The sequence below is a fragment of the Engraulis encrasicolus genome, chromosome 20 (genome assembly GCF_034702125.1).
Source record: "Engraulis encrasicolus isolate BLACKSEA-1 chromosome 20, IST_EnEncr_1.0, whole genome shotgun sequence".
NCBI lineage: Eukaryota > Metazoa > Chordata > Actinopteri > Clupeiformes > Engraulidae > Engraulis > Engraulis encrasicolus.
Window position 1 is genome coordinate 23,447,607 of NC_085876.1, and position 70,690 is coordinate 23,518,296.

Here is a 70,690-nt window from a genome sequence, read left to right on the forward strand (position 1 = left end):
TTCAGGCTTTAAATGAAGCGTCAGGTTGGTAGATAGTGGCATTGACTGTGTGTGTATGTGTGAATGTCTACATGTGTACTAGCTAGGCTGGGAAAACGGCAACTTAGGTGCTGGTTACACATATACAGATGTTTTTTAAATGCTGTTTTGACATGCATTCTGAAGCTGTTTACGTGAAAACAAGAGGCCAAACCCAATGCATTTTCGGTGGTTAATAACCATCTGTTTTTATATTTCAACACTTTGGGGACAATCTCAAAATTGTATTAGAGTTTCTCACAAGCTGTAATTGTTGTCAGTAGTAGGCAACCTGGAGTCATTAGTTGACAATCCACTGCTACATATTCCAAACAAATGACCTTTACCTGTTCAATTCAAACAGGCAATTATTCAACCAGACAATAAAACTGGTTGACAGAAGAAATGAAGAAATCAGATTAGTTGGCATACGTATCTGGCACTGGATTGCGACAGTTTGCTAGTCATGAAAGTGTATATGGACTGAAATGACTTTAGAAGCAGAAGCTGTTGTCATGAGGTTGTGTATCTTGATGTAGCTGTGCCAGAAGCATCCCCTGAGGATAGTTACTCATGAGCGGTTTGCAAAGTGGACATTTGGCCAAGGCTGAGCTTCAGACAGACTAACTGTCTAGAGGGATTTGACAAGGAACTGCGATGTTTAATTACTCCTGAGGGTTTCCTGATTACATCTGCAGTTTCTGCAGGACCGCAGTGTTTTTTTTGTCTAAAATGTTGCATATGTAAGTAGGCCTACTGTTTTTTGTTTGTTTTTTTGCATTATTCAGTGATGTCACAGTGTTGTGAAAACTGTTGTTTTGACAGTCCAATGTAGGATTTTTTGAGTTGTTTTGGGAGGGAAGTATTAAAGATCGCCTCTCAACGTAATTTAATTAATATTGCCGTGTTCCCAATTGTTATTGAATGTGTTACGCGTTGGTCCTGTTTTAAAAAACGTTCTGGTTGCTTTGTTTCAAGACGTTTTTGCAAGCTGGCAAGGTGGCTTGTGGAGAAACGAGAGAGTGTTCCGTGTTTCTCGTGGAAATGCGTCTCTGATTGGCTCACTCCTCCTGCTCTCAAAGAAACGCGTCTCTGATTGGCTCAGTCCTCCAGCCTTGGGAGAGAATGTAATGGCAAACAGAGTCGCCACTTCCCCTGGTGGTACTGCACTATAGGGGCGCCAGCGGAGGCGTGCAGGCTCCATTCAGGGCTGTGCTCTTTCGACAGCGACCCCTAGGCGAGCTGTAGGCACGGAGCAACCGGAGTGAGCAGGCTTTATGTATGAGGCTTTGGGCTGTGTGTGTACCTGAGAGTAGCAACCAGCTGATAGCTAAGCTAAGCTATGTTTCGGACCACCAGACGTTGCTTGTTTTGAAAACAAGCAGAAAAAAATTACTCGACATGTTTTTAGATAAATGGGTCGATATAAACCTTTGTGGGCAACGCCTTCTTTCGACGTGACGAAACACAGAAAGGCTTTCGTGATTCGCTCGTTTCTCTGCATTATTGATGTAAATTGGGAAACACCGGGAAACACAGCCAGGAGAGTTGACGCACCGCTATGAGAGCCTTGCAAGTGAGTTTAACTTGGGGTGACCGTCCGATCTTCGAAAGGAGTGAGTAAAACTGAGTTTTATCGGAAGTTGGCCTTTAAACGATACCAATTATAAGAAGTATCAAACAGTAAGAATATTGTACATTGGCTTTAATCAAGATTACTTTTCTAAAGTGGGAAAAGGGCCAATTTGTTACTTGATGTCTTAAATCAAAATTATTTAATGTCTTGCGCTTCAGTTCAAAAGGGGCCCTGTTGTAAATTTAACTAAATCAAATTAACAGAGAAATGAACAAACTGATTTGGTGTGTTAATCCCCTTTGCACCATCAGAGTAAAAGAGATATTGAGCCACATACAGTATGTAGAATTGTCTAATCCTTTATGCTCTGGTTTGTTGTTGGCGTGTGTTGCAGGGTGTTCCTCAAAGTAAAGATGATCATTTTCCTCCTCAGTAAGCAACACTCTACCTTGAAATATTGATGCATGTTGACTGGTGACGTGACATTTAACACATCTATTTGAATACCTTCTAACATTGATTATGATTATCTTTGCAGCTTTAATCTCTTTGAAAATGGCTGAAGGTCACGACTTGGTTGATCCACTCCCAGTTGAACAAACCCATGAGATCATGTTGGCAGTAGAGGTATGTGTATGTGACAGACTTGCTTTGGGTCCCTCTCAGTTCATATGAACATCACACATTAGATGTCTTCTACTGGAGTTAAAAAAATCCGGCTCAGAAATCTTCATGTGTGAAAAATGCATCTAAATTCAGAGGATTCTGTTGGGCCCAGGGCTCTCCCGTCTTAGTTGGTGGTGAGGGGCCTATTATGAACATGGCTGGTTGTATGGGGGGCCCCATCAGTGTTTTGCCCTGCGGCCCTGTGTGCAATTAGCCTGGTTCTCACCAGGCGGGGCACGGGCCGCCGAAGCTGCACACACACACCGTCTGGTGAAAACCAGGCTAGTGTGCAATTGTTCCGCCACTGATTCCGGTCATTTCAATTTCAGCTGGCTCCCTCACGCAGTTGATGTTTAAATGTAATCACGTGTTGAGCCAAAGAAATACATGCCAGGTCTTCATTTTTTTTTCAATGAAGTTTATCCACTTTTCTCTAAATGTCAGTCTGCCAGTCTAATGCAGCGTTATGTGTCTCAGTCCACCACCACTCTGTTAAGACAGGGCTACGGTCTAGATGACATCATATACAGCTACACTTCATACATGTACTTTTCTGTGCCATCTACATCGCTGCATCTCTTGAGCAGGGCTCAAGAAACTTCTGATAGATAGATAGATAGATAGATAGATAGATAGATAGATAGATCGATCGATTATGTATAACCTCCTCACGCATCAATACAATACAACAATATTCTACGTTGTGTACAATGCACATACTTAAATGTGTAGTACCCAGACTTTTTTCTCAACATAGTTTTATTTTTCATTGTTTGGTGAAAAATAAACTGATGTGTGAGGAGGTTATACATACTGTAATGTGAATGACATGAAAATGTATCTGTGACATGTATTACTGTACTCTATGAGGGGGACAAGAACCTTCCAGTGAAGACTGAATCTTGGAGTGACGTTAAACCTCTTCCCACTGAGGGAGACTTCCTCGAAGTCAGGGAAAGCACACCTACCCAGGTGGACACTGATAGTGATGCCAGGAGGACCACACCAAGAGAAAATACCCCTATGACACGTAGGTCCACTGCCATGCCACAGCTCCATGTACATAATGACTCTGTTGACTCTGATGTGACTCCAATGAAGGTGAACTGACACTTTTTTTCCTGATGCCATCGTCGTGTGTGTGTGCGTGTGCATGCGTGTGCACGTTTGTGTGCATATAAATCCAAGTCTACTCATAAAGTAAGTTCTGTATGAAATAATAAGTCTCATACTCTGTTTACATACATACACTGTTTACAGATGGTTATTTGCATGATGGGGATGAGGATACAGGATTCCCATATGAACCCAATAAAGAGCTCACCACCTCCAGTAGTCTGAACAACCCTGAAATATCCACCCCACTCCATCCCTCAAATGGAACAACTAGCACAAACGTAAGATATTGTTACTAAGAGCTTGTGTGGTTTCACTAGGCCTATATATTCCTTGGTTTGACATCAGTCATCCAGGTGCCTGATTGCTTGTGATATCCAGATAATATCAATCTAAGGTGGCTTTAGTTCATGAATTGGTTACCATCTGTATGTAGTTTGTACGCTCGACTTTTACCAGCAATACTTCCTCCATAATGTTTTTGTCTCTGTTATTTTCCTCTTCTCCAGGCTGTGGTTTGTAAGACATTTAAATGTGTTGGCGTGTTCTGCTTCAGAGATGCCCAGGCCAGAGTGGAGGCTTGCGATGGGAACCAGAAGTTCTGTGAGGTGAGATCATTGCCAACACACAGTAGCCTCGTTTACATGAGACGGTTAATTCAGGATTTAATTCTGAATAAAACATGATTTCCACTTTGAAAACACAATGTACACAATATAATGTAAAGGATAATGTTCCGCTATTGGTTCGTAACCATTCATTTTGTGGTCATGCGTGGAATCTCTTCACTGTGGCTGATTTTAAAACAATTATGCAAAGACGAGTTGGTGAAAATTCCTGAACAGTGATGTGAAAGACTCTTTGCCACTTTTTGGGAAAATTTGACTAACATTGTTGATGCTGTGGGTGGTACAACAAGTTAATAGGTTGAAGGGGCAATTACTTTTTCACATGAGGTGTTGTAGGTTCAGATAGCTTTTTTTCCCCCTTAATAAATGAAATTGGCAATTAAAACATGCTTTTGTGTTGACTTGGAAGTTGTCTCTAATTACAGTACCATTTCAATTTTCTTGATCTGAAATAATAAGAGTGACAAATGTGCAATAAAAGCTAAGAAATAAGTAAGGGGGAAAATACTTTTGCACAGCGCTGTATTTGTGCATTTGTGGCTGCTGCTGGACAATTTTCTGGGTTTCAGCTGAAGCGGACCTATCGGCAGTTGACGTGGGTGGACAACCGAGTCACCTGGAGGGCCGGCTGTGTCTCAGACTGCCGTCACGCCGCCCCATGCTCCTCACCGTACCGCTACAACTGCCACCAGGAGTGCTGCCGAGCCGACCACATCACTTCCTGTCTCAGGCTGGACGGCTTCCTGCGCATGGCTGAATCGTATGGCATTTCTGTGACGCCGTCAACTTCACTGGTGCTGATGCTGGTGCTGATACCACTGGAGTCGTCAGGTGGCTCTGTTATGCCATCCTCCATGTGCCTGTTGCTGAGGATGCTGATGCGGTTGCCAGGTGTATCAGTCATGTCAGCCTCCCTGGTGCTGATGCTGATGATGTTGTTGCTTAGCAGCCTGTCATGTCAGCCTCCCTGGTGCTGGTGCTGATGCTGATGATGTCGTTGCTTAGCAGCCCGTCTCTAGCTTTTGTAATGGTCTCTGTAGCTTTAATCCAACACTGTTGATCCACCAGTCCAGTCATATGAACATTGCATCGCAACACCAAGCGCTACACTACACTTTAAGAATGCATTTTCTGTACACTGGCGCGTGTGTGTGTGTGTGTGTGTGTGTGTGTGTGTGTGTGTGTGTGTGTGTGTGTGTGTGTGTGTGTGTGTGTGTGTGTGTGTGTGTGTGTGTCCGTTTGAGAGAGAGAGAGAGAGAATATAACGTAACCTGCTGTTCTATTCCTCATACATTACTGTTGTTGGTACTGTTGATGTTTTTATGGTTATTATAGCACTCAACATTAAAATGTGTTTTACACAGGCTTAGACAATGTTGTGAGGGTTATCCACCAAAGGGTGGAGCCAGCCACTATCTCAGTGATGTCCATAATAACTCAAAGAAAAATGCAAAAATAAAATTGTTGTTTTGCGTCAAACTAAATTCTGCCAAAATATCTGATGCTTTATTTGTGGTGTGATGTGGTGGCACACCACGTGACGAAATTCAAAAGGAGACGTAGTAAAAAGGGGAGGAGAGACCAAAGGACGAGGAAATCCGCCATCTTCTTGAGGTCTACTTTCGTGGTGAGTAAAAGTGCAACGTAGATTACACAACGAAGATGGCGTGCAACGCGCGAATCTAAATTGTTGATTTCATGCTTACCTAAAACGTTACAAAATAACTGGAAAAAATGGGTTAGTTCTGTTCGACTATGGTCTTGTGGTCGAGGGCACCTCTACTGCTAGTCACACCGCACGGCTAGCGTGAAAAAGGTGTCTTATCTACGAAGGAGTCAATAATTCAATTACACGCACACCTTCTGTTAAAACGTTCACATTCATTTTAGTGACTTCGAAATTAAAGACTAGATTAGGGATTGAATGTCCTTCACATAGATGGTCGTAAACAAAGTGAGACTAGTCTGCTTATGTTTGATGCGCGTGCGTGGTCTGATCATTCTATTTTGCGTGGAGCATGATGCAGCTGACTGCAGTCACAGAAAACATTGCTACATTTTCATCTGAATGTCGACTTTGTAACATTTTCGTAACAGACAGAATCAAATTCGCTTGGGTTGATAAGTTGTTCCAAATTAGGTTAATTTCACATCAGTAGCCTAACTATAACAGGCAGATCTCAAAGTACTAGGCCTACTGTATTGGTATAGTGAGGAGTGAAGCAGAATAGCACACACTACATAAATCTATATCCATAGCACCCTAGGCTCCCCATGCCATCCGTGAACTCGCGTCAGCTTACGTTTCCCTCCACAGTACTTCTGTACAAATGAAATTGGCACAAGGGAAGAGACCAGGCCATGGCATGCCATAAGCCTACCATATACCACACATGTCCACATGCACGAAACAGCTTGATGCATGCATAGCATAGGCCTATTGTAGGCTTAACTGCTGGCCAGGACAAAATTAAGCCTTTAGGGGAAGGAGGTGGTGGTGTGAGGGTTCAGTTTGACTTTGCCCTCTTGACACATATGGTGGTCATTGAAGATGTAAGGTTACTGTGTGGTGTAAAATCAAAATTGGAGCATTAAAGGACATAGAACGTCAGTAGGCCTATGTGTGGTGCGGGGTGATCTTGGGCTAACTAGTCTGCAACATTCCAAAGTAGACCATTTGAACGTTTTTGGTGAGAAACAATGCAAATGGTAGTGGATGGGGCATTCAAAAAATACCAAAGACATCGAATATGTTTACACCCCTAAACAAGTTCGGAAAAAACACACTTGCTTAACCATTGGCATAACCAATGTCTCTCAGTGTTCCCACTGGTTGTCGAATCCCTGGAATATCATGGAAATTCAACAGAGGTGTTTCCAGTCTAGACAATTTAGCATGTACAGTCAGGAATATCACAGAATTTTAAAAGTACTGTATCATTTTTTGTTTTGTCTAATGGCGATTTGACAGACAGGCTATCACAGCTTGTTGACAACAGAGCTAACAATCTTGTCAATATTTTGGGCATTTAGTTCTATGGGAAGCCAATGAAAATTTTGTTTTCTGGTCAGGGAAAGTCATGGTCTGGTCTTAGCAGTCAAACACAGAGAGAAGTTTGTAGGTCTGCACATCATTTCCTGTCCTATGTCTTGCTAGATGCCTAGGCACAGACTGGAATGGAATGGAATGCCACTCTGTCTCTGCACTGCTCAATGTTATTTAATGTAGTGACACACCGTGCCCCTGTCTGACCTGCCCTGTGCACTGCTAGATTCAGAGGCAGTAATATAATGTAAATGTCACACTGTGTGTTCCTCCTAGATGCCGAGACACTGCTCAGCTGCCGGTTGCAAGTCCCGTGACACCCGAGACTCCCGCAAGGCCGGCGTCACCTTCCACAGGTGAGGCCCATCGCCAACACTGGCTGACCGCCTGGCAAGAGATGATTGCACAGATTGCATTGGTTAAATCTGTGGCAACTGAACTGCGCAGCGCACATGTGCACTGAAAAATTACAACACTTTCTGATTGGTAATTTCTAATTTGTCATGTGTGCAAACTGCATATTATCACATCATCCCTGTTTGCTCTTCTTGTTTAATACAGTGTAACATTGTTTTACGATGGTAATAACGGAACTTCAAAACAAAATGTGTGAAGATGCAGTATACCGTAATTGAGTTTTTGTCCTGTACTGAGCCCAAGGAAAATTATCAAAGTGTACAGAAAACGGATGGATACTTAACTGCCAGGATACACTGATTAGGGTCTTGACACAGGTTTCTTCTCTACAGCTCTTTTTCTCCTATTTGCCCTTTTTTTCTGAGGAAGTCTTTTTTCCCTATCTGTTTTCTTTTGGGGACTTCCTTTTAGCACAGCACGTTTGATTGGTCACGATGAATGAAGTTTATCAGTATACGGTTAAAAAAAAAAACATCTTGGAATCTTGTAATAAATCCCCTCATCTACATTCTTTTCCCCATGTTCCTGTTGTTGCTAGGTTGCCAAAAAGAGAGAACCCGAGGAGGGCCCTCTGGATCTTGAACTCAAAGCGCACTGGGCCTCAGGGCCACGGCCCCTGGGACCCTCAGAGCGATTTCATATACTTCTGCTCCAAGCACTTCACTGCAGAGAGCTTCGAGCTCTCAGGAGTCAGGTGCGATCCTCCATGAGTCAAATCAACCAGGGTGACAATTATTACTGGCCACAGCTAAGTTTTAGCAGCATTTGGCTGGTTGGCAGGCCAGACAGATTCCAATGTCAACCTCTGCTTGCAATGCAACTGTTGGTTTCTTTATATTATATGTATATACTGTATTTTAATATATTTGTATTTTTCTTTATATTTTCAGTGGCTATCGGAGGCTGAAAGACGATGCGTTGCCCACAGTATTTGAGGCCTCGGGCCAGAAGGGAAGAGCAGGGAAAAGGGTCACGCGGGGACGGCCAAATCAAGGAGACACGGGCAAACCAGCCAGGTAACTAGCAGACTCATAAACTGTTTTCAGGCTAGCCAGAAAGGTGCTGGTGCCAACTCCCGCACTTAAACTAAGCTAAGGAACTCAGAACTGAAGTGCAAATGACTCTGTTATTTTCTGAACTAAACTGTGAATGACCCGCATTGCTGAGTTATGTAGTTTACAGTGAATTGGGCGCTTTTAATTAAAGTCAGTAAAGTGTGTTTTGAGGCATTTGGAAAAATGGTCCAGTTTCTATTCACTGTAATTGAAAACACCGCACCCCACACAACTCCAAAATCTCACACATAAACTAATCCCACTCCCATTGTTATGATTCCCTTTTCTTTTCCAGGTCCAAAGCTGCTCCTCAGAAAACCGTCCCTGATGGGCATGGCGAGCAGCAAACCACTTCAGATAACGAGAATGGGATTGGTGAAGAAGCAAGCTGCACAACAGAGGCAGCCAATGGGACGACAGCACACAACTCAGAGGCGTGGGCAGGCCCTGTCGCTGCCCCTCCTCCTTCTCAAACCTCATTGGACACTTCAGCCGTCCATCTACAAGTCCCCCAACCTGCCTGCGACGCGGACCCCAACCCGGAAAAAAACGCCGACCAGGAACCTCAGCCTCCCGCGTCTCCGCCCCGGCCGCCGTCCCCGTCCCGCTATATGCGGCGTCTTCCCCCGCCGCCGGGCTTCTACCTGCCCAAGGAGCACAGCTACGCTCAGCTCTGCCCCCTGGTGTGGAGGAAGCAGTACGACCGCGCCATCGACAACCTGGAGAAGGCGCTCCGTTTGCTGAGCGCGGCGCGTAGACGGGAGAACCGGCTGCGGCAGGCCCTCTCACGCCTGCAGGAGAGCCGGCTCAAGAACACGCTGTCCAGGCTGCGGGATGGAGGAGGCGGAGGCGGAGGGGTGCGAGGGAAGGAGGCCAGGGGAGGAGGCAGCAAGGGGAGGCTCTCCAACACCTCCACAGGTGAAAACCAGAGCCATACAGAGGGGAGAGTTACGCAATTGGAGGACCAGGAATTAAATGGCAGCTCCGCCTTTCAGCGAGATAAGGGTGTTCCTAAAGCGGCTGTCTTTCCATAGACTCAACATAGAACCACCACATTAACAGCCAAAAATAAGGACTAACGAACTATACTGCGGGGTAATCACCACAAATATGTAAACCAACAACTGTCTCGGTGGTGATAATCACAACAGTTTACCATCTGTGATGTTTATCTGAAGTTATTACTATGAACAGCAAGTCTTGTCATATTCCCTGCATTGCATTTGCTATGTGCTACGCCCACTGCTAGGAACTAACATTCGCAACGCTGAGCAGTACTGAGAAGCTAAAACGGCTAATTTTGCTAAAGAGGAAGTCGGCCTAAGCACACGGCGGAGATTGCCCGACTCTCCCCTCTGTATGGCTCTGGTGAAAACATAATTACAAACTATGGTAGCATGGTACAGTAAGGTGATGGTGTGGAAAACAGAACGTTGAAGTGTGTGCGTGCGTGCGTGTGTTTATGCATGTTATCAAAGTAGTTTACTGTATGTATAGTGCAACCTTTTGTCCTGTTGTCAGTTCAGTTTATACTGCATTTTGGTAAGCATTTTAAAAGAAAAACAAAATCTGCTCCTACTGTTGTGAAACTACTCTACATTTGGGGGCTATTCCAAACGTCATCTGGTGGTAGTTGTATATTCACAATTAAATCATTGTTTTTTTACTTCTTTCTAATCTATTGTTTCCAGGTGTGGAGAGCAGTGAGCTGGAGGGAGCAACGGCAGAGGCAGCCGAGGACCTGGATACAGTGGTGGGTGAGGACTCTGGTAGCTGGAGAGGAGGAGGGGGACAGGGTCAGGGGCGAGGGACGAGAGGCGCAGGAGGGGAGGACGATGACGGCTGCTGCTTCTACTGCGGACGAGGGAGGGGTGACGACGAGGGGCCCAGGGACAGACAAGGCGGGTCCAAGAGGGACGGCAGACGGAGAAGATTGGCAGCCAAGCGGCGTCGAGACAGAACATGGGACGATATCACGGATGATGGAGGAGGAGGAGGAGGAGGAGGAGATGTTCCTTCAAAGGAGTGTTACTTCTACTACTGCCAAACACCAGAGGCTGAAGAAGACATGCAACTGGTTACTACCATGGAGCTTCCACATCCTCAGCCCGACAAGCCGAGTGAGGCTAGCTTGCGTTTCATCGCCAACGCGTCCACTAGCCGACCTCTACCACTGGTGCACCAGCAAACCGCCCAGAGCTGCGTACAGAAGATGCACCACGTGGCAGGGGCGGCTTTTCAACCCACCGTGCGGGACTCTACAGTGCGGGACTCAGGCAGTAGCGCTTCATTCCAGCTAATCCAGTCCGGTTCTTCCGTACCACCACAGGGGCAGCAGATGCTTCTGGCCGATGTGGTTTCCAGTGAAGGGCAACCTGATTCCAGTCAGCAACAACAACAACAGGTGTATTGGCTACAGGACGATGGAGAGGGAAACCTGTTGCTTGTGGCAACACCCGCCTCCACGGAGGACGGAGATGGGACTCCAGCCACGGGTCTGGGTGAGGACGTGGACACCCAGACCATCTTCGTGTCGGATGTGGGCTTTCAGAGTGGCATGCTGGGTGTGGCGGACATGGAGGGGTCGCGAGCTGAGGGCGAGGTTGTGTGCATGAGGGTTGGAGGTGGTAGTGGTGGTGGTGATGGTGGTGGGCTGAATGACAGACTAGCGGGCTTCCACACAAACATCAGGGGCGCAGTCCTCAGCGGAGATGTGAGGGAGAAACTCAAAGAACATTTGGAGGGTTTTCAGCTACAGTTGAGCAATGAATTCATTGACTAAATAAAAAAGACTGTATGTACATAAACTGTACTGACGTTTGTAGACTTTTTGGGTTTGGACTTAAGATGGTCCTAATGAGATTGTCAAGAGTCACTCTGTGTTGTTATTTTTGTATGCTACAAAAAATGTTGGAGCTGTGAATTCATGTTCATATTTAGTGGATAGCTACTGCATAAATATTGCGGATACTCACGGTACATAGTAACTCTACCATTTCTTACATACTATTAAATTTTCAAGTTTTATTTGATGACTTGATTTCTGTGATTCTTTCTGTTGAATTCTTATGTTTTGATTTTGTACTGCATTATAAAAACCTAGTATTACTGTAGCATAACATCAGTATCACAGCAGTTTTGAGCTGCAAAATCAATGGAGGCTGCAAAAATGCTGCATTTACAGTAATTTGGACACAAAAACATGGTACACCTACACCCCCAAACCTTGGAAGAATAGGAAGGGCCCGATGAAGCAATTATTCATAATATGATGGGAGACATGCACATGATGGGAGAAGTGATCACCTCAGGCGCTAGTATTTGTTTCTGACGTATTGCTTCTTAGAGAGGTGTGGTAACTGGAATCACAGTTGTCCACAGGCATGACTATGTTGAAGTGTAGCCTACCCTCCTATCCAGTAGATGGCAAGTCATGTATGCATTTGTTTTGAAATACCACTTCCGTTGGACTGCAGTATCTTCCGCTGACCACTATGGTTACATTGGCGCCGTGATACGCACAATTGTCGTTTCATTGAATCACTTTTTGAACAAGCAGAGGAGAAATTAAATAAATCCCCTGCCATCATGAAACTCGTTAGGTAAGTTAATGCAAGTGTATGTTACGGTGTATACTTTGAGCTACACAAAAACATCGTCCTTGTGCAAGGATGGCTATAGATTAATTGTAGCTCTCCTGCTAACCCCTGTAACTACGCCGAAGGAGGCGGGAAGATCATGGCTTGTTTCATTGTAAACTTACTTGGTAAATGAATACAAACTGGTTCAATATTCCCAAGGCATTGAGTAGGATCAGTGTTAAAAAGTAACTAATATCGAGGAAACAATAACCTGCATTGGGAAGGCTACAATTGTAGCAAGCCATAGCAGCATAAATGATCACAAACATTGTAGTATTGTAATAGTGACTGATTTAATGCAAGTGTACCGGTACATTCTTCTCATTCGTACCGACAGTTTGTATTCCAGGCACAAGTTTTGCACATACCAGTATTGTAGCTTTACCTGTAGACCTACAGTCATTGTGATGCATTGCCTGAGGAACGGTGAAGTATTTTTCTAGGCAATCCATGGTGCACTATTTACTTTTCACAGTGTACTTTTGCTTGAACATCAACATGTACTTTGTGCTCTTTTGTTATTTAGATTTTTGATGAAGTTGAGCCATGAAACGGTCACAATTGAACTGAAGAATGGAACCCAAGTACACGGCACAATAACAGGTACAACATGAACTTGATATGTTTTTTTCCCCAGGTTACATTCACCTGTCCTTATAACTCATCATTGTACCTCGGTGTGGTGTGCACTAGTGTAGCATGTGTTCATATGTTTTTATTTTAAAAAGGGGGTGAAACATTAAAGAGAAATGTAATGCTTCGCCTGTATGTCCTACTCCATAGGGATCAATAAAGTGTATCATTATCATCATCATAGAGCTTTTCAACTGATTAGTGGCATAAGCTTCCCTCTCCTCCTCTGCACTCTTGGTGATCGGTTCCATGAGTGTTTCTGAGCATTACTGCCAAATGTTGTGTAGCCTATAGACAGACAGCATCTACTAGGGTCAAGGTAATTGCACTTGGTCAACAAGCCTGAAGCGTATCCTGATTTCAATGTATGAACAGTGAAAGTACCTATGTAGATTGGTTCTTTAAAGCAGCCACAATTGTAAAGGAATGTGATGGTAAATGAGCGTGGTGGTGGATGGTGTTGCATAGATGGTTGTTTTACTGAGGCATTTCTGTGGAAGTTATACACCAGCTTTCTTCAGTCTTCTTCTGCACATTTCAATTGTACAATTGCTTCCTTGTCCAAAGCAGTTTTAAATTGTAAACAGCTGGACGACTTTTGAATCTTAAGAAGATGTGGAGCTGGGGGGGGCGGGGGGGCGCTGCACCGCTAAGCCCCCCACATTTGGGCTTGCGGCCCTACACTGTGGCTGGATCTCAAATGGCGCACTTGTGCACTTCGGGCACTATGTTTCAGTGCATAACTAATACGGCATACGCACTGAAACATGAACACTAAAGTGCACAAGTGCACCATTTGAGATTCAGTCTGTGTGTCTCTCCTGCTCATTTCCTGTCTCCTCTCACACTGTCCTGTCATAATAAAGACCCAAATTGCCCCCAAAAATCATACTTAAAAATGATGTGAGAATGAGACCTACTTGCTTTATCATCCTGTCCCTTCCTGCCTTTCCTGCTCAGGTGTGGACGTGAGCATGAACACGCACCTGAAAGCCGTCAAGATGACCCTGAAGAACAGGGAGCCCTCGCAGCTGGAGTCGCTGAGCATACGCGGCAACAACATCCGATACTTCATCCTGCCAGACAGCCTTCCTCTCGACACACTGCTGGTGGACATTGAGCCCAAAGTCAAGGCCAAGAAGAGGGAAGCTGGTGAGGATTTGTTTTTGTTTTTGTCTGATTTGTTTTTTTAATTATTTGTTTGGGAGGACTGCCTAACGGATGGCGAAGGTGGCCTGTGCGCATTGGAACGTTTTTCAGAGCTAGACGCAACTTCCCCCCCAACCAAAAGATATCCCGGAGTACTTCTGATATCTGGGGGCAGCATCCAACTACACATGTCAAGTTCAAGTATCATGTCTCTAGCTTGTTGCTGATTGGAGAAGAACTACATGTTCTGCATTGATGTAGTTTTAATTCCAGACTCGAGCTGTAATAACATTGTTGTGCAACTGGAAGCCAGTGTTTCCCAACCTTTTTTGTCTTGAGCACCCCCTAATCATTTTCGTTGTGCCATGAGTACCCCCCAAGTCAAATTCTATATCGCTTTCTCTGTCCCAATGTAACTAAGCCCCATACATTTGTTAAGAATACATTTTTCCAAGTACCCCCTGCAGTGTGCTCGCGTACCCCTAGTGGTACATGTACCCCTGGTTGGGAAACACTGCTCTAAGCTGTCCTGTGGTTCCTGTCCCTCTAAGGTCTGAGCCACTGTTAATCTAGATTTATGCTTCGGACGCATAGAATCTGCGTCCGTCCGTTTTCTTATGCGAGTCCACGCCCCCTCTCAGAGGCTCTGCGCCCGTCTTCGAGCGCCTCGAAAAAATTCTAACTATCCGTCGGACGGACGCGGAGTACGCAGACAAAAAGGCGCTATGATTGGTCGTCTCGCTACTTCCTTGTTCTGTTCTTGTGGCAGCGCAATGCCAGTAGTTTGCGAGAGCAGAGCTGTATTCTGTTAAAAACTTTATTAATGCCTTGTGTGTAAATGTGTGTAAATACACGAAGCTACAAGCTAAGTAACAAACAATGCATCAGTTGAACACTCGTGGCACAATGCCTGCGGTTTTACTTCCGTTCCTCCACCGAATGTAAACACACATCGGCAGAATCAACTGTCTTTACATGCTTGCATTTTCTGCTCGTGAAAACAGACTGGGTATGTCAAATAATGATACCAGTGCATTGCCTTTGCGATTTGTGTGAAAATACCTAGCTAACCGTGATAGAAAGCAACATTGCTTAATAATGACCGCAGTGCTTACAATGTAGTGAAAGTAGCCTAATCGCGCAATTTCAAATGTGGCTCGCGACGAGACCTCGGACCTCGCAGAACTCGCAGATGCATGAATACAATGTTGGTTCGTGGCCACTCCCACGCGAGTTTTGACGAGCGCAGTTGCAGAAGTCTAATCTGACCTTTACACGCTAACTGGCTTCTCCAACACTTGGTTATCCAGATATCAGAACCCCTAGTGGTCAGAACAAAGAATATGTCACAATGACTTTCAGTTAGTTCTGACCAATCACCTTGGTTTTCACATTTGAAAGTGAAAGCTGAAATGAAAGTGAAAGCCCATCTGGGAAACTCCAACTCCCATTGTCATTGTGACACAGCACACAAGTGAACACTACACACCACAAAATTGCATTTATGCCTCACCCATGCAAAGGGGAAGCCCCCAATGGTGCCCCGAAAGGGAGCAGTGCGGCAGGATGCCAGGGTACCTCAGTCATGGAAGAGGAGTTGAACCAGCTACCTTTGGGCTACAGGTCTAAGGCCCTAACCACTTACCCATGACTACCCTTTGGGGTCACCAGACATCTTTTCATACTGGAAAAAATTTGTCTGTTGGCTCCTGACTCGCGAGTTTGGTCTGACTATGGCTGCACCCCCATATCCCTCACTTAAGTGCTTTTGAGCAAGGCGCATAACCTCACATTGTTCCAGGGACTGTAATCAATACCTTGTAGTACCTACATGACAAAGTGGCTTTGGTGTTCGGTGAATGTAATGTAATATTTTGTGCCTGTCCACAGTGGTCTAGAGAGACCGTTACCATCACACTTTACTGTAGAGGTAGAACATTACACTAGCCTGACTATTATCGACTTTCAAATCTTGATGAGACTTGGTCTGACCAAGAGCATAACAATTAACATATCCCAAACGGCCTCCCTTGGTTTGCTAATGGTTGTTTGCTTCCCAACAAAGTGGGAGGAGTTCCCGATTTTTCAGGGGCTCAGAAAGTACTCGCATTGCTCTTGACCTGACTAGTAGCAACGCTGAAGGTGTTGCGTCACTAGGAGGGCACGGCCTGGCTGATCTCGCCCCCTTGTTGACGGCAATCCTGGCAGCCATCACTTAGGGGTAGAACTGAGCAATGTAAATTAATGGAGGAGGGGCCTCACCACAGTCAAAAAATGGCTTACTATTGTGAACATTTCCATTGACACGCTATACAAGGACAAAAGTTGAAGTGTGCTGCTAAATATCTACCTAACTAATATGAACTGATTTTTACATGTATTTTATCGATTTTAAATCAGGTCCTTTGTTAATGTGTCACTTCATATTCACACATAGCCAGGCCGTGCCCTCCTAGTGACGCAACACTTTCAAAGTCGATGATAACCAGGCTATCTCACAGTTTTGAGGCAATTTTTTGACAGTGGTGGGTGCATTCTCCATTGATTTGCATTGACTGAAGACTACAGTTCTACCTACACAAGATTTTCCAGTGTTGTCGCAAATTGCTGTCACCACTAGACTAATGTTGTATCTCTATGCACTTTACCTAAATGACAAAGTTGCTTTGGATAAAATGTCTGCCAAACTTAATGTAATGTTTTTTTTGTTTTTTTGTTTTTTAGCTGCGGTGGCCAGCCGTGGACGAGGTCGCGGAAGAGGAAGAGGCAGAGGAAGAGGACGCGGCAGAGGCGGACCCAGGAGATGATCTGTCACGCCTCGCTCTGTGTTTTTGGATGTTAAGGACTTTTGTTTGTACAGATCTTTTGGAGGGTTTTTTTGTTGACTACTTCTGAGGTTGCTTTCCCTGTTTTTGTCTGCTCATATTTTGTTTTGGCATAATTTTTTTGTAAATTAAAACCATGTCTTAGGTAAAAACTGATGATTTCTCTGTTTGTTTGTGACACAAAATAGAATGAACTAATGTACTTGTCTATGCTACATAATCAGGTATAGCATCCAGTGCAATAGACGTGCACTTGTTCGGGGTAAGATACCATCCCAGATGGTTCTCAGAGGCAGAATCAACAAGTGTCTTTCGAATGCCTTTGTATATAACCAGTTGAGCCACTAATTCTGATTATGCTTGTTCCCTTTTTCTGTTGATTGGGCCTGATTTCTCAGGGAAAGGACCATTGCAGGAGTGGCAGGTTTGCTAGACTGACTTTGCTAGTAGAATCCTTTGCCCTGTCACAGCCATATTGGGCAACTTGAAGCTATTTCATGTTTTTAAAGGAATCTGAAGACGACTTTAGTGGTTGAAACACAAACTTACCCTGGAATAACTGTCAAATAGTGTACGGTGTCGACTCTAATCTAATCAATCTAAAGCCAACGGACGTATTTTAGAATAGAGTAACTTTATTTAATCCTGAAAGGAATTAAAATGTACCTGCTAAATCCCTGGACGTTTACACAGTGATTCTAAACCTACCCAGTTTTTTCCCCCTTCATGATCCCATGAACAGTGCAATTTACCTCACTGAGAAAAAAACCATTTTGTTATGCTGCTTGATAAATGAACAGATACCTAACTTGCATGCCTACAATTTAAAGAAACCCTTTTGTAATGTATATTATGATTGGCCTGGGAAAAAACACCTGTGCAGCAATATGCAATTTAATGTGTTTATTTTAACTGCACATTGGAGTCTATTCAAACGCAATTTTAATCTAATGTACTTACACTTAACAGATTTTTTTTTTTTTTTTTAACAGTAGGGCCTAAGATTTTGACTAATTGCATAATAATCGTGTAGCCAAGGGGGCATATAGATTTTCTAAAAGAACGACATAATACAATATTCTATAATGCAACAACATTCTAATATTATGGCGTTCTCTTACTTTTTGCCAGAAAATAAAGATATTAAATGACTTGTTTTTAAAAAGTGAATTTTAGCTCAAGTCTGTCTTCTTTGATAATAGGCTAGCCTGACAGGGCAGGTCATTCATTTTGAAAAAAAAAAATGGTAGGTAATATAAGTAGTAGGCCTATAATATATTGTCTTAATTTAACTGATATTTAATTTATTGATATAATGAGTGTGGGCTGATAAAACCAGGCTACATAACGCCAACATCGCATGCGGTTTTCCAACGCCGCTTTTAAAGGAGAAATGCACAGGCGACGCCCCTTGACCCCTATTCATCGTGCTCAATCCTGCGTTGTTTGCACGCAGTAGCCCATCAGACAGATCGTTGGATGGGTACCTGATGTGTCGGAAACTAGCTGGACTTATAAAAACCTCAAAATACCAGTCAAAGATTTTATTCACTATGTCTAGTGATCACTTCATGTATTTCGCCTTCGGGAGCAACCTGTTGAAGGAACGGCTTCAGCTGAAAAACCCATCAGCAACATTTTATTCTACCGGTCGACTGAAGGTATGTCACCTCACCAGCTTCACAAATCTTTTGTTTTCAACGCTGCACATTGCCATTCAAACTCATCCTGTCAACATGTTCTTTCTGTTGTTATTTTCATGGCTGTGTACCTGGTTTTGTGTGTCCAGGTTTGTTTTGTATTGTCTTGTTTTGTTTGCTATTGTCTGTTCTGTCTTGTGTGGGTTTGGGCACGAGTCTGATACATTATGAAGTTAATTAAATACAATTTCCCCACCACACCTCTTCAGGATTACATGCTGAGGTTTGGCTTGTGGGGAGAGAAGGTGCAGTGCAGGTGGAACGGTGGAGTTGCCACTATTGAGGAGAGCCCAGGTGCTGAGGTGTGGGGAGTAGTTTGGAAACTGAGCAATGACAACCTACCATCTCTAGACAAGTAAGTATGAACTTTTTTTCATTGTTTTGTTTTTAAATGTAGGTAAGTGTTCTGTCCAACTGGGTGCTGGTCAGAAAATGTAAGCTTCCTCGTTAGTTGTCAATGATGGCCTGTCCTGACTGACCCACCATCAAACCTGCTCAATACAATACGCTGAATGTTGATATTGACAGTCACCCATCAAAGCCTTTTAGCTGAAAGTTTATAGTCTATTCACTGAATTCCTCGGAAGCATATAAACACACCACCACAAGTTATGAAAGCTGTTTATTTCACAGAAAACATTATCAGTCTCTCTGAACTGCCCATGTAGGAGAGGGAGATAATAGATGGATTAGGAACCTGTCAATTCTCTTCTTTCTCTCTCTCTCTGTCCCATATCTCTCTGAGTGCATATAGGTTTTTGCATTTAATGTCTATATATGCTATGTAATTTCGGCATGACTAAATGTTTTTAACTTCCTTTTTTTCCCCAGACAGGAGGAAGTGTACAGTCCCCTGCAGGTCACCGTGGAGACAGACAGTGGGACCTTGCTCTGCCGAACATACCAAATGAATGGCTTCTGCGCCTGCCTGCCCTCCCCCCAGTACAAACAGGTCAGCTGTTTGCAGAGTTACTTTGCAACAAAATAACTAAAGCTTGGGTTATACAGGAACCTTTTCGAAGTTGATTATTACGTAATGGATGTCAACACAACAATAGTCCCTGTGTCCTTTTATCTTGTCATCACACCTCTGCTATGACTCGGGAGATTTTTTTATGTGTTTCCTTGCAGACAAACTGTATTCATTTTGAAGATGAGAGAACACATTCACAACATTGTTACTTATGACATTACACACAATCTTTCGTAACACATTAGTACTTGCCGTTCTGGTGTAGCAACACAGTTCTAATCGTGTCTTTGTGGGTTTTCTGCCCTTTTGAAGGTGCTGTGTCTGGGCGCCCAACAGAACGGCCTACCACCTCAATACATCAAAGCTCTACAGGACTTGGAGACTAACAACTACAGCGGCCCATCGTCTATCATGGACGAGATCAAGATCGCTATGCACTAGGCGGCCGGCAGTCATGTTGCCTGTCTGACCTTTTGACCTTTTGTAAACCTTGCTCTCCATAGACATGTATAATAATAATATTAATCCATGTCTGTGGTCCCATCCCAAGGAAGCGTTAATGGTACTGTCGCCACTTCACACTGTGGTATTAATAGTACTGTTCGCCCCTTCACATAATTTTACATTCAGTGGACTTGGTACCCTACTGCAAAACCCAAAGTCTTATGGTGTTTTTCTTTTCTTTTTTTCTTTTTAAATATATACCTTAAACTAAAGGAAGGGATCTTGCTGGCCGTGGGTTGTACAAAGGTCTAAATCACTGTTTGGGTATGCTGATATACAGTCCCAGGAAAAAGTTTGTACACCCTTTGAAATTTCTTACATTTCTGTCAAAATTGATCATAAAACATGGTCTGATCATCCCGGAAATCTCAAGAAGGAACAGTCAGAGTCTGCTTTAATTAATTCCACCCAAACATTTACATGTTATCATATTTTTATTGGTCATAAGGCCATAACATTCACAGGAGAGCAGGGCATAAGTAAGTACACCCTTGCATTAAGTAGGTTTTGACCCTCAGATAGTTGCAATATCATCAACCAGACTTGTCCTGTAGTTGCAGATCAGATTAACAAAACAATCTGTTTGTATCTTGTCTCCCTCTTCTTTAGAAAAATGCCTCTCGTCAGCAAGGTTTGTGGGATGTCTGGAGTGCATAGCTTTCTTGACTTCAGGCCATATACTCTCAATTGTTTTTTGTCAGGGCTTTGACTGGGCTATTCCAGAATGTGTATTTCATTATTATGAAGCCATTCTAAAGTCGATTTGCTTCTAAAGTATGGGCTGTTGTCACATTTCAGGAACCATACTCTTGTGTGCTTCAACTGTGTGACAGACTTTCTCCCGTTTTTTCTGTAAAATATCACAATAAACTTGAGTTAATTTTTCCACTGATAATAGCAAACTGTCAAGGGCCTAATGCAGCAAGGTAGCCGCATATAATGATGCTCCTGCCACCATACTCAGAAGAGGAGATGTAACCCAAGAATAGCTAAAAATGGGATTCATTCTGCCAATCTAAAACTAATGGGGTTTCTGTCCAAAAAAATATTGCTGGACCTTTGAGGTTTGCGAAAAAGCATTTATATGCTTCATAGAATTACTGCAAAATATTCTGTAGACCAACGTTGAAACCAAAGTTGAATTCTTCAGGGGAACACACAATGTCATGTTTGGAGGAGAACTGGAGAACCACACCTTCACCAAAACATCATCTCCACCTTTGAGTATGGTGGCGGGAGCATCATTATATGCGGCTACCTTGCTGCCTCAAGCCCTTTTCAGTTTGCTATTATCAGTGGAACAATGAACTATGAACAATGAACAGAAAAAAGTGAGGTAGTCTGTCACACAGTTGAAGCACACAAGAGGATGGGTGCTGAAATGTGACAACAACTCATACTTTAGAAGCAAATCGACTTTAGAATGGCTTCATAATAATGAAATACACATTCTGGAATAGCCCAGTCAAAGCCCTGACAAAAAACAATTGAGATTATATGGCATGAAGTCAAGAAAGCTATACACTCCAGACATCCCACAAACCTTGCTGACGAGAGGCATTTTTCTAAAGAAAAGGGAGAGCAGATACATCCAGATTGTTTTGTTAATCTGATCTGCAACTACAGGAAACATCTGGTTGAGGTTATTGCGACTAACTTGGGGTTAAAACCTATTGAATGCAAGGGTGTACTTACTTATGCCTTGCTGTCCTGTGAATGTTTACATCCTATGGCCAATGAAAATATGAAAACTTGTAAATGTTTGGGTTGAATTAGTTAAAGCAGACTCTGGTTGTTCCTTCATGTGATTTCCAGGAAGATCAGACCATGTTTTATGACCAATTTTGACAGAAAGGTAAGAAATTTCAAAGGGTGTACAAACTTTTTCCTGGGACTGTAGACTGGATTTGGGTTTGGTTGTCTTTGCTTCCTGTCCAGGAAATGTAGTAAATGCTGGTGGAGGAAAATGCCCTGTACCCTCATGAAAGAAGCGCTACATGTAAAGCATACTTGATTTTTATTTGTTTAGGGCTTTTTTTTTTTGCACCTGATTATGTTAGTGGGTTATACTGTGTGATCCAGGCTGGACTCAAAGGCAGGTCAAGCAATGGCTCATTTATGTATAAATACATTTCATTTCAATAGTCCCTTTCAATACAAAAAGGGCGGAAATCTTACATTTCAAAGTGTGGAAAAGAGAAAAATAGATATGGGGGTATGACAAAAACAAACGTTGGACATCAGAAGTAAAACTTCTAAAGTTTTTTTTACGTTAAAGTCTCTTTGCTGTCAATGGCTATGTTTATGGTGGAACACAATGCATTGGTGCAGTGCACCACAGCACTTCCCATGCCTGTGATTTGGGAATATCTGATTTTCCAGCCTGGGAATGTGTGCATAAAGCCACTACTGTATCACTATAGGAAATTATGTGACACACATTGTGCTCTGTAAAGGAATTGCATTTTTTTTGTTTAAACAAAAAAACATTGCCAATCAAATCCCTGATTAAGCCACTGTGGCTAGCTCAGCTAGAAAATGACTGAAGCTCAGGAAATAGATTAATTAAAAAAAGCAAAGTAATGCAATGCAATGAATGTACACGATGACACGACTGCACTGACACACAACCTTTTGTGTACAGCTAACTTTATTTGAACCGTCATCAGGGTCAAGGTATAGAAAGGAAACAGAAACAGCTGTAGCAGCTCACTTGGGAGATTCAATACGTCAAAATCTCAATCAAGTTTCAGAGCACTGTTATTAATGCTTCCTGTGTTATTATGACTAACAAAGGATATCTACCTTTGCAGACCCCTTGTGCTCCATATAACTGAAAGACACTGATAGATAGAACTACAGTACAACATGAGAAATTAACAGTGGTCAGAAAATAGTTTAAACAGCATTCTGTTCACACATCACAGTCATCATGTCATCTAGGCCTACTATTTGCTGTGTACTGTGTTCAATCAATGATTGCTTTTTTTGCAGATGTACATATCTCTTTTTTAATTTATATACAAAAGTTTGAAATCTGTGGTGGACTCTGATTAAATAACTAAAACAGAAGGTTTGTGTTCTTCTTTGGTTTGTCTCTCTCATAATCCCCCCCCCCAAAAAAAAAAAACATACACAAAAATATACAAGATGTGTATGCAGCAGCATTATTTCTCACAGCAGAATGGCACTTCTTTCATACCATAGGGTGCAAATCAATGTCCTTCCTCCCCTCCTATACTTTCAAACAACGCATCGCGTCTCTCCCCTCTTCGATATCTGATTGCAAAGGAGAGAATATATTCAGCATTATGTTTTTGTAAGATGTTGGGAAAAAACCCTCCGATCATCAATGACATCAAGCCTTGTTTCACAAGGGCAAAGGAAAGGAAAGGAGGCATGATATTGATTTGCGAACCTCATGTCACATAATCTAGCCAAGGATGGTCAATGTTGTCTATGGGTGTGGATGTGTGCTCTACTCAGTTACAGTACTGATAAACAGTCAGCGTAAAGCAATGCCATGGTCATACCCAGGGTTCAATTTGAAGGTGGAACTTCTGCCCTTCTGATTTTTACATTTTACATTTTTGTTGGACATTGATTTCACGAGGACAAGTGCAAGTCCATTGATGTTGCTTTAAATCTTAAAAAAAAACAAAAAACATTCCACTCCCTTATTTTTTGACAAATCGTACCTTGGTCAAACCTGTCATATCGTCAAATCAATGTGCTTCAAAGACCTCCCACTGCTAATTATACTACTACAAGACATTGGAAATCCTCTTCATTTAATCATACAGCCACATTCACATCAGTTATGTTGGCAACAGTGATTCACACACAAAAGAGTTCTGTTTGTATCTAATGACAATAGGTACATCTTTCCCTGATTACGAGTCCTTGTGTGGCTGTGCCCTTCATGCAAAAAAGTAGTAGACAGACTATCAGGGCACTACCAGACGCTATCTTCTCGTCCATGATCAAAAGTGGTTTGAAACATTCATTAATTGGCTGGTCATGCCCTGGCTTAGACCAATCAAGAGTTTCATTTCAGTCCCTTTCGACCCCCTCTGATGGTCAGTTCAGTGGCCAGTTGACCAGTCAGTGATTATGTAGCCTTGGCCATGGCTATGGTCATCACAATCTTCACAGACACTACAAAGACTTGAATGTGTGAAATGAAGTGGATTCAGAGGTGCGTTTCTCGAAAGTGCAGTTGTTAGCCAGTTAGCAACTTGGGTGGTTGCCAATGGGAAATTGCATTGCAAACAACATAGTAGCTAACGTAGTTAGCAACTATGGTTTCGAGAAATGCAACCCAGATGCGGGAGTACATTACCAAAACAACAAAAAGAAATGGCTTTGGATTAACTTTACTAAAGGGGGTGGTAGGATTTCCCCCCTCACCCCATTTTTGGCACTGTTTCGGGAGCACTGAAGCCTCTTTGGTTTGATGCGACTCATGAACAGGAAGGAGGGCTATGGACTTCACAAGCTCCCGGTCTTCCTCAGGTGTAAGTGGAGACGATTCTCTGCTCTTCTGAAAATTTGAACACATTTAAAAAATATATATCTGTATAATAACAACAACAATAATAATAATAATAATATAGTTAGTATCTTTACAATGTAAAATGTTTCAGCATTTATTTTTTTATATCATTCATGCAAATGCAGATTTTTACCTTTTAATTCTCTGATTTAATCTGACGGGTGTTCTGGACACGATCGGTTGACTTCAAACCACTCGTCTATGCATCTGTAGCACAAAAGAAGAAAATGAAAAAGCTTCATAATGTTTCGAAATCAACACAACAACGATATACAGTAGAACAGTAAATCATCTAAAAAAGTCTCTCTCTCTCTCTCTCTCTCTCTCTCTCTCTCTCTCTCTCTCTCTCTCTCAAACCAAACCGAACAGTTGTTGAGTATCATGTAACCATCATAGAACAGTTGAGTAGTTTATGGTCTGCAAAAACCTGGCCCAGTAGTGAGCCAGGCTAAGTTCACTTTAAGGAAGTGGTAAATCATCTAATAGAAGAGCCTGCAGTCCTGTGGGCTGCAGACACCTGTGGGCCATCTATTATCGAGATTTACCACCCCATGTACAATATATTAACTTACCGGTAGTCAGGCTCACCCCTTAACCACATTCCTGAAATAGCCCCAGGGTCTTACCCTTTATGATAAATGCAGAGGCAAGGCAGACGGGCGATAGTGTCCCCCTGCTCCATCTCCTCCAGGCATATTGCACACTCCCCAGCATCCTTACTCAGCACATCCTCTGTGGGCAGAAAAAAAAAACAATATACAGGTCACTCACTCTCCAGCAGAGTTATATGAATTATAGTTAGAAGTACTCTTAAAGATGTAATTACAAGACTAGTGGTATGATACTACAAAGTTGAAACCATGCAATGGCATACTACTAGCAGAGAGAGTAGAGAGAGAGAGGTTCCATTGGCCCATTGTTTCCGGGTTCTATTATTGCAAGGGGGAGGGGGGGGAATCCCCCTTTAGGCAGACCTAAGCAGACCTAAGGACTGTTCTATTCAATGCTAGGAGTATTATGACACGCCCCTTTAGGCAGACCGGAACCTGGTCATGTTAGGTGCCCATAGCAACCTATTACATTGGCATATCTCTATATACTTAAAGAATCTCTGCTACTAGTGTTGTAATTACATCTGTAGTACGCAGTACTTCTATTTCTACTTTAGACAACTCTGCTTTCCATCACCCTGCATCCAATCATATGTACGTCCTCTGCCAGTAAGAGAACGCCCAGCTCAAGAACTCTCGCAGGTGAATGTACTGAACACAATGTTCCAACCTGTGCTTGGTTTCAACCAACACCTAAAAAGGTGTGTAGGCAGAGGTAAATGAGGCCTCTTCAAAATCACCACCCCAATGCAGCCAGATGAGGGCGCTAACAACACTGATAGCTTGTAACATTCAAAGGTTGGCCCTGTCAGTCCTCAAAATGGAAGGATAGGCTAGCCCAATTCTCCTACTCTCCTACTCTTCAACCACTCTTCCATCTCTCTAGTAACACGTCAGACTGCTGTATGTGGTGAGGCTCTGACAACGTCAATAGCTCTGGCAACAGCACATAGACGACCCAAGACCTCTACGCCTCCAAGAATGCTGTGAAGCACCTGCTTCTTCATACTGTAAGGGTTCATTCACAACTAGTCCCTTTCAGTCAGATCAGTGAACTCAGACCTGTGACTCATCATTTTCTGTGCATACTGTATGTGAGTCGTGCTCCAAACTGTACCCAGAGCCCTTGGAAGTGAACCATCCAGAGACCTTTCCTGAAGTGGTCTTCTTAGTACGCTTTGCTTATGAGTCCTGATAAGTTACACTTGTGACTAGGTGTAATCACTTAAGGAGAGCTTAAGAGGACAGAGTGTGATCAAAAAGAGGACTGACAGACTATAAAAGTATAACTTGGACCAGAAAGAGCATCCGGTTCTTTTTGTAATACACTCACAATATGAACAAACACAGAACTGAGTTATTTTGCTGTTGGTTCACTGTTTGGTCCACTTAAAGGGGTATGCCTCTACGTATTTTGGGCCTTAATACAGTTAAAATCGTTGGCTGGGGTTTATAAAGGTGGTAAAGTGTCTTATTTTTCATGTTAAGCGTTGTCTTGCTTTAAGACAAGTTAAAGGAGGGAATATGTCGCTAAGTTAGTGAAAGTCAATGGATCCGTGTAGCATTGTAGCAAGAAGCAATTGAAGCAAGACAACGCTTAACATAAGCTAAAATAAGACACTTTACCACCTTTATAAACCCTGGCCAACGATTTTAACTGTATTAAGCCCCAAAATAGTGGCATAGCCCTTTAAAGGGTACCAGGCATTGAGTTTGGTTCACTTAAAGGGTACCAGGTGTGAAAATACCAGCAGTAGCACTGGCAAAGTGTAATTACACTACCAGGACCACATCAATTACAGAAAACAGCGTAAAAAAAGGGCTTAAATCTATCTTCAGATTATGTATCAGTCGAGAAGAGATTTTTTTTTGAAGGGAATGAAATGAAACTAGCCAGAGTAAATCTCGTTAGAAGCTTATCTGACAAGTACTGCCGGGAAGTACCAAAAATCCATTCCGATATCACACACACAAACACACACACACACACACACACACACACACACACACACACACACACACACACAAACACACACACACGCACACACTTTAAGGCCCTGCTCTTCAGGTAAACAGAATGAAATTATTTTCTGTTAAGGTTACATAAAATCTGATCGTGATATGTTATGTAAACAGTAGGGATTGGGTGCAGCAGTCAAGACTAATAGAGTGGGGGGTGTGTGTTACTTGGGGCTTTTACCAAGGCTGTTTCAGTCAGAGCTCAAAATTGTGATGGTAAGTATTCATGAAAAAGGTAACATTTATGAGAATGGGCAGCATGACTATTACACAGTGCGCCAAGTCAAAGAGGGTGGTTGTGAACGATTACTTTAAGTGTTTGTGTATCCATTTGTACATTGGAAGTGGGCTGAACAGCTCAGGGGTCGGGAAATGACCCAGGCCGGGCATCGAACCCAGGTCGCCCGCGTAGCAGTCCAGTGCCCAGCCGTTAGGGCCACAGCTGGGCCAGGGCATCGTTTTTAACAGTTACTTGTGTACTGTAAAAGTACTATATTAGTGAATTCAGAATGATTAAACATGGTATTTCAGCCATTATACGAGGGCATGTCTTGGTATGTTGCTTATGTGATTGTACTCTTTCGCTCTAGCTTGCCACTCGGGGCTCAAACCCACAACCTCATAGCAACAGTTCGGCATGTGAGCAAACAGGTACAAAACCACTGAGCTAAAGGTCTAGGCCAGTGTTTCTCAAAGTGGGGCGCGGAAGTATTGGAGGGGGGGCGCGTGAAGTCAGAAGGTTTTTCTTTTTTAATACTTTTCTGCTTTGCCATTAAGTCAACACATTCACTTTACAATCACAATATATTCATTAATTTATTCACTAATATTTAGAGAACATCATAGGCCATCTACGTGTATATTAGGCTCTAATAAACTTTACGAAGGCCTATTTATTTGTATTTTCGTAACCATTTTGCTAGAGGGGGGCACAGACAGACACCCTTCCTCTGAAGGGGGGAATGGCATGAAAAGTTTGAGAAACACTGGTCTAGGCCAATAGCTCATAAAGGCTATCACATCCGTATCAGATTTCAGGAGGGACATTTACTAAGGTTTTACCACTGAACTCTGCTAGCTGGCATCTGTTATACACTTACCATTATATGAGAGCCTGGGCTTGGTGAGACACATGACAAGGTGCAGGTCCATCTCATCAGATGTGACAAACTTGGAGCACACCGGGCAGTGGAACCCTGCAAAGAGAGAGAGAGAGAGAGAGAGAGAGAGAGAGAGAGAGAGAGAGAGAGAGAGAGAGAGAGAGAGAGAGAGAGAGAGAAATACATCCCAAACAAAGTCAACAATGATAATAAAACATTTAAGCTTATGCCTTATGACATAATGTTTATGACTCGTTCTTGACACTGTTTTGACACTGATATGACACTGTGGTGTCATGTGTATGACGCCGGCGTCAAGTTAAGTGTTACCCAGAATTGTAAAAGGGGCAGTGTCTTAACACATGATGCACCCCTCAGAACCCCATATATAAATATTAATTAAAATAATATAAAAATAATAATATGAATCTATAAATATTATACACATTTAAAACATCGTTGGTATCCAACACAAACCTTACACAATAAGCATCCTCCGCTTACGCTTCAGTCTAGAACTTTGAAAGGCGGTGCTTATGCTGGAACCAACTTCCTGTCCAAATTAGAACTGCCCCAACAGTATCTTCTTTTTAAAAATAAATTACTAATAAATAACAGTTTGATTCTCATTTACCTTTGGTGATAGTTAATTCATCTACTATCTATAACACAATATAATGTGCTATATAAGTAATTTTGATTGATTGATTGAGTGATTATTTTTAAATACTACTCCTGGTTAGTGGAACTCTCATTCCCCTTACTAAAGACTGTGATTGGACGTGACAAATCTGTGTTTGTTTCATGGAATTGCTTAGGACCGGAAATGCTGCAAATGGAGAAGCCTACCCCACGTGGCTATAGACTATGTGTGTGACGTGACTATTTTGGTTGTAGTTCCAGACAAGCAGCTTTGCTGGATGAATGACCCTCAGACATCACAGCAGGGACAGGTAGACTATAGTCTAGTCTTGTCTATCCCTAAGAACTTGATGAACTGTGATTGATTGTTCTATTGAACCACATGACAGAGAGAGCGAGAGAGAGAGAGAAAGACATGGTGGCAAGAATGTGGGATCTGCATTGCATGCATTGCAAAAATTGGGTGTTGGGTCTTTAAACTTGTGGCTTGGAGGGTGAAATGCAAAGTTCCACAAAATAATCTAGCAGTCCAGTCAAAAGGAACTCACATACCACTGAAAATTAAAGGGGTTTTTCTTGCCTCAGTGGTGTTCAAGTTCCTTTTTGACTGGACTATTATGATGACAAAAGCTGTGTGGCAAAGGAGGTTAAACGTTACAGGGCCATAAAAAGAGGACCTTAGACATAAACCAGAGGCTTAGTTATTCATTTCACCTAATTTACAACCAAGCTCGTCTAGAAAACAAAGAACTGACAAAGGAGAGAGAGAGAGAGAGAGAGAGAGAGAGAGAGAGAGAGAGAGAGAGAGAGAGAGAGAGAGAGAGAGAGAGAGAGAGAGAGAGAGACTGCAAAATTCCCCGAAAGTGTAGACATGTGGTGGTTCTTTTCTAGGCTAAATCTCAATGAAGAAACTATGGCCGCCTCTGACAACCAGAGGTATATTCCCCAAACATTGTAAGTAAGTTAGCTACTACCATATTGACCATTTGAGGCATCCAAATGTAATCACTTCTATCATAGTGTGTTCACACATGAGATGGTGCAAATTCATCCACCACCTGTTCAAATCACACAAACCAAAAAGTCGGTCAACAAATCTGTTTGTTGTTGTTGAACGTTAATTTACTGCGAGTCGCTAATGAGCTTAATGTGTGCATCAACCACTCAGTGGCTTTGTAAAGAAAACATTTGTCAACTGCACACACACACACACACACACACACACACACACACACACACACACACACACACACACACACACACACACACACACACACACACACACACACACACACACACACGCATGATGTTCACGCACACACACACACACACACACCCACACACACACACACACACACACACGTACACGCGCACACACACAAACACACACACAAACACACACATGTACACGCACAGGCACACACACACACACACACACACACACAAACAGACATACAGTATAGACGTCCAACCCCACCCCCCCCCGCCCACCCAACACACACACACACACACACACACACACACACACACACACACACACACACACACACACACACACACACACACGCACACACACGCACACACACACACACAAACAGAGACGTGCATGCAATGCACATAAACACGCATGCATGTGTGTGCGTGCACATGCAAACACACCTGTTTACCAGGGAAGCTTGGACTGAGCAAAGATTAACAGGGAGGACGGCAGAAGCAGGTCGTCCAGGCAGGCAGGGCAGGCCCATGTGAAAGTAAAGTCCAAGCACTGTGACACGCGCTCGCTGGGATTAACTCTTCAAGGCGGATTACACAGACAAGGCTAGGCTACCACCACCAGCACCACGCTACTGTACTGTACTGTGGTGGCACTGTCAGCCAGATTACACAGACAAGGCCAGGCGACCAACCAGCACCACGCCACTGGACTACTGTATGTAATACAGCAAAACATGCAGTGTTAATTCAACACTTAGAGAGTACTCTGGGACCAAATGCAGTTTCTAAGAGATGTTCAATCGAACAATAGGATAAGTTTGGAGGGGTACAGCGTTTTGAGTTGGTAGTCCGAAGGTGCTCTTTGGTAAAAAAAATTGAAAGCAATAGAGTTGAAGTATTCAAGGCAATCTTCCCCAAAAAAAGTTAAAATAGCTTTATTAAAAGGCTAAACCATTATAGAAAAGTGAAAAACGGCAACATGTTTCGGCCAAGGTATGGCCTTCATCAGGGCAGAGTCAATTGTGGAAGCGTCCAATGATGTTCAATGATGTTCAATCGACTCAGTCAGTGTGAACAGCCCTTAAGTGTTGAATTAACAGGGCATGTTTTTACGGTGAGGTGTTGGAACTGTCAATCAGATTACAGTCAAAGTCAGGCCACCAGCACCACACCACTGTACTGCACTGGTGGGAATTGTAAGTCAGATTACACAGGCAAGGCTAGAACAACTGCACACAGGGCAACCAGGGCAAACCACAGATAGTGCCCACCATACAGCCTGCCAAGGTCATAATAGGACCCCTACCACCAGTAAGGGAGGGCACTGGGCCCAAAGGAAAATGCCCCTTGGGGCGCCCCCTTGAGGCATAAATGCAATTTTGTTTGTGTGCCGTGTCGACATCATGAAAGAAAGCCCGATTGGGAAACTCCAACTCCCATTGTCATTGTGACACAGCACTCCACAGCACACAAGTGTTCACTGCACACTGCACACAACAAAATTGCATTTATGTCTTACCCGTGCAGAGACCTGTGTTCATCATCCTTAGAGAGGCTACGATAAAATGTGGTATGATATGAACATCTACAAAAGGAAATAGCTCATGCATTGTTTTTAACATAGTAATTTTAGAAATTACACTCACAATGAACAATCTCTATCTTTTCAGGGGACGTGGGAGCGGTTTGCTGTCAAGGTGGACGTCTTAAATGTAGGTTGCAGAGGGAAATGCTGTGTCTGTGTCTCTTTGAGAAAGAGAGAGAGAGAGAGAGAGAGAGAGAGAGAGAGAGAGAGAGAGAGAGAGAGAGAGAGAGAGAGAGAGAGAGAGAGAGAGAGAGAGAAGGAAATTCCTGCCGCATTCCTGGCAAGACAAGTATGCAGACAATTCCAAGTGGATACAATATAAATATGGGAGTAAGGTGGGGGGATTATTGTGGAATCTCTCACACACCGGGCCCATGGCATAGAAAAAAATACATTTTGGTGGTGTGTTTACAAAAGACAATTAACAAAAAAGAGAGAGACAGACAAAGAACTGTGAGGCACTTCGTGACACCTGTCTTGGGCTCAGAGAGAGAGAGAGAGAGAGAGAGAGAGAGAGAGAGAGAGAACCAGTCAACCAGAGGTAAGGTGATAAATAGAGGGAGTTCCCTGACCTCTGCACTCTGTGTTTGACTGGCAATAAATTCAAAGTCATGCAGGTTTTCAACCAGTTATAGCCTCAAGAGTTAACCCTGCTGATGGGCTCTGTGTGAAAATCAGACCGTCAGAAAAATACGTATGGTTATCTCCAGGGCTTTTCATCACCAGCCAAAATGACTAGTAGATGTTTATCTTACTAGCCAAACACACACTCACTAATGGGTCAAAGTGGCTAGTAAGTTGGTCTTTTCTACAAGCCAAACTGAAATTCAACCACCCTTTGGCCGGTTTGCTGGTGTTAATTTAGAACCCTGGTTATCTCACATCTTTCTTCGCCTACTAACCTTTGTGCTTAACACGACAACAGAGCTTAGCTCAATTATAACCCATATCTCAACCTTGGATCTTTTCTGTCTTTCACACCAGCCTGGTTTATCTAAGCTATACTATACTATACTCCATAGGGCAGCCATGGGTAAGTAAGTAGGTAGACCAGGGCTGTCAAACTCCTTTCATTTCAGGGGCCACATACAGTCAATTTTGATCTGAAGTGGGCCGGGCCGGACCACTAACATATCTGGTCCCCAGGCCTTATGTTTGACACTCTTGAGTTAGAGGATCTTATTGGTTCTATTACTGATCCGCCATGTTTGTGGCTGGAGTGACTAACCAGAGTTTTCCTGCATCCTCCTCCGTGACTGAGGTACCTTGAACATAAAGTAATCCTCAAATTAAAACTGACCACACATTCATAGACTACTGTATGTCCTGACAATATCACGGGACCTATTGATGGACAGTAAGTGGGCCTGTTAGAGATATTAGACCATTAGATTTTGCCTCCTATTTAACATCATAAGGGCTATAATTGGCAAAGACCCAACAGCAGGATACATTTCTGTTTTCTTTAACCTGCAAATAGTAACCAGTGTCAAAGTGGTCAATCTTCAATCTTCAACAGTATGCAAGAGCTACACATCATGCTTGTATAAAAGGACTTAAGTTGTGCAGCAACTTAAAGGTAGAGAATGTATTTTTTTCAGTAGTGTGGTTCTAGAATTTAAACTGCACATTCACAAATGTATTTTCCACCACCATCAATGTGTAAGTATTCATTATGAATAGACTTTTCACTTTTCATAGTAGCCTATATAAACTCTGAATCCGTCATTTTGAGTTTCCCATAATAGACATCTTTAGTGGCAAAACATACCATACATTGGTCAGACCAGTTAATCTTACTTCATAGTTCATTTCTTAATAAATATTAATGAAAAGGTCAAATTTGGGAATGAGCAGCATAATTGCAATGGGCAGCATAGTTGCAATGCCTGCTCTGTCCACAATCCTACGTGCTCAAGATTTCAAGAAAACATACTCTCAGGATTCATTTCATGAACATTCAATATATAATATGAGATTTATCATGTAAGTGTGGTATTCTACACTTTCACAAGTTTTTTTTTCCACCCACACCCAAAGTTGTTTTTTGTTTTGTTTTCAATCTTAGAAGTTGAGCACGCCTACCCTTTCTATAGTTGTACAGTAAGCACAGAGCCTTGTGTTTTGAACTGAAAAGACGTTCTGTCCCTTCTCCAAGTAGCCAGTTGCCTCCAAGTCCAGTTGCTATGGCCTACAGGGATTCCCAAACTTTTTTCCCTGCGCACCCCCTTGTACATTTCAAAGTGGTTTGCGCACCCCTTGAGCGAATCTTTTGGTGTGCTGATGGCCGCGCAAGTATGGATTCACTGCTCATTCACTGCATATTAAGCACAGTCGTTTTTGGGGAATACTCTTTTCCAATAGTCTTGGAATTAAACTACCCTTCCGATAGACCCTTCCAGCATATAATGCACCAAACTATTAAAAACTACTTAATGTTTATTAATGCTAGATAAAAACTCACATATCCACCATTGCTCTATTCAGCTCGCGCACCCCCTTATGGCAGGCCACGCACCCCCAAGGGTGCACGCACCCCAGTTTGGGAAACCCTGGCCTACAACTAGCCTCGGAACTCCCATGCTGCCTTTAGTTCTACACAATCGTTCCGATCTAAGTCTGGTGGTGGTAACCTATTCCAACTGGGGCCCACTTGAAATTTTCACAAATGATCGGGCCCACTTCTGACAACTATACAGCAAAAAAAAAAATGACAACAGCAACACACATACAAATGTTACCTTGATTTTTAAAAAATAATTTCAAGGCCCACTTTGAGTACGGTCAGGGCCCACAGTTTGAGAATCACTGGCCTAAAACTTCTTTTTTTGTTTTGTTTGTCTTTTTTACTCTATTTATGATAGGACACTGAAGGTGGTGATAGGAAGCAAGAGGGGAGAGAGAGACGGGGAAAGGTTGGCAAAGGACCCAGGCCGGGAATCGAACCCGGGTCAGCCACATGGTAGATGAGTGCCCTACCGTTTGGCCACGGCAGGTCCTACTGGCCTACAACTTCAGTCCTGTGGATAACATCACTTGGATGAATGACAGTCTCTAAACTCTTTAGACGAGGCTGAAAGACAATGACCAAGTCGTAATGGATTACTAAAGACTCTTTTAGTAACCTCAAAGGCATTCCTTCCCATTCACGCAGGTTTGCCCCACCACATTGCCCTGTGTGCGCACGCTGAACTCAATCCTTTGTAGCTCTTCTCTAAGCTCAAACACACACCTTGACTCTGATTAGCCACGGCCATACAATGTGGCCTATATGTACACTTGGCGTGTTCTTCTGGACTTGTCTAAAATGACACGTTTAAAATTTCAACCACCTCTGTAGGTGTAATTACATTTCTTTTCCCACTTTCCAATTTCTATGGCTAGAAAAACACATCTCTGCATGTTATCTGAAATTCAATGTTGGTCAATGAATTGTTATTTTACCGTATGTTTTGTTATTTCAGTTGGTGAAAAGAGGAAGTGGTGTGGCTACCATAGCAATGTTGAAGTTACTCAAGCAACTATTTCTATACAGCCAAAAACAATACGCTATGAGCGAGCATGCTGAGAGAGAGAGCACACACACAGACACACACACAGATGCACACACACACACACACACACCGACGAGCACATACAGAAGGCCTGCATTTGCGGTGGTCTGTTTGTTGCCTGGCATGTATCCAGAAGAGCTGTCTCTCTAACCCCCAACCCCCCTCCCTCCACCCACCCCCACCCACACACACACACACACACACACACACACACACACACACACACACACACGACACACACACACACCCACACACACACAAGTGTAGTCAAACACCGTACTTCCTCTGCCAATGGCCTGGTTGCAGCCAGAGCAGACAGCTCAGCTATAATAAAAGGGGCTGTTCAGAGTTCACCGTTTATCTAACGCCTTTCCCAACAACAGGCACGCCATCTTGGAATGACACTTGGTATGACTTTGTCCACTGTGTGGTCTGCACTTGGTGACGGTGGTGGTGGAGTGGACAAGAGTGGAGATACTTAAGAATAGAAAAGATACTGTACTTCATAGAGTAGAAAGCCTTTGTTGATCACAAAGGATCAACAAGGATTATTATTATTATTGTTATTGTTGTAATTATTATTATTATTAATAATAATAATACCAATAATAATACTAATAATCCAGATAGAGTATTTATATTGATTATTTACAAATTGAGAGTGAAACTATTCTAACATGGAGCCAAAAGTCAGGGTAAAATTCAGCACGTGGCAAGTGTAATTTCAACTCTATAGCTCTTTAAGTTTGGACAATATTGAGTAGAATTAACAAACCAAAGACTGGGACCAAATGTTATCTAAATGGAGTTCATTTCAACTCTTTAAGAATTACATAAACACCGTTTTTTTTTTAAACTGTGCATGGTATAGTGGCACATCAGCAGTGAGCATCAACACCACCAGTCAAGCAATCAGAGGAGCGGCATGAGTGACTAGCAGTCCTCAGTGTCTGAACTCATTCTATGTAGGGGGAAAGAGTCAACTGCAAGCTCATACAAATATGTACAGAGAGAGAGAGAGAGAGAGAGAGAGAGAGAGAGAGAGAGAGAGAGAGAGAGAGAGAGAGAGAGAGAGAGAGAGAGAGAGAGAGAGAGAGAGAGAGAGAGAGCTGCTTCCTGCCACTGTCTTGACCCAAGAAATAGGAGCTTTTACAATGTTGGTAAATAACCATCTCACCCACCTCCTGTCTCCCTTATCCTACCATCTTTGCTTACCTTGGCGGTAAGTGACAAAATAGGTCAGTTTAGAAAATGTTAATTAATTCTTAAAGGGACATCACAAGGTAGGCTCTAACTGGCATCAGAAAACTAAGCAAGCAAATGTGTCAAAATGAGAAGGCCAAGTAATGCATCTAGATATCTGTTTGGCCATACACTAAATGTCAAACATGATCATAAATAACAGGATATCAAGATGACATGCAAGTCAACTACAGTAGGCCTATGCTAAGCTATAAACTACACTCTGTTGAACTGCTGATTTTTTGTTGTTACACTTTACTTGTGACATACGTATGACATATGTATGACATAACAGTGTCAAAACACAGTGTCAAAACAGTGTCATGAGAGTGAACAATAAACATGATGTCAATGTCATAATAATATATAATCTGAACGTTACTTAATGACAAAGTCATATAATGTTTATGACATTGACATAATGTTTATGACACACATGCAGGCTGTGTTACAACACTGTCATAGAACTGGTATAACTTTAATGAGTGACCTACCCTGTTATATCACAGATTTTGTAAATCTGCAGGTGTTATGGAATTGGCCTATATATTTCACATGCTGTATAGGGCCTTCAATGTAACTGCAATACACATAAGCCTACGCATGCTATGCCTAGTGTTATTATGGTGTCATTTATGTTCCATGTTGGCCATTTCCTGTGAGGCCACTGATCGTCCTGTGTTACTTACTGATAAAGTTGCTTAGTCTGGCCTACTTTTTCCTGTTGCAACAACTGTGGACCCATGATGAGCAGCACTGTGCTGTTATCGTGCCCTTATCTGTTTGAGATGAGGGTTTTAAGGCCAGGAGGCGACCACAAACACACAGTCACGTGCAAAGTCAAGTGGTAAGAATCAATTTGTGGGTGTTTCCTTCTTTGAGCGTTGCTTAAGTTTGACCCGTTAGGAACAATTCCACATCTATCAGGTCCTCCTTGTTCAGTGTCTAAAGTCATGGGCATGGACATAGGCCTACTAATTTACATGTCTATAGTCTGACTCCGAACCCTCTTTTAGACAAGAAGAAAGTTTCTATCTTTGGTTTATTTCCAATGCCAAAGAGTACAGGTTATTGACTTCTCCGTAAAGGCAAGAACAAATTGTTCTAGGACATACATATCAGGCACAGAAAATATGCATCCAACATACTGCGCAACTGTTTCATTTTAGCCATCATGTGTAGAAAATGTTTTAATGTTGTTTATTTTTCTGGTTTTTATTGTAGGCCTAGCTCATTATAGATAGCCCAGGGCTACCTAACAAAGCCACTATGACCTGTCCTTTATGACGCACTCTGCTCCTTACCTCCAAGAAGGTGCGGTGATAGGTGAGCTGGCAAAGAGCCTATGAGTAGCCGACTCCTGCCCGGTAGGTCCAACTCGCCATCGGTGTCATCGTCAGCACTTCGATGTCCACTGCTGTTTGGTATGTTGACCGAGGATTGGTGAATTGAATTCGGTCTTGTCCCTTGGTATCTTACCCTTTGTTCCGCTGGAGAAATCCCTGTTGCACTTCTCAGTCCAGTAGTCCTACCTGACCCGCTACCAGAAGTGGATGAAGGGACATCTGAGCTAGAATATGCTCTGACCCGGCCACCAGTGCCAGGGGCAGGAATACTTGGTTTTGCGCCCATATTCTTGGTCTCAGGTGTGAGGCTACACCTGCTGCTGTCGAACCAAACCTCTCAAAGTTGGGAGAAATATATGTGAATCATAGGTTATCCGGCATGGTCCGTGGCAGCCAAGGAAACGAGGCAGCTCAAAAATCAAACACAACGTTGGCAACAATCGAAGAGTGACAATGAATAGGCGCAAAGGTTCTATGATCCCAGTCGGGGATCAAAATAAACACCTAATCGTTGCTGATCCCAATAAGTGACGCGATATGTTTTTAGCGCACTTGTTGCGCGCTTGTCTTCGAAGTCATGATCTCCAAGTAGTGTACTTATTACCAGCCAAAAAACTTGCTTTTGTTTTTTATCTGACCGTGCGACGACGCAAATAAAGATGTCGGCGTTTAATAGACAAAGCAAACAAGAAAGAAAACAACAAGGTTGAAGAGCGTGCAGGTGCGTGCTGTCCACTTCAGGCCATCGCGCTGTGTTAAAAGCTGGGATTGCCCTGCTACTGTAGCCTATGTGCGTCAGGTGACGTCAGAGCTGAACTCAAACTCGACTACAAGGACAGCAAACAGCTTTGCCCACATTTTCTGCAATGGCGACGCGACACTAACGACCAGCGACTGCGATTTTTACTTTTTTCTTTTGTTGACTAAAATCAGTGTTTAACTATTGATAGTCTAGAAGCACTAATTATTATAACCATGTGTTATATAATTACTAATTATTAGCCTATAACCAAAACATGTCTACGGTAGTGAATTTAAGGTGCATTTAAAAGAATAAGAGACAGCATGAATATTGCCTCCAAATAGTTTATATTCAAGAATTTCACATAAACTGGACAACATAAAACAGTATCTTTTGGGGAAAACTCAGGTAACAAATTTAAATAAAAGGTTGAAAAAAGCCTAACATACATGCCCAAAAGCATGTTAACCAAAACAAGAAAATAAAGAATAACAACTAAAAAAAATAAAAATAAAACAAAAACACAGACAACAAAACAAAAACAAAGGTGAATCAGTAGGCATGATTCGTAAAGGCCATGGGTCAAGTAGCTATGAAAAAAATATCACAGTGCACAGACCAAACAATGACTATAAGAAAACAATAAATAAATTAAAACTCGACCCATGGAGTAGTAATGATATAATTCATTATTATTCATAACAATAATCGTAATTATTATAATAATAAATACAGAAAAAAATACAGCAGCTTCAACTTGTGTCACCACAGACGTACACAGAGTGGGTGTCTCTGATGCCGCAATAGCGTGGAGAGGAAGACAGTGCAGTAATGGAATGGACAGAGGGTGTGGGACAAGCACCAGCAGCTTCACTGGAAAACATTTCACGTTGGCAAAACTCAAAACTGAATGTCCACCTACTGCCTCAATAACTCACTTGTTTCAAAATGTGCGAGAGAGTGGTCCTCACACTGGCTGTATGCTCCAAAAATATATTTTAATACTTAATTTCAAGGCAACCTTTCGATACTCGCCAGATGTTCCTCAGGCTTGATCCGACATGTGGATCAAAACATTACAGGTGCCTTGCTCAAGGGCGTTTCAGCCATGGATGGAGGTGTAGGGAGAGGTAGGGGTGGGATACTAACCTACAACCCTCTGATCTTAAGACCATGCAAACCCCCCCAGCCATTAGGCCAAGGGTGCCCCACGTTTCCTTGAAATTAAGTGATTCAAATCCATTTTTCAAGAATACAAACAGTGTGCAGACAACCTTCTCTCACACACTCGTTCTCTCACACACTCGTTTGAGGTTTTCTTTGTTATCTTTTTTTCCTACAAACCTCAAGTTGAGTCAACATGCAATTTTCAGGCAGCATGTTTGACGTTTCGTTTTTCCAAGTTCAATCAACGTTAAATGTCTTGCAGTATGTCATCAACAGGCCCTGTAGTAGCAGTCATACTGTAGGCACGAGGCATCTCATCGCCTGGCTGCCGCCTGTGGTTTCAACTTGCAGGATGCTATCGGCTCTATGGTTTAAACTTGCAGGATGCTATCAGCTCTATGGTTTAAATTTGCAGGATGCTATCGGCTCGTGTGGGAGTCGGAACATGTTGTGGATCTCTAATCATGGCTGCTGTGTTGCATACTGCACTAGCCTGGTCTTGTTGCATTGGGGACTGAAATGCATGTTAATGCCAGGGTGTGTGTGTGTGTGCGTGTGTGTGCGTGCGCTTGCGTGTTTGTATGTGTGTGTGTGTGGACCCAGATATACTACTCCGACATGCCCCTAACAACATCTGCATATCTTTTTAGACGAGAATAGATAGCTGTGATTGCTAGCTAGCCACAAGCCAAACACACACTTACTCAGCTGGGACTGCTACGTCTGCTGCAGTACTCAGAGTAACACAGAGCAGTATAGGACACACGAGACTATTTTTTAACACTTCATAGCAGATGGTTAGTGAATATCCTACACACCATCCATTACACTTGCCATTTTATTGCTTACAACGATCGGTTGTTCAGACCTTCTTCACCTGAAAAAAGCCTGAAAAAATGAAACGATAAAACAATAAAATTGCAAGTGCAGTGGGCGGTGTGCCAGATATTTACTTACTACTTTGAACCACTGGCTGCATCTAACGCATCCGTTCGGACTGGGCTGTGCAAAAGCATCCTGTATGCTAAATGTTTCAAACATCCAACCAGCATCAGCTGAGAAGGGGCCTTTGACCAAACTTTGATCAAGGAGCGATGACTACTGCACTAGCTGAAGGAACCCCCTTTCTTTTCCCCTGTACCCCCTAACCCCACCAGACAAGCATGCACTCACATGCATACAAACAAGCAGACAAGAGCCATACAATCAAAAGCACACCACCTGTCAGATGACTGACTCTCACAGTCATTCACTCAGGGGATGGATCAACCAACACAGGGAGAAGCAGGGCCTGCACACTGGCTACACAAAGTGCACTTTACAGTGTTAATTCAATTAGGAGAATTTAATAAAGAGTGTTACTTCTGATGAGGACAAATGGCAAGATTGTAAAATTTCACTCTACGAGTGTTGAAATAACACTGCTAAATGTACACTCTACACAGTTAGCAGTTTAGTGTTTAATTCAAAACTTTGAGTGTGTGTTCTGGGAAACGTATAGCCTACACAAGAAAATGTTAAATCAACTCTCTAAGTGTTGAGTTAATGGAGCATTTTGCATCATGTAGTCTCTCTGTCTACTTCCTTAACACTCTTTAAGTTTAACATTCAATATGCTAGCCAAGTCAGTTAACCAAAGTAGCACACAGCCATGCCTGTCAACTGCTAGACCAAATCAATCTGCTACTAAAACACAGCCCTCTTTGTTCGCATGTACTGTACAGTAGGGAAGCTATGCATATATAGTGAAATGAGGAGAGGGAGAGTCAATGGGGTGGAAAGTAAACAAGTCAGAAGATTAAGTACTTAAAGGGCCAGGCATTTGTCCAGGCTTCAACATACCTTATCCCACTACGTACTGCGTATGAATCGTGTGTGTGTGTCGGTGTGTGTGTTTGACAGAGACAGAGAGAGAGAGAGAGAGAGAGAGAGAGAGAGAGAGAGAGAGAGAGAGAGAGAGAGAATCTATCCCGAGTCAATGATTTTCAGTTAGACTTCCAGCTGGCATGTGTGTTTCTCAGATGTGCCAAAACCAGATGTACCTTTTCTAGATCTACAGATCTACTCTAGGACAAATACAATAAACCGTGTGTGTGTGTGTGTGTGTGTGTGTGTGTGTGTGTGTGTGTGTGTGTGTGTGTGTGTGTGTGTGTGTGTTTGTGTGTGTGTGTGTGAGAGAGAGAGAGAGAGAGAGAGAGAGAGAGAGAGAGAGAGAGAGAGAGAGAGAGAGAGAGAGAGAGAGATTGCACTTTTATATATATCTGTATAGATTTTTAAACAATCATCTGATCAGAGAAGAGAAGCACAGAACTCAACTGTGAGAGCATCTCTGCAAGACATAAGAGCACAAAATATATTTTCAACATAGTGTCAGCTTGATGCTTTATGCGTGTACAGAAAGGAGAGAGAATAAAACTTTGGAGGTGGCGAGAAAGAGAAGGTGACTGAAAGGTGGAAAGTCTGGTAGTGAAAGCGAATGAAAGAAAATGTGAAATGGTGTGTGTGTGTGCGTGCGTGTGCATGTGTGTGTGTGTGTGTGTGTGTGCGTGTGTGTGTGTGTGTGTGTGTGTGTGTGCGCGTGTGTGTGTGTGTGTGTGTGTGTGTGTGTATGCGTGTGTGTATGTGCATGTGTCAGACAGTGTGCACATGTTTGTTAAGAAACGGGGTGAGGTGGGTGGCTGGGTATTTGGCATGGGACAGGGTGCACAGTAAATTTTACCGTGTTAAACTCAACAATTAAGAGAATCAAAATTTGAACACAGACAGTGTTAGATCTACTCTTTTAAGTGTTGAGTTGACACTGCCTCGTGTACTGTGGTGTTGTGGTGTGGTGTGGTGGGAGGGGAGTTACTCCAGGATGCACAGTAAATTTTACAGTGTTAAACGCAACAATTAAGACAGTGTTGGATCTACTCTCTTAAGTGTTGAGTTGACACTGCAACGTGTACTGTGGTGTGGTGTGGTGTGGTGGGGAGGGGGGAGTTTCTCTTCTCCGCACTGCAGGGGCTCCTATCACTGTTGGCTGACACCCATCTGCTGATGGTCTGTCTCGGCCTCCTCCTCCATGTCCGCATGGTACTGCTCAAAGGTGTCCTCGTCCATGTCTGGAAGACCCAGGAGCTACAAACATACACACAGACACACAGTAAAACACAATGTTACATCAACTCTTTAAAGTGTTGAATTAACACTGCATTTCCCCCTCTATGGTGCAGGCAAAAACAGGGCCCATGTTTTTTTTCCACTTCAAATAAATGAAATGAAAATTCATGGTAATCAGGCTAACAATGTGCTATGGGCCTTAATGACCTGAAGACCTTGTCCAGGACTTCTAGTAGCAACAATGTGCTACCTATGGGCCTGAATGACCTGAAGACCTGGTCCAGCATCGAGTAGCAACATCTTATTACTTACAGGCCTGAAGACCTTGTCCAGCATCGAGTAGCAACATCTTATTACTTACAGGCCTGAATGACCCGAAGACCTTGTCCAGCATCTAGTAGCAACATCTTATTACTTACAGGCCTGAATGACCTGAAGACCTTGTCCAGGACCTCCAGAAGGGTCTTCTTGCCACAGGAGGAGATGTAGTCCTGAGCCAGCTGCAGGAACGGAAGGCAGTCTTCACTCTCACTCCACACATGCTGGAGAAGAGGAGAGAGAGAGAGAGAGAGAGAGAGAGAGAGAGAGAGAGAGAGAGAGAGAGAGAGAGAGAGAGAGAGAGAGAGAAAGAGAATGGCAAAAAATAATAGTAGAGTAAGTGTAATAGCATATGAAGAGGGAGTTTCTCGACAGTGTCGTTGGTTGCAATTCAATTTCCCATTGGCAACTTACTAATTTGCTTACTGGTTAGCAACGATACTGTCGAGAAACAGGGTCCAGAATAGCAGTATTATGTCAGTTTGGTTCTTAATATTTCTCCATTCATTGCTAAAAACAACCACCTGATTCTGTGGTAAAATTTCTGGTTTCTTGCTATGGGGACACCAGACAATCTGCCACACCGGATGTGTGTGTGAGACTCAAAGTGAAGGGAGTTGGTGCTGTCAGTCGCAGCATACACACAATACCACATAACAATGTGTTTGTTCGTTCACATTGTAAAAAAAGAAAAAATGTTCAAAAAAATAGAGCCAGCCTCAGCAAATCAATCTATACACGTACATCTGAAGGGAAGTTAAGCATTGTCCCCGAGTATTTGGGTCATCATCCACGCTTCTGGCCAAGCAGGTCTGGACAGTCACAGTGCTATCTGGTGGATAAATCATGAATCATGTTTCAGTGCCGAGAGAATCAATAGGTCCATTCATCTTGTCTGTTAATGGACTTCTCAAGGGGGAGACAAAGACGGCCGCTCTCATAATATCAGAACTCTCCTGGGCTCAGAGAGAGGAGGCTGGGGTGAATCTGTAGGCTGGGGGTGCTGTGGTTGATGCAGCGCGCTGGTGCACATGTTCATAGGTGAACTCGCAGCCTGTGGGGGAGTGCTGGACTCCGTTTCTCGACAGTCTCGTTGCTAACCAGTTAGCAACTTAGTGTGTTGCCAATGGGAAATTGAATTGCAACCAAGTAAATTGCTAACTTAGTTAGCAACGACACTGTCGAGAAACTGCCTCCTGGACTGTGAGTCTGGAATGTGCCATTTTCCAGCCCTTATCCAGCTCTCTCTCTCCCCCACTTGTTTTCTGTCACCTCTTCACTGCTTTTAAAGGCATAAAAAGTCCATAGAATGAATGCACTCCACTGCAACTCATACAGTACAACAGCAGCATGTCATTAGATCAATTGTGTGAGATGCAGCTGAGAGAAAATAGTTTACGAATCATGGCACATGATGTGGCAACACAAGCATTAACCCATTGATGCTGGATGCTGCGTACATCCGGCATTGACTAATAGTAGGTCCCTGTAAGGACATAAACGCAGCATTCAGGCTCATGAGATTTGAGGTTTTTAAAAAATGTATTTAAAATGTGGGTATGTTAGAGCTGAATGAACACATTCTAATGCAAAAGGAGAGTATTAGCTTTTAAATACAACTCATTTAATGTTTTTGTGTGCTTCGGCGGCTGAGATATTCAGGTTTTTTATAGGCTGAGGGTACCTTTTCTCAAAAAGGGCTTAGGCATTTAGCAGGCATGTTTTGCAGGTACCTTAGGCTTAAATGGGTTAAATGGCCTGTGGGATTGTATGCAAGAGAATGGAGCATAGCAAAAAAAACCATATGTACAAACACAGCGTCAGCATGTAGGAAAGCAATTTAATTAACGAACATCAAGAGAGAAAGGACCCTCAGTCAAAAACAGACTTAATTTTGTACTGTACTGTGACACAGAGGGTGGAAATACAGCCAGGACACAAATAGAGGGGCTCCCTCCAGTGGTAGGAGGTTAAAGCAATAGCCTTGGTCTCATTAGCCGCGCTTCAGCGGCCCGGGGCCGCCCGGGGCTCAGGAGAGTGGCCGGCTCGGAGCTGCCGGCCCCGGGCCATTTTTTGCCTGATCGGACTCATAGCCGACCCCAGGCACATTCAGGTACACGCCTTGTTTGTGAAACGTCAGTCGGGCACAGCCCACTTTCGCCCCAAATCACAGAAGGACAACAACAGAACAACGACAAAGAAGGAGAAGAAAATTGAGCAAACTCTGCTGGAGCAGGTCGCCGTTTGGCTCGTAGCCTACGGACAAAGACGACAAGAACTGCAAAGAAAATGGCTTGCCTTTCAAGAACAGTTTTATTACATGGCAAAGTTGTCGATTCAGAAGCTGTATGGGACGCAGCGCATGTTAAGAAGACAAAGACGCATGAAAATACGAGCAGCTCGACAACTGAGAGTGAACAGAAGGAGACGTGCGAACATGCCCAGTTAATCCCCCCAATCGCGCACAGAAGCATGAGCCCCGGACATAGCGAGACATGAATGTGCAGGTAATTGAATAAGTTACCATGTGAAAGGAGACCAAATCCCGGAGACATAGCACCTTCATCAGTTGCTATAGAAAATTATGAGCCCCGGACATAGCGACACACCCCCTCGTTGCGGCGTGCCACTTGTCTATTCATTCATGTTATTTCCATCCATTTGACATTAAAGCCCTTGTGTAAATTTCAAACTGTGTTTGGCGATCTGTCTGAAACGTGCGATATAGCCTACCAGACCTTCGGCGATAATAGCGCAAAAGCTAAATAAGCCGACATAAATGTCATGTGTGAGTATTTGTGAGACACTTTTTATTGGTGTCCAGTGGAAAGCATGCCAAATCACGATAATGGCACAAGAGTTGGCGGCTAAAAGCAGAAAAAAGCCGACATGACTTAGCTATGACACCCCAAGTTTAAGTGTAGTGGTGCCCATGATGCCCTGATAACAACAAAAAAGTTATGTTGGCTAAATAACTTTAAAAACACAAACAGAAGTGCCAAGGTTGCATCTTATGAAATTATGCCATAAGAAAGCCAAACACCCCAAACTAATGCTTAACCATAATTTGCCCAGAATTTAGCGATAAGCCCCCCATGCAGCCACATTATTACACAGAGGTTGACCCCGCCTCCGAGCCTCGGCGGTGCTTGATGGCCCCGGATGGCCCATCGAATTCGACGGGCCAGGGAAAGCGGCCCTTAGCCCCACAACCTGGCCCGGCGGCCATCTTTAGCACCTAGCCCCCTTTTGATGAGATCACCGTCAGCCCCCTTTTGTCCGGGCCAGCCCGGGGCTGGCCCTGCAATGAGACCAAGGTATGTGTGCTGCTCATTTGCTTGTTCATGGCAGGCCCTTTTGACCAGGGGCCTATAGTAAGAAGCTGGTTCAGGGGTTAACCAGAGAAAGTGGATGTAACCAAGAAGCGTCATTTTGTTTCCTTTCCGGTATCCACTTTATGTCGGGTGCACGCCCCTTTAGGAGACCTTCGGTTAGGAGACCTTCGGAGTCCTGAGGTTGAGAATCAATGAAGTCCCCTTAGCGCTGTAGATGGCGGTAGCGCACGTCTTGCGCAAACACCTCAAAAAGAGAAGAAGAAGTGGGGGACAACGCCCCCTTAGGAGACCCAACTTGAGCACACGCTTTTGTATTGAGTGGGCGTGTTTTGCGATATCTTGGTTTGATTCAGTATTTTTGGGTTAACCAGGTTAAGTTAAGAGGTAAATCATCTAATAGAAGAGCCTGAAGTCCAGGTTCTCCAGGTACACAATGCACGAAATGACATGTCAATATTATAGTGTTACGTAACTTTCAAATTTTTAATTGTTATTTTTTTCAGGCTGACACAAAATTACTGAATAACACAAGCTGATTTTCAGGGGAAACACTATACTGGATGTTACCTCACATACAAGTTACAACTATAACAAATTGAGTTGACAGACAGCTTTCCTCGCAGGATATGACAGGACAACAACAGAAGGGGAGTGAGAGGTGTGGTGAGGTGAGCAGAGGGGATATGGGCAGGACTAAAGAGAGAAGGAATAGTGGGACGTGCAGAGGAGTGGAGAGGGGTGAGTTGATACGGGCAGGAGGGAGGAGGGATTTGGGGAGGGGAAGAGTAGGGGGTGTGAGAAGGAGTGTAGGGAACACAGTATGAGGAGGAGAGAGGAGAGGAGTGAAGAGCGTATAGAGGGCTCTGTCAGCGCCTCGAGACTTGGCCTGACCATGCTTCCTGGAGAGGCGTCAGTAGTCCCAGAGTACACACTGTATGTCCTGGGGGCCCTGGCACTAGACTGGCACTGGCACTAGACTAGCATTGGCACTAGACTGGCACCCATCAGAGTCAGATCCTTCAAATCCATCTTACATCTAATATCACCAGATGTACTTCAGATCATCAACACAAACTACAGCTGGGTCAAAGACGTGCAAAATGGCATTGTCATTCAGTGTAACGGATACCTTCTGCTGACTGTAACTGTAAAAAACATGACTCTTTTTATTAGATTTTTTTCCAGTGAATTCATGAAAGCCTCGGCTGTCATCCATTCACTTGAAACTATTTAAAAATCATGTTTTTTTAAATGTTACAGTCAGCAGAAGGTATCCGTTAAACTGAATGACAATGCCATTTTGCACGTCTTTGACCCAGCTACAACTACAAACAGGCATATTCCCAGGCTGTCTGAAAGAAAAAGAACAACCTGGATGCACTGGTACTAAACAACTATAGGCCCATATCCAATCTACCATTCATGGGTAAAATAATAGAGAAATTTGTTTTTAACCAATTAACTGCCTGTCTAATCTCTCACTGATTCTTGAGAAAGCGGCTAAAACATGTCTCAGCAATAAACTGCCAATTCTGTTGAAAATAAACTACATTTTCATGAACAAAATGAATCCAGGTAAAGACCCAGGGGTCTGTTACACAAATGTACAGTCGTTTGAAATATTTAAGTGTAATTTTATTACTTTTCATGGCTATAAACCTGCCCACACCCTGTAAAAACAGCTGTCCCAAGGACAGACATCATCATTTCAATTGACTTAAAATGTAAAAATCACTGATATTATTGAATAATAGGCCTATCACCATGATGTGAAAGTCCATATTGAAGTGGTTCTGCAGATATGCACATAGTGCGTGTAAAGCAATATTTACTACTATTTTCTGATTGCTCAAAGTGTGTCCAGCATATTGGTCACCACCGTCAGATTTTTTTAAAAAGACAATAAAATCAGGTATGCACAAGGTCATTGTCATTACTTAGGACCCCTTTTCAAACCTTTAGCTCTACTGAATACTTCACCATCACTGAAGCTCCTGTAAGTTTACTAATTTCTCCTCAATTTGTTAATTTGTTTGGACACTGGTACTGTCCCAACCATAAACTGTCAACACCGTCGGGGGTTTTAATAGTATTGTGTTGCATTAATGTTAATTATATATACTTTTTCAGAAGCGGCATGAAGCCCCTAAGAAACAGAGCGAAAACGAAATGGCTAATGTGAGCAAAAAATGCATAATATGTAAAAGAGTGTTTTTTTGTCTCACACCGTCAGATGTCACCACCGTCAGATTTTGTTCCACATTTTACTAAATTTTGCTGGTTAATGAAACATTACCAGACATGTTAGTAATAATTGTGTGCCAAACTTATACTCCAGCCTCCACTGAGGTGCATTTGGAGGGTTTTTTTTGTCACAAAACCTGACGGTGGTGACATCTGATGTAGTTCACAAAAAAGCATGTGTTTTACATGTTTTTGACAAGTTTTAAGAATATGCTTCCAATAAGTATCTACAATTATGTTAAATTGTAAAAGTAATTCACTTAAATACAGTAAACATATTTTTTTACTTCTAATTCTGTCTGACGCTGGTGACAAAATCAAGAAAGAGCCCATTTTATGAAAAATGTAAAACATGGGGAGCTTGGCCAATACATTCTCTGCACTGCCAAGACCTTCATCTATGACAATACACCTCTATATTTTGGATTTGAACAACTTAAAACCTGTTTATGCCACATTTTCAATAATCTAGGCCTACTTCCTAGAGTATCTAACAAATGAAGAAAAAACACATGCACAAACATACTGTGCACACACACAAATAAAGTGTTAATGCTAGATGTCATTGACTTGAGAGGGCTATTTATTTTGCTAAATGTAGATAATAATTAGGTCACTTTCACCACCTTCAGATTACTGTCACCACCGTCAGTTCTTAAGTCACCACCGTAAGAAGGAGTTTTGGACATTTTAAATGAATGTGCTTACAAAATTTTCCTTTGGAGTTGTTGAATTATCAAAGTAATAGCAAATTTAAGCCTACACGAATATTTGTGAAATTACAAAAAAATGTTTGATCTATTTGGGCATTAAGTAAGCATTGTCTGACAGCACATATTTTTTAAATTAGAACACATGAAGCAGTATTAAAATAGAATGAAAGTTAATTTTCAACATTTAAAGGCGTATGTGTGAACCAAAAAACACACACAATCACTTAAAAACTCCAGATACATATGCAACCAAATCAATACACTTTGTATTGCTTTTAATTGTGTCTGACGGTGTTGACAAAAAACAAGGTATGATCGGAGAAATGCCTGATTTCTGAAAAAAAATTAAAATGGGGAGATTGGCCTTGTGCATTTCTGAAAAGCCAACACCTTTGTCTACGAGGATATACCATATTATTTTGTAATTCACTTCGTTTTTTTCTTTCAAGATTACAACCTGTTTTAGCCACTTTCTCAAGAATCAGTGGTCTAATTGCTACCTTGATAAGTTTCTATCAGGTTTCCGTGCCTACCACAGCACTGAAACAGGGCCTCGTTTCCGAAAGGGCCTTAAGTACTACTTAACGCTACGTGCTACTCAAGTTCACACGTAACACCATCGTAGAGCTCACGGAGCGTTTCCCAAAGCCAACTTAGCAAAGAACCATCGCAGGTTGACACGTAACTCTAAGAGAAATCCACGAGTGATCTGGAGTAGTCTTAACGCGCTAAGATTGATCGTAACGGCATGGCACAGTGGAGACACCCACAGGATATGAAGGGAAAAGAAGAAACTTGCGCATAAGATTGCTGTTTTAACCCTCCTGTTACCCTCAAATTTTGAAACAGCCGTGATCCTTGGGGTCAATTTGACCCCAACCACTTAAATGTCTACAAAATCAGTAGAAAACAACACTTTGGCACATGTTTATGTGGCAGATATGTATTATTGATCTGTTGGTGACATAAAAAGTCCTTTAAATATTTCCTAGCACCCCCACACATAGCCCACACACCAAAAAAATTAATCCATGACTAGGCGAAATTTAGAAAAATAGCAATAAAGTGACATTAATTGGTCTAAAAACAGATGGACACATGTTATTGAAATTTTAGTGGCTCCATACACTCCCTAAATGTGAATTACTATTACTTATAACATTTGAAAAGAAAAAAACAAAATTGATTATCAAGGATAGTGTCTATCTATTAACATACGGGTCAATTTGACCATAAAAGAAATAGACATATTTCCAAACATTCAGAGGGTTTTTTTAAGTCCAACATTCATTTTCTTTGAATGTTTGAATGTGTATTTATCACACAAGTATAATAGTTAGGTAAGAACATGGATGCATTGCCAACCAAAAGAGTTTTGGGAACATCATAGAAAAGCATTGTTTTCTACATGATTTCTGCGCTTGAATTAGTGTGCACATAAGGAAGAAAAGGTTTGCATGTGCTCCTTGTATACGCATTACATGTTAATGGTAGTGGGGTAAGGTTTGAAGGAACAGGGCTAGCAACTTGTATGTTTACTTCTATTCACTATTTATGCCCACTGGAGAACTTGTGGTATGGACGTCAATGTGTATGTCCTTCACAAAAGTTACAGCTGTTGCTGTTCCTGGAAGGTCCTTCCTTCTCTATGTCAGGTAGCACCAGTTTATAATCAATGCTGCAGACAACTATGTCCAATTTGAAACAACACACTGAACAGAGGAGAAGAATAGCACCATTATATCTCTCAACATAGCAACTAGCCTTGAGATCGCATCCACCTAAAGAAGTACAACGGCTTGTCACCATCAGAGCAGTCCATTTCAATCTTTGGATCACAATCATAAAGAGTCTCTTCAAATATACAATCACCTCTAATTATGTATACTGGGCACAGAACAGCATGCACAGCAATGCTGACTATATGACCCATCTTATGCTAGTGTGTGTGTGTAGTGGGATGGTGCAAAAGTAGCTCACAGGGTACAGGGTTGGGGGTGGGGGTGGGGGGGGGGGGTTGCTGTGGGGGGTGCCATGATGGTGCTACAGGCACAACAAGGTTCAGTTGGTGGATTTTGTCAAAATGTCAATGCTGTACTAGCCACCACTGTTCAAAAATGTTGTCGTGAATACGTTTTAGGCCTCCCCCATGTCATTAGTATTTTCATTTATCAGGGCCAAAACAAAAGCAAAATGTTCCAAAGAAACATGGCTGAATAGCTTATTTTCATGTATTTCACATTATCTAAACAGATTTTAACATTTATTTGCAAAATATGGATGTTCCATTTATGTTTTATACACTAGAATAAATTGGGGTCAAATTGACCCCAAGGAACACGGATGTAACCAAAATGTGTACAGCACTTAGGAAAAACATTTTTGTGGAAATTTCACTTTTTTCACATTTATCCCATCTATTTAGGAAAAGTCATCAAAGATGAGGTCGAAGAAATATGTACTTCATATATTTTTCAGACGTTAAACATCGATTGGGGTCAAATAGACCCCAATGATAACAGGAGGGTTAAGACGCGAGTGGCATGGCACAGTGGAGACACCCACAGGAAAAGAGGAAACTTGCGCTTCAAGTTGATGTTTTAAGATGGGAGTGTAAATATCATGGCACCACAGTTGACACTGTAACGAAAATAAGAAGGTAACATTAATTGTGTAAGTGTATAAAATAAAAGCAATGTGTTTGGAAAATATTTTACAGGCAGTAAAATAGTTCAGCTGTGTTTGATAAATCAGGACATTATTAAACTGTGATCAATCATAATTTGTGTGGGTGCTTCGTGAACAAGAAAGGCATCCACACGCAAAATAAATAGGGGGCTTCGGCGACCAGAGACAAGAGTGGTGATGTCGGAGGGTCACTACCGAAACATTAAAAAAAAAGAAAAACGGTCGGCGAGTCGTTGCGCCCTCTTTCATTTTCAAGTACACTAAGAAAGGGAAATCGACGCAGAAAAGACACGATAGTTGTAGGCTAAGGGTAAACTATGACATTAAAAAGGCAGCGATGGGGATTCGTGAAGATTTTTTGTTTTAATAACAGCAGACTGCCGTTCAAAATGTTCCTCACAGTTAAAGCCTTGAGTGTGCGGTACTTTGCGCGCCGCTCCCCAAATGCGCATTCCAATTTGGAACTACTAGGCCTACTTGTCTTCTTAAATATTAAGCACGGTAGCCAACTGCACGCGCTTTCCCTGGTTTAACGGCGTAGCTCGTGGTTTTGCATGATTTCATTGTGTGTGTGCATTTTATTTCATTTGCCAACAATAACCCCTGTCGATAGTTGCAAACTGTTACAAATGTAGTCTCACCCTTATAGAAAACAACTTTTGATACTGACACACGCCTTACATTTTGTAAATGGTTTAGCAGCATGACGGCGCAGTTCACTCCGAGGACACTTCAGCACCACATATGTGGACAGCGATCCTTCAGAGCAACGCTACGAATGATCTTAGTGGCTGTGCACGCGCGTTCATGTACGAGTGTCTTTAGGAAACAGTCGTAGGAAATCTAAGAACATTCGTAGGATCACTGGTTAACGACACACGTAAGGCTAAGAACCATCGTTATTGGGAAACGAGGCCCTGGTCTTATTAAAGTTGTGAATGACATAAGATTGAATTCTGATGCTGGCAAAACATCCGTCTTGGTGCTACTAGACTTAAATGCCGCTTTCGACACAGTTGATCATGCCATACTACTACATAGACTGGAAAACTGGGTTGGCTTTACAGGCATAGTGATCAACTGGTTAAAATCGTAAACTACTAAGTCTGCATTTTATGCAGAAGCACATTGAGTGAAGCACATTGAGTTGCACCTGTGTATGAAATGCGCTATACAAATAAACTTGCCTTGCCTTGCCTTGCCTTGCCTCAGTGGAACCAACAGTATCAACACTGGCACAATATCATACTCCTTGCTCTCTCTGCATGGGAAAGTAAGAAACGTAATTTCAAATTCTTTGTATGACCAGTGCATGTAAAGAAATAAATGACATGTAAATTGTCTTGACTGTACTTGCCTTGATTGAATTGATTTGACCTGCCCTATGCCAACAAACTGTAACTAGAAATGCACCCAGAGTGTGCAGACCTCCGCCAAGGTCAGTTTGTTTTTAGACACATAGGATATTTGTGTCATGATATGGTGCCATTAATGCAGGTTTATACATACCATTAGTGTGTTCAGATAATTAAACAGGCAAGTTGTAACCAAATTATATCTGTCTTTTTATAATTACCATGTCCTTGATTAACTGTGGTCTGTTTAGTTCACCTGTGATTCCTACTGGCAAAGTGCTTGGTCATGCTATATTGTGAACTTAGGCCTACTGTGCGCACTGTGCCATAATGCACTTATTGAAGGTGAGAAGTTGCTTCATATCTCAGAAAGGGCTGAGCTGAAAAATGCAGCATCACCCGGTACTGACAAGTCAAGGGTAGCGTGAGCAATATAACAGCATATTGAAATTGGCAGAAGTTAGCATGAGCAATACAACAGCATATTGAAATTGGCAGGAGTTCTCAATTAAGCTAACCTGGTATCACAGGGCACCAAAATAATTCACCAAGTTTAGTTGTAAGAGTGTAACAACAGATGGCAGCTAACAGAGCATTAGTAGCCTGATTATCATCGACGTTCAAATCTCTTCGAGACTTGGTCTGACCAAGAGCATACCAATTAACATTTCCCAAACGGCATGGTTGACCCACCTCCCTTGGTTTGCTTATGGTCGTTTGCTTACCAACAAAGTGGGAGGAGATCCCGTATTTTCGCGAACACAGAAAGTACTTGCATTGCTCTTTGACCTGACTAGTTGCAACGCTGAATGTGTTGCGTCACTAGGAGGGCACAGCCTGGCTAGAGCATTAGTAAACCTTCCTCCCAAAGGCTAATACAGTCATGCTACTGACCAGGCCTGAGACCAAAAAAACAGTCCCAGCATTTTTGGCATAGACCAGCCCGAAACACAGCCCCACCCCCTGCTCCCACACTGAGATTTGCTGTGTAGCTCTGTAGGTTTAAAACTGGACAGGATGACGTAGCGCAGGGCTACCTCGGTGTGTGTGCGTGTGTGCGTGCGTGCATGTTGTGTGTGATCTGCCTAATGGCTGAATGTACACAAATGTATGCAATGTTTTGTTTTCTATGTATTTGTGTATTTATGCGTGCTGCTGGACAGCCTTCATTCTACTCTCTAATTGCACTCTTTGGATAACTTGACAAAAAAAACTCTTTGGATAACATGACCTGGATAGACGAGAATCTTCTCAAATGGAATAAATTTACAATGCAGAGGGAGGGAGAGAGGTCTCTCAAGGCCATTTGGCCTCTCTCCACAGGACCTGTAGCCTGGCTGTGCTGTCCGTAAAGCTCCAGTCAATCCATATTATTCTCCCAATGTTACGTCTGAGTTGTCTTCTGGTGTTGCCAGACAAACATTACATTACACTTACCTGACGCTTTTTATCCAAAGCAACTTACAGATATATAGGTACAAGTTATTAGTTACAGTCCCTGGAGCAATGTGGGGTTAGGTGCCTTGCTCAAGGGCACTTCAGCCATGGATGAAGGTGTTGGTTAGGGTGGGATTTGAACCTACAACCCTCTGAACTTAAGGCCAGCGCTCTAACCACGTAGCCATTGCTGCCCAACCAAATGACCAATCAATGAATGAGGCAGGGGAGTGAATGAAGACATGTTACATTCATACAAGCATATTACATGTCATGAAGGCTCTCCATGTGGGCATTTGTTTAGCTGTATATTTATGTAAGCTACTGGATACCTGAATTTCCCCCTGGGGATTAATAGTTACTCTACTCTACTCTACTCTACATTGGGTAAAATCAGAAGCACGTTTCAACAGTATGAGTATGAGGGTGAAGCAAGTAAGGCCAGGCTGAGAGAGGCATGGACAGAGGTCCTTGTCCTGGCAGAGGCAAGACCAGTTTCTCTCTCTACCTCTGCCCTCCTTCTTCGTCCATCTTCCAGTTCTCAGCCTCTGCTGGACTAACATGAGGACAGCAGATTTACGAAGGGTGGAACCCTACTACTAACAATTATTACTTTCCAGAACGTTCCTGGAACATGGGCCTTTGGTTCCAGCTTGGTCCTGGCTACGTTCCCTGATTGCGTGCATGTCACAGGCCTAGCCGTGTATAATATATTACATTATATATCACATTATATAATATACCGGTACTGGTGGTATTACATAATATAGTACATAGACATATGCACAGAGGCCTGGAGAGCAGAGTCCTGTTTCCTGGCAGAGGAGAGACAGGAAGCTTTCCTGTGTACCTTCCCTGCTCTGCTTGCTCTCCAGCCTCTGCTGGAGGAAAATTACATTATAATGTTATGTTTATTATATATATGGCCTACTACATACATAGGCCTCCATTACATGTACAATATACATGTAGATAGCTACCCTCTCAGCTCGGACTGTGCTGGAGAGCAATGGCACATATGTGACGGAGGTCATCTTGCACCTGTTCACCCCCCTCGGGGATCGAACCTGCATCCTCGTCAACTACAACGGTCCGGCATTGGGAGACGCAGTACGATACCGCTGGGCCAAGAAACTAGTCTCTCGGCCCAACGGCACGAGACTGTATGAGGTTATCGGAGGGAGGTTTACCAACGTTCCATGCCAACTCTGCTAGTTAGCCTCCGTTACACTCTCCCCCTTAAACCTCACTCCCAATCCGGGTCACGGCACCACTGTGACGGAGGTCATCTTGCACCTGTTCACCCCCCTCGGGGATCGAACCTGCATCCTCGTCAACTACAACGGTCCGGCATTGGGAGACACAGTACGATACCGCTGGGCCAAGAAACTAGTCTCTGGGCCCAACGGCACGAGACTGTATGAGGCTATCGGAGGGAGGTTTACCAACGTTCCACGCCAACTCTGCTAGTTAGCCTCCGTTACATATATATATATAATATTATATATATTGCAATATTTGCATTGCTCTCCGTACTCCCCAGACTCTGCTGTGCAAATATGGCACATATAATATTTAGTTTAATATATAATATCATAATAATATAATAAAAAAGTTTTTTATTATTGATTCCTTATAACATAGTACTGATAGGCCCTGGAAAGGCTGGCTTCCTGGAAGGGCCAACATGAGGAGCTCACTACTTCTACCCTCCCTGCTCTCCAGCCTGTACCGGACAAATATGATATGATAAAATGTTATATATTTATCATATACAACTTATACAGTGTATGATAGTATAACATAAACATTATGGTTGCAGTGGCCTGGCCTGGACTGGACAGGCGTGAAAACTAAAGGGCTTTTCTTAGCAATGGAGGCAAGAAACAGGCCTCTCTCTCTCTCTCTGTCTCTCTGTCTCTCTCTCTCTCTCTCTCTCTCTCTCTCTCTCTCTCTCTCAGTGGAGGCAAGACAGGGAGCTCTCCTCTGCTCTCTGCTATCCCCCCACCCTCCTGCTCCAGCTCCCCAGCCTGCTGTGGCTGTATTGATCGGCCCTCAGTAACAGGATCTCCTGTAGTCCTGCAGGAGAGAGGAGAGGAGGTGGTGTAGGGGTGGGGTGGGCTGACAGTGGGGGTGTGGGTGGCTGGAGGTTTGGGGTGTGTGTGTGTGTGTGGGGGGGTTGGGTATTTTTGGCCACCGGTCACTGCCCTTGGGATTCGGATTCGGAGTGATTTGGGTTGGTCAGCCGGTGTGTGTGTCTGTCTCTCTTCCACTCTTTCTGTGTGTGTGTGTGTGTGTGTGTGTGTGTGTGTGTGTCCCTCACTTTCTTCTCTCTCTCTCTCTCTCTCTCTCTCTCTCTCTCTCTCTCTCTGTGTGTGTGTGTGTGTGTGTGTGTGTGTGTGTGTGTGTGTGTGTGTGTGTGTGTGTGTGTGTGTGTGTGTGTGTGTGTGAGAGAGAGAGAGAGGGGGGGGGTAGTATGAATATGTGGTGTTTATGTGGGGTGTATTTAAATTTGCTTGAGAGTGAGAGAATTCTTGTGACAAAATGAGGGTTGTAAAAGTCAGATAATGGCAGAGTGGCTTATTGAAGATACCTGTCAATAGCATTCTGTAAGGTCATTCTGTGGCCATTTTGATTCCTCAAACACACAGTTATGGACAGTTAAATGTTGACACTGATGCTCAGAACAAGCAAAAAAACAGTAAAAGCTGGGGAGTAGCCATTCTAAAAATGTCAGCCAAACAACTGAGGCCGCAATGGGCCCGTTACCAAAGAGAGTGTGAAGCACACAGCAGTGTGAGAATAACGCTTTGTTGAGGGCTTTCCTTTACGAAAGAAAGCTGCTCTGATGATGACAGCAAACCCGAACTGTCTTTTCCGTTGGCGCTGACAGACTGAATACATTGTCGTTTGAAAGTCCAACAAGTCTGGAAAAACAAGCGAGAGGCGACATGTTTCCTCAGTTCCATCCACACCCTTTGGCCTTCCGCGCTGCCATGTAGCGCGCATAGGTATTGTCGCGCGCAATGACTGTAGCCTAAATGCTATCTGCAATGAATGCATTTTAAACGGGGACCGTTGTCAAGTTCTGTGGTCAAGTTGTTCGGATGATTCCACTGGTATGCAACCGCAAGGCAGTCGGAGTGCATCAAACCGCAGTTACCAAACCTGTGACATCATTCCTCTCGCCATACACAAAACGCATGTACCCTCGCATCCTCATTGGACCCTTCCAACTAGGACTCAAGAAAGAAGAACTAAGGCGAGACTTAGGCTACTATATACCTCCACACCCATCAAATAGGCTACAAGCTAAGCATCCGTCACACGTACCTCATGGTAAAATGTGAACTGCGGAAAGGGACTATACTTACAAAATTGTCTGTGCCGCCCGTCATGTTGTCTGGGCAAAGAACATAAAATGATATCCCAGGTTCGGCGTAAAAATCCATACGCCTCTCGTCGTCCTCCTCGGCGAAGATGAGGTCGAATGGATTGCCTGTGCACCATTTCTCCGCGGTATCCACCAGCTGCTTGAACTCCATCCTGTACCCTGAGCACCTGAGCCGCAGTCGAAGCGATGTCGTTCAGCCGGTGTCTTCCGTAGCCCCTCTCGGTGATGCTCAAAACGCAAAACAGCTGACGGCGCTCTGCAATCCCTAACCTAACGCTCCATGCGCGTGGTGGTGATTTACCGGGATGATTCTGGCTCACATTGACGCATATTGCCCTCTAACAATTTAGAGTAGCCTATGTTTTGTCCGGTTGTGTGGTGTGTTAATAATGACCCACCGATGTCACTCTGGTATGGTCCTGTCGCACACACTTTGGAGCGCAGGCAGAAACGCGATGACGAAAGACTACAAGACTATAATGCTATCGTCACCAGAAGGCCCACCTAAAGCACCATGTGTTATGCTTCCAAATGGACTAATGTTTTTTTCTTTATATCTAAATTAAACAGCCCGCAAAAAAAAGATCCACCAAAAGCTTGTTAAATTAGACATCATGTCTGTGTGAGGCCTTGACATCTGCCCTGTATGTATCCTAACTTGCTTGTACCCTATGTCCTTAGATATGAACAGCACTTTGGACAATGGCAATGGTATGTACATTTAGTCTACTATAGATATTATGAATACATTTTACTTAGCCTACCACAGACTCTAAACCAACTGATCAACTGATCATCCAACTGATCATCTCAGCAAATTATTACAGATATTCAACAAAGTTACAATTAAAAACTCAAGGAACTTACACAACTCAATTAAAGCAAGCTTAATCGTATATCATTTCGGAAATAAGCAGCTGGAAGATTTTAAAGATCCGAGACATACCTTAAACATAATGCAAGCTCAGGGCTGATAGTATTCAGGCTCCATGCCTGATTTCAGGCTTGACAGAGTTTGCAAAAATAAAAACATTGATAATAATTAGCCATTAGGTTATTCTTATCTCAGAAAGTGTTACAGGTTCAGGGTTTTCTTCTACTATCAGCCTTGAATAATGGTCATACACAGGCTATTAAATGTTTGAATACTGTGTCAAAACAGGCCTACGTCACGTCACTATGCAGTATCTTGTCGTCGTCATTAGAGCAGGGAAAAAAGTTCAGGCTCAGGATTTTTTTTCACTATCACCCCTGCAAGCTGTTTCCTCAAATACACACAGTCAAAAATTGGCCATTAATATTCCAGAATAAACATATATACCCCTACATAGATTGAGTAGGCTATTCACAACACGGTGGCGAGTCAGATTACTCTAACAATAGAGCCGAAAGTCAGTGCAAAACTTTGCAGATGGCTAGTGTAATTTTAACTCTAAAGCAAGAGATGACGTTTGGCCATCCATTCTGCTCCAAGCGCCACCAGTTTTCAATTTTCTCCACTTTCCATTGTTGATACTTACAAAATATTGAATTGAATTAACTTTAAAAATCGTTACACTGACCAGCGGGTAAAAGTAACACTATTTGTGAGTGGAACCAAATGTTATATGAAATTGAGTACATTTCAACTCTTTTAATAACAATTGTATTTTTTACTATGCATGCACCTACGTCAAGAAAAACTAAATCTCTTAAACACTCATATGGAATGAATTTAAATCAGCAGACACGATAAACACACAAGTAGTAAGTTATATTAACAAGCAGTATGCCTAATATCTTTGGGTTGAGTTCTATTTAGGCCTAGGACTACTGAAGTTACCAAAAACTAGTCAAGGCAATTTCCTTGATTTGAATTCAGTTTACAGTGTACTAACATAATAATTGCATAATGTACTTGCAGAATCCTTCAGCCCACTCATATAGTAAGGATTAGAGCAGGAGTTCCCAAACTTTACCATGACAAGGCCCCCCATATATCAGTAGGCCTATTTCAGCCAAGGCCCCCCTTACATGGTGGCTAGACTACACACCTCTGCACTGCCTTTCACAAGTCGATGTAATTTCTCCATCCTTGAATCCATGAAACTATGCAATAGGAAACATAGCAGTGTAGAATAGTGTGTAAATGAGGACATTTTACAGAGTCGAATAGGAGCTGTGGTGCTTAACTAATGGAAATATTGTTTGGCTTGTTTTTTTAAAACATTTATTTTTATTTACCTTAGTTGTTTAATTTATGATTTTGTTTGGCGATACTTTTACTTCCAACCTGCTGCACCCCCCTAGTACCCTCCCCCGGCCCCCAGGGGTCCCCATCTCCCACTTTGAAAACCACTGGATTAGACCACCAGGTACAGTAGGCCAGTGGTTCAAAACCTTTTTTCTTAAATGGCCCATATTTTTACCACTTTAACCTTTGGTGTCACGGCGCACCCACTGTGTGTTGCACGAAAGGCGTTCATGTCACATACTCTGTTCCACATGACAGCTCACTAACTTCTGTATTTATTTAATGTTAAATGTTTAATGGGGAACTTGAATTGTATTACTTTGTCATAGACATGATAAATGGTTTCTCATTTATTTAACAAAAATAAAAGTATAAAACCCATTAAAATCAAGAGGGCTTTGCGGCCTCCGTTGATGTTTGGTGACTCCCTTGGGGGCTCCGGCCCCCAGGTTGGGAAGGAACCACTGCAGTAGACTACCCATTTGAAATTATGTAGTATGGACCGCTCTAATGTCAAAATGAAGAGCTCTTTTCCAAAAATCCACCATTTTTTACTTTTTGCATTTTAATACTGGAATTGACTGGTGAGAAGTCCTGTCATCTATGTGTGAATTCTTGCCATTCAAATGTTTTCAGAACATACTTTTAACCCCTTAAGGCACGGCATTATTAGCCTGGCTCTCGCGAGACCCCTAGTGCTTCGTGCATCTTCGTTACACTTCGTGGGATGACAATCCATCTGCGCGAGAGTCAGGTTACGGCATTATAAATTAGCTGTTAACAAAATGGCAATGACCAAGTCGTAATGTATTACTAAAGGCCCTGTGCACTGTCATAGTAGTGTAGTACTATAGTAGTTAACTTTCAATGTCTATTACAGCTTTCCACAGGAGGTATGGCATGCATTAAGGGGTTAAACCTCTATAATTTTGCAATGCAATTCAATGGAACGCCCAACACAAAAATGTCAATTTCCCAACATTCTATAAAATGGATATATCTCATTTTTGAAAAGAGCTCTTCAAATGTAGCCTACAGTACAGCTGCTTGTCCTGCAGATGGCGACAACGTCTACTGTGTTAGACTTCATGTGGTGAGCATGCTGGACCAGTGAACACCAGTGAGTGATGAAAAGCCCAAGCAACATTAATTACATCAGGCTCTGTTGAAATCAACACAACTTGGTAAGACAATGCCCATTAACAAAATATCACCGCACAGCCTTATCATCCAGCACTGCAGATGAGAGGCAAGATTAACAGCGATGCCAAAATTGAAATAATTACATTTTTTGTCCTTGAAAGTTTTCCAATGTCTTAATTTATTGGGCAGTCATGGGTGAGCGGTTAGGGCGTCAGACTTGCATCCCAGAGGTTGCCGGTTCAACTCCCGACCCGCCAGGTTGGTGGGGGGAGTAATCAACCAGTGCTCTCCCCCATCCTCCTCCATGACTGAGGTACCCTGAGCATGGTACCGTCCCACCGCACTGCTCCCCATGGGGCGCCACTGAGGGCTGCCCCCTTGCACGGGTGAGGCATAAATGCAATTTCGTTGTGTGCAGTGTTCACTTGTGTGCTGTGGAGTGCTGTGTCACAATGACAATGGGAGTTGGAGTTTCCCAATGGGCTTTCGCTTTCACTTTCAATTTCTACAGGCTTGACCCTGAGGACTCTGAGCAGGCTAGTTGGTGAGATGGGTGGGGCATTGCTGGAGTCACTTCATCCTCCACTCTGCATGCCCTATCTCTACTTGTCTGTATGAATGGTCATTTGTGAATGGAGCCATGTTAGTGTAACAGACAATAGCCTTATCTACAGCACTGGTGCCACCAGAGTCCTCTGAGCCTATAGGCCTGGGGCTGGTAGGCCGGTTCACCAATATGTCTGGAGGAGAATTGAAGGAAAATCAATTTACATATACTAGGCCTTGAGCCATGGCCCCATATGTTGGCCATCGGTATCATTTGGCTAACAGTGGTTTTGGGGATATACATTGCCAAAAACATTGTTAGCATTCCTCCCCCCAGATGATACCAATCACCTGCCCCTGGCTCATGGTCTAATAGAGATCATGAAGTTGATAAGAGGCACTGAAATGAAAGGAAAGGTGAAGAAAAGGTGAGGAAAGTGCATCACTGTCTGGGATTATAATGGTGTGTAATTGTATTGGTTTATTTTGCAAATGTAGGTTGCCCATTGACAGATTTGATTTAATGAATATTTGCCACGCAAACAAACAAATATTTATTGGTCTGATCAGAGCTTTCCAATTCAAATAGCCAAATATGCTTATGACTACAATTCAAAACGGTAGGTTGACATGGAGAGGATCCTAATTCTTGTATGAAGTCATTAATGAATTGCTGATGGTTGTATATTAATGAAAAAGATGACACATTTGTGAATACGCAGCATAGCTTCTATAAACTACTAATAAAAATGCAATACCACATTAGAGCTTTATAGCTAAAGATAGTGTAAATTAGAACTGCTATGAACCAGCATGATCAGGGTGGCCGTGGGCTTAGGCACAACACCATCATGCTATATTGTAATCCAAATTCAGTGACGTCCCTGGGAAATTTATCTCACAGGTGGTGCCTTACAAAAAATATTGGTAAAGCTTGTGTCATGTGGTGCCCCCTCACTGTTTAGAAATGGTTGGTGCCCTTGGCCTTGGGCACTGTGCCGCTGACCCTTCTGGATATTCCAACCTTATTTAGCCCACCGGCTTGATGTTGCCTCTATGCTAGATGTCCCCAAACAAAATAGGATCTAAAACCATTTGCTCCCTGGGACACTTGATTGCTCGAGCACAGGCCTAATTGAAACACCCACCAGCATTTGAGGTCAGTTCCCATGCTTCTCCATTCTGGGATGACACTGGCAATCAGCAACTAATGAAAGTAAGCCTAATTCGTCCTTGTGGACCTATTAGCCTAACTTGGCATTGTGGATGTGAAACGTTGACCTACCCCCCACTTTCCCATGATCGGTGCAGAGTCAGACAGACAATACCAGTTTGGTTGAACACTGGTCCTATTCAGCAATAAGGAGTCTACATGCAGGTTCCACACAGCCTTATTATACTGGCAGGGACCACAGGGGGGCGGGCAGAGCTTTAACCTCTACAGAAGCCTGTGATATTGACTGTCACACGCCTTCGGCTCTGCTTGGAGTGTGGACGTCGATACTTTTATGGTCTGTCGGTCTCTTACTTTCCAACGCACTTTATTGTAAACAGTGAATATAAGCTATATCGGACTGCCTGGTGTTTAGCGAAGGCGTGGTAGAGTAGCCGCGTCCGCGGCATAGCGAGCTCGCAGAGGAATTCGCTTTGTCTTTCTCTCTCCCGTCCACAACGTCCTTTAGACATTGACATTTAAAATGGACAATTCAGAAAAGGGAAATAAATCTGATGAGGATTCGGAATCACCAGAAGAGGAGGAAGTGGATCCCCGAATTCAGGTTGGTTACATTCTCCTTCATCGTTTTACATGCTGGATAAAATGTAACCGCTCCAGACTCGTGTCTTTTCAGCCATTGATGTGCGCAGCTATTCTGGACTTTACGGTCCCATTCACTTCAATTCATTTTTTTGGCGTTTTACATATTTCGGACCGTGCGGACGCCGCTGTACTCGTGCGAGGAAAACAACAATTGTCTCGGGTGCTAAACATGGTCATGGAACGGCTTCCTTAACCAGAATGGTGTGTGTTGTGTTATTTCGAAGATAATTAAAGAAAATCTTATTACAATGGGATTTCTCATAGGCATGGTTTTGCATGTCTCTTATCTCTTTTCATGTTGACTGAGCGATCACCGTTACAAGTTTACAAGGTGCCCAGCGCACATATGTATGCATACAAAATATATTTTCCCTGCACCATTACCTCATTGTCTGAAGTATGATGAAGAAATGATTGTAAGCCTATATGATTTTTTAGTGCTGTGATAATGTGCACAACAAGAAGTTTTCTGGTCAAACAAATTCTACTGAAACTGTGGTAGCTTAGTGGATGGAGTCATGCCTACCATTCCACAGGTTGTGGGTTCAAGGCCCATCAAAGGACAATTTTTACACTCGTGTATGTTACCTCACTTCTGATAGGCCATGATTAGTCTAATTCAGTAAATAGATATTTGTGCGTACAGTATTTCTTCAGCATACAACTCATGAGCATATTTCGATGAATACTGTGTATTATGGTGCATATCTACCGTCTCCTCTTTGACAAACTGACCGATTTGTTTTTTCACTTGTTCTTACACACATATTGATGACCATGGTGCCTATGTAATAACACTTAACTTTGAAGTGAATTATTTGCAGAATTACACTGTGAAATGTATTCTTCCTTTTTGTATGCATACATATGTGCGCTGTGCACCTTGTAAACTTGTAACGGTGATAGCTCAGTCAACATGAAAAGAGATAAGAGACATGCAAAACCATGCCTATGAGAAATCCCATTGTAATAAGATTTTCTTTAATTATCTTCGAAATGACACAACACACACCATTCTGGTTAAGCAAGCCGTTCCATGACCATGTTTAGCACCCGAGACTATTGTTGTTTTCCTCGCACGAGTACAGCGGCGTCCGCACGGTCCGAAATATGTAAAACGCCAAAAAAATGAATTGAAGTGAATGGGACCGTAAAGTCCAGAATAGCTGCGCACATCAATGGCTGAAAAGACACGAGTCCGCTCCAGTTGGTTAACCTACTCTTTCGAGTGAACCATCAACTAGTGTCCTTAGAAGAGCCTGTGATGTTGGAAAAGATCCCTATTCATAGGTTACCGTTAGGTGAAATTGTGTGGTTGGTGGAAAAAAATTGCCCTGAGGAAGGCCACAGTTGCGGTTTGGTTTGCCTGTTTCTCTTGATAAGTGACGGACCGAAAACTCAAGGAGGGGAAACCGATAAGGGCATCCTAGCTTGCATGCAGATGGCTTTTTGGATTCAGACAAACACTGGTAATGCAGCCCAACGGTTGTATGTGGTTTAGCTACAGAGAGACTAACGTTGATGTGTAGTAGCCTATAATATTTTATTGATGGAAAGGCTGTTGTCACTGTAGGTCTAATGTTAATGCTTGCCATGTGATAAATAAAGGACTGAACTGATTGACACAGTATTCAACAAAAAAGTTATTTTTATTATTTTAGTCTTTGTGAAAGGGGATCAAGAGGATAGGCTTTCTCTCATAGTTTTGCTATTGGCTGCTGTCTTTGAAAATGTGGAACGTTCATCCTCAATGAGGTTTATGTACAGCGAGGTTTAAGTGGAATAGTTTGTTGTTTGTTATTGTTTATCTTCAACCAACCTCCTCATTGCTGAGCTAATATGTCCCATGTGCTCTCTCTCTCTCTCTCTCTCTCTCTCTCTCTCTCTCTCTCTCTCTCTCTCTCTCTCTCTCTCTCTCTCTCTCTCTCTCTCTCTCTCTCTCTCTCCAGGGTGAATTAGAAAAACTGAACCAGTCCACAGACAACATCAACAGATGGGAAACTGAGTTGGAGGTAGGCCATCACTGGGTTATACCCCTTGCATTCTTTCAGAGCAATGTCATTGTTTCTCCACAAATTTCTGTGCTGCAGGATCAACATCACCCTCCCCCTCTCCTCAGACTTTTCAGGCATACCCAGCACCCCTCTTTTAGCCATGGCAAGAATGGAAATCAAAGTCTGAAAACATGAATCAAATAATTGTACTGTGCAGGTAGTGGGATTGCTGCTCGGTTGCAAATAGGCTACATCATAGAACTGTTATCCACCCCATTACAACATCACATCATGTCACAGCATGCCGCCAATGCATTATTACCTGCATTGCAGGAAATTATATCACTATTTATGCTTACATAACTCTCTTTGCTCACGTTTTACTTGTATGACTAAAATACGTTCAGTACAGTAGGCCTACCACTGAGTAGAGTAGAGTAGAGTAGAGTAGAGTAGAGTAGAGTAGAGTAGAGTAGAGTAGAGTTCCTTTTTAGATCTGTGAGTATCAAGCAGCTTGCACATTAATACACACAATACACATACATAGCAAAGACAAATCAGAAAGGTATTACTTATTAACACCACTACAGTGTTTCCGGTGTAAACTTTTGGCACAATGAAAAGCAAACACACAACAGTAAGTAGTAGTTGGGCTACTGTGTTATACAAATACATTTTGATTGATTGACTGAAGAAGAATTGAGTTGACTGTATTGGTGTGGATCTGGGAAGGAGCTTGCTGGTTAGCAGCGCTTCACTCTCCCAGCATAAACCACTAGTCACACACTGAAAAGCAAACACGCAACAAGAGCAATCATCGTAAACTGGCCCCCTTGCCAATGCCTGATGCATGTAGTGTTGTTTGTAGTGTGCGCGACCCAAAACATTGGGGGCGACACACTGGTAACAGTAAAAGGCCATATGAATTCGTAACAGTAAAGGTCATATGAATTTGTAACATTGAAAGGTCATGTATGAATTGGTAACATTGAAAGGTCATATATGAATTGGTAACATTGAAAGGTCATATGAATCGATGTAAGCCTGGAAAAGAGATAGTTGGTAGTAGCATTAGTAGCATTCCACTTCCCTGTATAAACCGCTGGGCACACACTGAAAAGCAAAAGTACAAGGTGAATATAAAAAAGGGAGTCCAAGCCAAGGCACTCTTCTTGTGCAAAAATGATGAAAAAGCCTTTATTTAAACATGGCTATTCATTTAAAAACATGAGGGCAGAGACCCAGGCGTAGCGGCGCAGAGCCTTCTTCAGGGTACAAGGTGAACAGTTCATCTCCCATCTGATGACTAGAGTAAGGAAAGTCAGTGTAATGGATTTTCCTGTTTGTTCATTACAGAGTTATCAAGTGTTCAGATGCGCCGATATGAAAAGTCTGTTTATATTATGTAAGGAGTGCATGTTGGGGTTGTGTGGTATTCAGTTGTTGTAGTATGTGGCTCCTCCTGTCCTCGTCCATTGCTGCGACACAGGATGGGGAATGGTCACAGGAAGCAGAAATCAGCCCTCTGCGTTATTGTCTGTCCCCCTCCCACATGGGAAAGGGAAAGGACATAGTAGGCCACCCCACCCTTGTCACAATGCCTAGTAATTGTGTCATAATGAGCGCCACGGACGGCACACATATCAGGGACCTCATGTACAAAACTTGCTTAAGCATTAATACACCTTTCACACAAGTTAGCAGATGTATTAATACTGACTGAGAAGTGCATGTGTACTAAAAGTGCATGTGTACTACATTTCATGTGAAATTGGACATACCACATGACTCAGCATGAAAACCAGTTATGCATGGACTGATGCATAATGTATCTTTTTCAGATTTTCACTTGCGTAAAGATTGAGTAGGAAATCTACAGAGGTCTTTACACATGAGCTCCCAGGGCTCACTTTTTTGCTCACAGGCCACTGTGGCTAATGGACTTCGCTAGTTAACCTTTCTATGAGCCAGTGGTGTTATCAGTTGTTGTTGTTTTTTTTTACCATGATGCTGTACAACTATCCACAGAAGACTGAGTACGAAGGCAAGAAGATCAGTTCTATTATAGTTTCGTACATGAAAATAAACCAGACAAATACAAACTGAGCAGCTGAGCCATTTTCTTGAACAAACAGCAGGTGCACTAGGGGTAAACAACAGAATATAAACTACTCTGTTATGGCATATCCTATTATAATAATAATAATAATAATAATAAGGGGCAGGGGAAGGGCCAGTGAAGTTAAAGTCCATATGCCTCTATACTATAAGATAGGGCCTGCCTGCCATAGTGGCTAGTGACGCTGAAATTATCACCAGCCACAAACAAGTTTTGCCAACTTTTCGCTGATTGGCAGGTGCCAATGTAAAGCGGTGTACTCCACACCGTAACACAGAACCCAGGAGATTTACGACCTTCCATTCAACCAATCATACGAGGTCAAACTAATTTGCTATCTGTGTAGTAGTAGCTCGACCTGCGTGGCAGGGACCACCACATAGAGGTTCCATTCTCCCTCTCCAAGTTAATTAATCTGCCTGTGTTGTTGCCGTTCACCGTGGCTCGATTACTTAATAGCCGAATCACTGCTGAATGGAATCGGCTGACACAGCAGGTCGAGGATTCCAAAGAGGCATGACTCTACCGTGTGTGAGCACCTTGTGTCTTTTGTGCGGCGAGGTAAGCTGCTCAGAATGTGCTGTGCTGAGGTGGATGTATGGGGGGGAGGTGGGCGAATCATCGAGCACGAAGGAATGTGGAGTGTAGCAGAAACAGCTAAACAGACTGAATTGAGCGGCACAATCTGGCTTTCATTATACATTGTAGTCCCTACACACCCCAAGAGTGTAAGCTATACGCAGAAACGTTGACTGCAGTATATGTTCTGTATAAGAGATGGGGGAGGCTCACAGCTGCCATTAGTTTCCAGGAAAATGTCTGACGTGTATGTTTCCCATAATGCCACAAGGGTGTTAAAGAAAAAAACAAACTTAAACACTTACAGCATTTCATAATCATCTGTTGCGGTTTTCATGAAGCAAATCAATAACCAGTGGTCTGGATGCCTCCGTGCCCCCCCCTCTCGATGCCCCCCAAGGGTGCTTTCGCCACACTTTGAGAAGCTCTGTGCTGCACAAATAAACATGGCTTGTGTTGTTGAATCTCAAGAGTGGCTAAAGACCCTCATTTGTCCTTCCCTGATTCTCCGCAGGATTCACGGCAGAAGTTCCGTGCGGTGCTGGTGGAGGCCACCATGAAGCTTGACGAGCAGGTGAAGAAGATCGGCAAAGCTGTGGAGGAGTCCAAACCTTACTGGGAGGCCCGACGCATGGCCAGACAGGTAATATACTGTAACCTGTCTGTTAATACACTATATTACCCTATACAACACTGAATTGCATACATCACATTACAGCCATTGTAGGCTACATTACATTATATTACACTGTTACTTTGCATTACTATACTGGGAGGCCAGACGCATGGCCAGCCGGGTAATATAACCAGAGACGTTTAGAATAGAGAATCTTTGATATAACCTGTCTGTTAATATATTAGCCTACAACACTGAATTGCATACATTACATTACATTACAGCCATTGAAGCCTACATTACATTACAAAGGTGCCAACGGCAGATCAACATTGGGGGGTCCAAAGTGTAGAATGTTTGTTGTAGAATGTTTTAAAGACAACAATCAACATTTTCATTATTATTGGGGTGTTTTTGCCCCCTCCATCTTCAACTTTGGGGAGTCAAAAAGGTCCGCTGTTACAGTGCATTACTATACTGGAAGGCCAGACGTGTTATGATGTGCTAGAGACGCATGACCAGACAGGCATTGATTTGACCTTACATTGCATATATTATATTCATGTTAACCTACATAATGTTACACTGCATTACCAAGCTGGGAGGCCCAGCACACAGCCAGACATGTAGGGTGACATTGCCTTACCTAACCTTACATTACACACGTTGCAGTTATATACTGGCCTATATCGCATTACACTGTATTACATTGCACTACCCATAAATACAATCAAGGCATCAAACATGACTCAACATGTCCCAGCTAACCTTCATGTGCTGTGCCCTACCTCTGTAGAAACCACTACCCATTAGATTGTAACATGTCTTGTCAAACAAGGAGGCAATCCGCACACTTCAGGTCTTTTTTTGTGCAAAGAAGCTTTACTTGACTTGCAAGCTTTCGGTCCTTAGACCTTCATCAGGCAGTCTAAGACAACATGTCTTGTCAAAAATATGTCAAATAGTTTAATTTAGTGGCTTTTGGTTGGCCTTAAGCTGTGCCTCTAGATGGATTCGTCTCTGTCTGTGCAATGACGTGCATTATGGGGATAAGAAACATTGCACAACTAAGACGGTACATCTCCAGGAAAACCTTGAGTGTGTTGCCTGGAATGCGTGCAGGACTGGAGTGAGGGGTGGGTGGGTTCCCCATTGCATAATGGCATGGTCTTCCTGAGATAGATCACACTGGAGATAGGTGGCTGGAATTTACTACTTGGGAGGAAGGAGCCGCCGTGTGTGTCTGTGTGTGTGTGTCTGTGTCTGTGTGTCTGTGTCTGTGTGTCTGTGTGTCTGTGTGTCTGTGTGTCTGTGTGTCTGTGTCTGTGT

General features: G+C 42.9%; 6 protein-coding genes across 8 annotated transcripts in view; 4 read left to right on the top strand and 2 right to left on the bottom strand.

The window, feature by feature from the left end:
* Positions 1-3,024: 3,024 nt before the first annotated feature.
* thap7 (THAP domain containing 7) lies at positions 3,025-11,555 on the top strand. Of its 2 annotated transcripts, XM_063185625.1 has the most exons (9): positions 3,025-3,290; positions 3,521-3,657; positions 3,886-3,984; positions 4,575-5,632; positions 7,328-7,407; positions 8,007-8,162; positions 8,359-8,484; positions 8,819-9,441; positions 10,215-11,555. In XM_063185625.1, the coding sequence occupies exons 4-9, from the start codon at positions 5,507-5,509 to the stop codon at positions 11,303-11,305; spliced, it is 2,202 nt and encodes a 733-aa protein (XP_063041695.1). In that variant the 5' UTR covers positions 3,025-3,290; positions 3,521-3,657; positions 3,886-3,984; positions 4,575-5,506; the 3' UTR covers positions 11,306-11,555. The 2 variants fall into 2 exon arrangements, with proteins under 2 accessions (XP_063041695.1, XP_063041696.1); XM_063185626.1 differs by lacking the exons at positions 3,025-3,290; positions 3,521-3,657; positions 3,886-3,984; positions 4,575-5,632 and adding an exon at positions 5,669-5,743.
* Positions 11,556-11,993: 438 nt separating this feature from the next.
* Positions 11,994-16,927, top strand: snrpd1 (small nuclear ribonucleoprotein D1 polypeptide). 2 transcript variants are annotated; one of them, XM_063184837.1, is made up of 4 exons: positions 11,994-12,125; positions 12,691-12,767; positions 13,758-13,949; positions 16,671-16,927. In XM_063184837.1, exons 1-4 carry the CDS (start codon positions 12,112-12,114, stop codon positions 16,751-16,753), a joined length of 366 nt encoding a protein of 121 aa, XP_063040907.1. In that variant the 5' UTR covers positions 11,994-12,111; the 3' UTR covers positions 16,754-16,927. The 2 variants fall into 2 exon arrangements, with proteins under 2 accessions (XP_063040907.1, XP_063040908.1); XM_063184838.1 differs by lacking the exon at positions 11,994-12,125 and adding an exon at positions 12,205-12,289.
* Positions 16,928-18,207: 1,280 nt separating this feature from the next.
* ggcta (gamma-glutamylcyclotransferase a) lies at positions 18,208-21,211 on the top strand. Its single transcript, XM_063184839.1, has 4 exons — positions 18,208-18,432; positions 18,681-18,826; positions 19,303-19,423; positions 19,757-21,211. The coding sequence occupies exons 1-4, from the start codon at positions 18,262-18,264 to the stop codon at positions 19,883-19,885; spliced, it is 567 nt and encodes a 188-aa protein (XP_063040909.1). The 5' UTR covers positions 18,208-18,261; the 3' UTR covers positions 19,886-21,211.
* Positions 21,212-21,789: 578 nt separating this feature from the next.
* znrf2a (zinc and ring finger 2a) lies at positions 21,790-38,577 on the bottom strand. The gene is made up of 5 exons (XM_063185627.1): positions 37,776-38,577; positions 28,234-28,329; positions 25,130-25,235; positions 24,637-24,710; positions 21,790-24,491 (listed from the first exon to the last, which is right to left on the bottom strand). The coding sequence occupies exons 1-4, from the start codon at positions 38,101-38,103 to the stop codon at positions 24,653-24,655; spliced, it is 588 nt and encodes a 195-aa protein (XP_063041697.1). The 5' UTR covers positions 38,104-38,577; the 3' UTR covers positions 21,790-24,491; positions 24,637-24,652.
* Positions 38,578-42,412: 3,835 nt separating this feature from the next.
* mturn (maturin, neural progenitor differentiation regulator homolog (Xenopus)) lies at positions 42,413-58,566 on the bottom strand. The gene is made up of 3 exons (XM_063184840.1): positions 58,293-58,566; positions 43,248-43,370; positions 42,413-42,846 (listed from the first exon to the last, which is right to left on the bottom strand). Exons 1-3 carry the CDS (start codon positions 58,461-58,463, stop codon positions 42,739-42,741), a joined length of 402 nt encoding a protein of 133 aa, XP_063040910.1. The 5' UTR covers positions 58,464-58,566; the 3' UTR covers positions 42,413-42,738.
* Positions 58,567-63,676: 5,110 nt separating this feature from the next.
* sh3bp5a (SH3-domain binding protein 5a (BTK-associated)) overlaps positions 63,677-70,690 on the top strand; it is a 30,258-nt gene continuing 23,244 nt past the window's right edge. The window contains exons 1-3 of the mRNA XM_063185631.1: positions 63,677-64,012; positions 66,003-66,065; positions 69,260-69,388. Coding sequence (XP_063041701.1) covers positions 63,932-64,012; positions 66,003-66,065; positions 69,260-69,388 — 273 coding nt within the window. The 5' untranslated portion in view covers positions 63,677-63,931. The remainder of the gene's footprint in view (positions 64,013-66,002; positions 66,066-69,259; positions 69,389-70,690) is intronic.

Bases quoted from the DNA above. Each gene is read 5' to 3' on its own strand.
- ggcta (XM_063184839.1), top strand. From the start codon at position 18,262: ATGTGTCGGAAACTAGCTGGACTTATAAAAACCTCAAAATACCAGTCA. The intron at 18,433-18,680 runs GTATGTCACCTC...ACACCTCTTCAG, and splicing joins ATTCTACCGGTCGACTGAAG to GATTACATGCTGAGGTTTGG. The intron at 18,827-19,302 runs GTAAGTATGAAC...TTTTTTCCCCAG, and splicing joins AACCTACCATCTCTAGACAA to ACAGGAGGAAGTGTACAGTC.
- thap7 (XM_063185625.1), top strand. From the start codon at position 5,507: ATGCTTTATTTGTGGTGTGATGTGGTGGCACACCACGTGACGAAATTC. The intron at 7,408-8,006 runs GTGAGGCCCATC...TGTTGTTGCTAG, and splicing joins GCCGGCGTCACCTTCCACAG to GTTGCCAAAAAGAGAGAACC. The intron at 9,442-10,214 runs GTGAAAACCAGA...TATTGTTTCCAG, and splicing joins GCTCTCCAACACCTCCACAG to GTGTGGAGAGCAGTGAGCTG.
- snrpd1 (XM_063184837.1), top strand. The intron at 12,768-13,757 runs GTACAACATGAA...TTTCCTGCTCAG, and splicing joins AGTACACGGCACAATAACAG to GTGTGGACGTGAGCATGAAC. The intron at 13,950-16,670 runs GTGAGGATTTGT...TTTGTTTTTTAG, and splicing joins GGCCAAGAAGAGGGAAGCTG to CTGCGGTGGCCAGCCGTGGA.
- mturn (XM_063184840.1), bottom strand. From the start codon at position 58,463: ATGGAGTTCAAGCAGCTGGTGGATACCGCGGAGAAATGGTGCACAGGC. The intron at 43,371-58,292 runs GTAAGTATAGTC...CCTCTTCTCCAG, and splicing joins CGGGCGGCACAGACAATTTT to CATGTGTGGAGTGAGAGTGA. The intron at 42,847-43,247 runs GTAAGTAATAAG...GTATGTTTGTAG, and splicing joins TCTTCAGGTCATTCAGGCCT to CTCCTGGGTCTTCCAGACAT.
- znrf2a (XM_063185627.1), bottom strand. From the start codon at position 38,103: ATGGGCGCAAAACCAAGTATTCCTGCCCCTGGCACTGGTGGCCGGGTC. The intron at 28,330-37,775 runs GTAAGGAGCAGA...CTCTCTTTGCAG, and splicing joins ATCACCGCACCTTCTTGGAG to GGTTCCACTGCCCGGTGTGC. The intron at 25,236-28,233 runs GTAAGTGTATAA...TTCTGCCCACAG, and splicing joins GCCCAGGCTCTCATATAATG to AGGATGTGCTGAGTAAGGAT.